This window comes from Pyrus communis, chromosome 5 (assembly GCF_963583255.1).
Source record: "Pyrus communis chromosome 5, drPyrComm1.1, whole genome shotgun sequence".
Classification (NCBI taxonomy): domain Eukaryota; kingdom Viridiplantae; phylum Streptophyta; class Magnoliopsida; order Rosales; family Rosaceae; genus Pyrus; species Pyrus communis.
Genome location: NC_084807.1, coordinates 3,210,884 through 3,282,195, shown reverse-complemented (window position 1 = coordinate 3,282,195; position 71,312 = coordinate 3,210,884). Strand labels below are relative to the sequence as shown.

The window sequence follows — 71,312 nt, the reverse complement described above, 5'->3', positions numbered from 1 at the left end:
GTGTCTTAATTTCAGACATCTTTACTCCCTTGGCCGAATTATAGGGTTTTTGTTGCCTATTTTGTGAGTAATCTTCAATTCTTGCTTGTTTTATGAAGATGCCTTAACTTTCTTTCTGGTTTTGAGAACACTTTGAACGCTTGCCCTTTTTTTTTTTAAAGAGAGGTTCTCTCTCTTTGGTCGAATTCTGGGAAGTTTTAAGCTTCCTTTGCTTGATTTGTGCCACATGTCATTGATGATTATTTCATTTGTGATAAGTCATATGTCACGTGGAGCTTTGCGATGCATCATTTGTATGCAACGAAATTTACATATCTACAAATGCTCCCACTTCAAGGTGCGTTGTAGGCATGTGCTTACCACGTGTAGGAAATGTGTTTGGAAGTCTTGCAATGTGAATCTTCAAACTCAAGGGTCGTTAAGATTTAATCTTGAATTAGTTTACTTTTTCAAGGGTCGTAGAGGTGTATTTATTGAACCAAACATTTCTTCCATGGCAAGGAAACAGTTTTTCTTTCCCCTTTTGATTTCCTACAACAAGGAGGTGTTTTTTTTTTTTTTTTTTTTTTGGTGTTTTGGGAAACATGTCATTTGGCTTGCACGCCCAGTTTGAGATTGATTTATTTTTTGGAAAATTCTGTAAAAAATATGGGAAATGTAGTCTTATCCCTTATCTTTTTACGTATATATCACATGCCACTAGGAAAAATCGAGAAAGCCTTCAACTTTGTATTTTCCTACAGCTGCGCAATCATGACAGGAAAACAACTTCTGTGGGATAAACTTTGAAAACTGGAACGTTTGGCACAATGATCCTCAGCCACTTAGCTTCCTTTTCCAATTCGTCTTGCATCAAAACTCATTCGGAAAGTTGAATTATCACAAAAAATGTCTTACTTGCGCAGATTGGCTTAAACTTTGCCATTTTTTTGCTTAGAATTTGCTTCCTTCTTTTGGTTGGAATGTGCATCCTTGTTTTGATTTTCCTTTTGCTATTTGGGCATGTATTTCCCTTATAGCATTGGGAAGCAATTGACCCTATTTATAGGACCATTGAGTGTACATTTTTTTTTTCACAACACACAATTCTTGTCGTGGGCTTGTTTGGAGCTTTTACCGTGGGTTTTGCTTGTTGGTGTTGCTTGGAGCTTGTTGCAGTGTGTCATTATTTACCACGTGGTGCTGTGCAAAAGACTGCAGCGTGTTTACACTATGTAGTGCCTTTTGGTCACAGTATTCCCTTGGTAGTGATGTTATCGTGCGCATTTGTTGTTGCTGCTGCTGCCGTGTGCATTGTTGTTGCTCCTTGCCCTACCCCTTGTTGCTGTTTGGTGCGAGTTGTAGTTGCTTGAAGCTTGTTGCAATGCGTCGCTTTTACTGTGTGGGGCTGTGCAAAAGACTGCAACGAGTTTATGCTATGTAGTGCATTTTGGTCACAACTTTCCTCGGTGGTGACGTTGCCGTGCAGTGTAAGACTGCTTGCGTAATCGCTGCGGGGTTGTGTAGTGTGATTGCATAGTGTTTTGGTTTTCTTTGCTACTGTAGCGCGCTTCGAAGGACCATCATGTAGCTACTCTCTGCCGTGCAGTGCAAGAAACTGCTTGCGTAATCGTTGCAAGGCTGCATAGTGCGATTACATGGCATTTTGGTTTTCTTTCCTATTGTAGCGTGCATTGAAGAACCATCTTGGAGTTGTCTTCTTTGTTGTGCTTGACCAAGCTTTGTGGCTGATTTTCTTTCGTGGTTGTGACTTCATCATCGTCATTTTTCAACGCTTACAAGGTTGGTCTCACATGTCTTTTGCTTTAGTGAAGTGATTTTTCTTTCTTTGCTGCCCCACTTTTGTGCTTATGTTGCTTTGTTTATTTTGTTGCAACCATGGTATTTTTCAAGTGCTTTAAGAATAATACAATCACTATTTTTGCGAAGGAATGTGATTCGTAAGATAGAGAGACGATGTTGAAGCTTTGAGCGCCATTGACTGGCCCTAGGGCGCTTGTTCTTCATGCAAAAAACAATTTGATGCACATCAAGTCGTGGTCTTCTGAAGTGTCTTGGGAGGTAACAGATTTTAGTTGATTAACTACGAAGAAGAAGGCGTGTACATCGAAGATTCTAATCTTGAATCTTTCACACCATGCTCATGACAATTCACCAGCTTCGTTTGAGCTTCTTGGCGATCCCATCCGTAGCGGAGTTGTGGCTTGGAATAACACTTTGCCAACTACTGGAGAAGCCATCTTTGCTGAGTTTTATTGGGAGTGGCTTAAAGATGTATTAAGCCAATCCAAAATATGTGCTTACCAATGTGGGCCTTTATCACGCTGTGTACGCATCATTGTTTAGCTACGATCTCCATCCTTCCGTCCTTTGTGTGTTTTTCGAGCATTGGTGTTCAGCAACCAACACACTTCACACAGCTTAGGGGGAGATGTCGATTTCACTTTGGCATCTCCACAAGATACGAGGCTTCCCGATCCAGAGAAAATTTTACAACGAGGTTGTTCCTAGCGTGAAGAAGTTTTCTCATCGCATTAGTTGAGGATTGCCTGCAAGTTGTCGCTATTTATTTTGGGCGTATTAGAAGCTTTCCTAGGATGCTTAGGGTAAGTCAGGCGTGAAGATGTCCTCATGGATCTAATTTTGGTATTGGGATGCCATGAGGTACAAGAGACCTTCGAAGAAAAGTGGCCGCAACATGACGATGAAGCTGAAATGAGACTTGGATCCGTCAGGTGTCATTGGTCTAGCTGGGAGCCGTATCCCTGCCGAGTCAAGAGCATTTGAGGATCTTGGCGTAGCGTCAGAGCACTTGGAAGAATTTTACCTAGCCGTTTTCTTAGCTTGTTGGCTTTGTAAGTTTTCTTCCCCAAAGACGACGTAAACTTTCTCTATCCCGAAGTCTTCAAAGTTGCTAGCAAGATGGTTGTAGGTGAATCTTTTAGCCTTGCTATTTCGGTCTTAGCCAATATTTACAATGGCTTGAGTGTTGTTTTGAACTTGATGAGCATCGAAGATCGTGTTGCGGTACTTCCCTATCACTATGTATACGGTTGGTTGGGTGAGTACTTTGGCACTCATTTTTCTTCGTTGACTTTAGACAAGTCAAGGCCTTCTTCACCAACTTTAGTCAAGCCGAGGCCTTTGATGACAAAGTATTATGGCGTGCTTTCCGCGAAGAGTCTTGATGATTCGCAAGCGCAAGCATTGTTTAGAAGTTGTGATGGCTTGAGGATGGACCACCTAGCAAGAGTTGGCTCGGCACGGCGAGGCCTCATAGATGATTCACACCTTTGTTCTTCCAATTTGTCTTATCTTACTAATCTTCGCTTGAGGTATGTTTCTTTGCGGTAAGGAGATCGATGTCTTGTTCAGCCGTATAGTCCTCACCGTTTCAGCAGGCAATTTGGTTTTATCCAACATGTGCTAGGCAAGCAGAAAGAGAACACATAGATGAAATCCTTGCAAGCCATGTATATGCATTGGGAGTCTTATACTCGTTCATGCAAAAATGCTTCCAACACCCTTCTGGCCAAGGACGAGTTTAAGAGCAATGCAGTGACCCATGCCTATGTAGGTTGGTGGTTGAAGGTGCACCGTGAAGACTTATGGATGGCAAGTGGCACTAATTCTTCTCATTCACGCAATGATGCGCAAAGAAAGGGTTGTTCCGCAGTTCCTACGCAGCTAGAGCCTTTTGATTATGTTAGTGCATCTCCTTTGCAAGAATGACTCACAACTTTATCCCCTCAACGCTCGTGCTTGTCTTCTCATTGTTTGGATGCTTCTGAAGAGGTGGGTGATGAAGTTGATTCGTACGAAGATGAGCTTGTTCTGCGGCAGTGTCAACAAGTTTTAAACAAGCGACCGCATGAAGGTGTTTTGGATGACAGTGATGTCAATTTTTGTCATAAGAAGAAGAAAGTATTCAGTCCTCCTCAAATTGACTCGGCGAACATGGGTGTTCATTCCTGTATAGAGATGCTATTTGGAGGCAATTTACCTACGGACGAGGAGATTGGGAATTCGCCTATTGCAAAGCTTGTTCCAAATCAGCCAAATTGCCTAAGCTTGCTGTGTGTAAGTGAAGGTATGCAAGAGCCCATTATGCGTCCAACACCTTTACCAGCTAACTTTGAGATCTCTCTGAGAGGGCCGAAAATTGGTGGCACTGAGTAGTTTGTCCATTGCGTCAAGCTTCGCACGACCATGTATCTTAAAAGCCATATTTAGAAGAGAATTTCAAAATGCTCGTTGGAGGACCTTGCTTTGCTTAAGGAGGACTTGTTGAAGCTTGTTTCTGCGATTGACAACCTTAACGTTGACTCCTCGTCTTGAGAGTCAATATTGCCAAACTTATGGCTACCTCAACTGAGTATTCTTCCTTGCATGCTATTTCCTTGAAGAAGTTGAGTCCAGAGATCAGAGCTCAACAACTTGCAACAATAGACTTATCAATTGCCTTAAGTTCGTCTTCTCAACAAGCTACTTCGGAAGGTTATCAAGCTACATGAACCTCTTTATCTTCGGCCTATGTGCGTCTTGAAGCATTGGCGCAAAAGCAAGGGCATTTGGAACCTGAAGCATCACGACTTCAAGGTGTTCTCTCGGAACAAGAAGCTACACTTTCTCAGCATTAAGAGGAGAATTCACGCCAAAGCAAGGGAGAGGTGCAGCCATGGAAGTACCTACTTTGTCTCCCACCGATGTAGAGACTTTGGAGACTTTTGAAGGCTTGCTTGAAGAACGTCGTCGTAGTTTTAGGGACATAGCTGTTCGGTAGTGTCTTCCATTTTTGTGCTTAAAGCCTTCTTTGTTTTTGCTCATTTTGTAATAAAGCTTTGTAGCCAAATTCTTCCTTTAAAGAAATAAAGTATTCACCTTTTGAATATTTTCTTTATTCTTCAAAGTGTTTGCGTTTTTTTTGTTGATGATGTGACTGTACTTGAAGTTTTTGAAGTTTCAAGTTGCCTATGTACCCTTGGTTGAGGAGGGATCAAGTCATGATGTAGTTCAAAGGAGTGATGGATTTTGGTGATTTTGATGGTGATTTTTTTGTTTTGTTTTTGTTTTGTCGTAAATAGTTTATGCTCTTGCGGGCTAGGAACGTTGAGTGTCGCCTTTTAAGCTCGTGCAAACAAGGAGTGTTGTGCCGTGTGCAGTTTTTAAAGTTTCAAGTTGCCTACATACCCTTGGTTGACGAGGGATTAAGTCATGATATAGATCAAGGGAGTGATTGATTTCGATGATTTTGATGGTGATTTTTTTGTTTTGTTTTTGTTTTGTCGTACATAGTTTATGCTATTGCAGGCCAAGAGCATTGAGTGTCGCCTTTTAAGCTCGTGCGAACAAGAAGTGTTGAGTGTCGCCTTTTAAGCTCGTCCAAACAAGGAGCGTTGTGTCGTGTGCAGTTTTTGAAGTTTCAAGTTGCCTACGTACCCTTGGTTGAGGAGGGATCAAGTCATGACGTAAATCAAGGGAGTGATTGATTTTGACGGTGATTTTTTTGTTTTGTTTTTGTTTTGTCGTACACAATTTATGCTCTTGCAGGCTATGAGCGTTGAGTGTCGCCTTTTAAGCTTGTGCGAACAAGGAGTGTTGATTGTCGCCTTTTAAGCTCGTGTAAACAATGAGCGTTTTGTCATGTGCAATTTTTGAAGTTTTAAGTTGTCTACGTACCCTTGGTTGATGAGGGATTAAGTCATGACGTAGATCAAGGGAGTGATGGATTTTGGTGATTTTGATGGTGATTTTTTTGTTTTGTCGTACACAGTTTATGCTTTTGCAGGTTAGGAGCGTTGAGTGTCGCCTTTTAAGCTCGTGTGAACAAGGAGTGTTGAGGGTCGCCTTTTAAGCTCATGCAAACAATGAGCGTTGTGCCGTGTGCAATTTAGGCTCGTGTATGAGAGAAGCATTGAGTGTCGCCTTTTAAGCTTATGCAGACAAAGAGCATTGGGTGTCGCCTTTTAAGCTCGTGCGAACAAGGAGCATTGTGCCATATGCAGTTTAGGCTCGTGCAAGCGAAAAACATTGCTTTTTTGGTTTTAAGGGTAGTAACGCTTCAAGAATTTACCATTGATGGGCCGATCTTCAAGCCTTTTTCTGCCATGATTAGGTAAGCACTGTTGGTGTAGACTTCTTGTATTATGTAAGATCCATCCCACTTTGATGTGAATTTGCCTTTTGTTTTGTGAGTTGTGATGATGGGCCTTCGTAATGCCAAGACAAGATCTCCAGTTTGGAAAAACCTTGGGCGGACCTTCTTGTTGAAGGCCTTAGATAGCCGTGCTTGGTAACATTCCAAGTGTTGTTGAGCTTTGAGCCCTATGTCGTCTAGTGCTTCCAACTCTTGAAGTCGCAGCTTTGCGTTTTCCTCTTCAGTCAAGCCTTCTTGTATAGCCATCCTTAGTGAGGGGATTTGACTTTCGAGTGGCAGAACAACTTCCACACCATATACGAGAGAATAAGGCGTAGCTTGGGTAGGAGTCCTATGTGTCATCCTATATGCCCAAAGTCTTTCGCTTATTCTTTCATGCTAGTCTCTATTTGTTCGAATGATCACCTTCTTTAGGAGGTTGCACGGTGTTTTGTTGAATACTTCCCTCAAGACTGTTGGCCGAAGCATGATATATGGAAGATTTGTGCTGCTTGAATTTGTATGTCTTGTAGAGCTCGTCCATAAGTCAGTTGGAGAACTATTTTCTATTGTTAGTGATGATGTAACAAGGCACACCATATCGATAGATGATATGCTCTTTGATGAAACGGATGACAATTTCCTTCTTAACTTCCTTTAGGGGTACGCCATCAACCCACTTGGAGAAGTAATCTGTTGCTGCTAGGATGTAGGCTTATTCGGCAGATGATTTTGGTACGATTGGTCTTATGACGTCCAATCCCCATGCATCAAATAGCCATGAGGCAACTGTAGGGTGTAAAGGCTCAAGTGGTTGATGTATGAAGTTGGTGTGGAACTGGCAAGCTTGGCACTTTTTGGCGTGCTCCAGGCAATCCTTCATCATGCTTAGCCAGTAATAGCCCATTCTTTTGAGCTGGAAGTGTAGCTTGGGTACAGACAGATGCGCCCTGCATATGCCTGAGTGTGCTTCTTTCATGGCTTGATTGGCCTCTTCCTTACCTAGGTATCTTAGAAGTACTTATTCAAAAGAGCGTTAGTATAATGTTTCTTTGTAGTAGAGGAAGCAAGGTGCTCGTTGACGTATTTTAGAACAATGTCTAGGATCGTCTGGAAGCTTTCCATGCTCTAAGTAGTCGATCAACAGCAGTCTCTAGTCTTCAGTGTCGACTGGAAGTACTGAGGTGACGTTTGTATCATCTTGTAGCGTTTCAGTGTTGAGCGGGATCACCCATCTTTGGCAAACAGGCATGTCTGCAGCTTCGTTTTCGCCTGGCGCTATACTTAAGGCTAATTTAGCGAAAGCGTCCGTCATTTGATTTTCTTTTCTTGGCACATGTTCTAACGTCAAGGCCTCGAACTTTTGTAGCAGTTGAGTTGCTAGCCGAAAGTATGAGACGAGATTATCTTTCCTTACTTCATATTCAGTCAAAAGTTGATTGATTATGAGTTTGGAGTCGCCATACACTTCTATTGTTGTGATTTCCACGTCGATCACCATTTGGAGTCGGATAATTAACGCTTGGTACTTAGCGACATTGTTGGAGCACAGCTCGTTTAGTCGGAAGAAATAGGGTAATATTTGTCTTTATGGTGACATGAATACCACTCTTGCCCTAGCTCCATTTGCTCGTGCAGATCAGTCGAAGAACATTGTCCATATTGGGAAGATGTCAATGTAGAACACCTCATCGTCAGGCAAGTCGTCTAAGATTTTCCAATCGGCTGGGATTGGATGATCGACAAGGAAGTCTGCTAGGGCTTGTCCTTTGATGGCTTTGGCTAAGACATAGACAATCTCATACTGATTGAGAATCAATGCCCATTTAGCTAGTCGCCTTGTCAAAATTGGTTTGGGCATGATATATTTGACCAGGTCAACTTTAGCAACTAAATAGATAGTGTAAGCATGCATGTAGTGTCTAAGCTTTTGGACAGCAAAAACTAAGGCAATGCACGTCTTCTCAATCGGTGAGTAGTTGAGCTCAACACCAGTGAGAGTTCAACTTAGGTAGTAGAGTGTTCCTTCCTTTTGGTCTTCATTTTCTTATGCTAAAAGTGCTCCAATGGAACCTTTTTGTGCAACAATGTATAAGATGAGTGGCTTTCCCGGTATGGAAGCTCCTAAGATAGGTGGGTTTGCCAGGTACCTTTTTTATGTTTTTAAAGGCCTTGTGGCAGACGTCATCCCATATAAATGGAGCGTCTTTCCTTATGTGTCAACTGAAGGGTTAACAGCGTCTAGCAAGGTTGGAGATGAAACGCCTAATGAAGGCTAGTCGTCCTTGTAGACTTTTCAGCTCGTGTAGATTCCTTGGCTCAGGCATGCTTTGAATGGTCGGTGCTTGACTTTTCCACTTCAATGCCATGATGCTTAACTTTTCCATCGAGGAACTTCCCAGAAGTAATGCCAAATGCACATTTTAACTGGTTCATCTTGAGGTTGTAGTGTCGTAATTTGTCGAACACTATTCATAAATCCTTTAAGTGATGAGATCTCTTCTTGGTCTTAACAACTATATTGTCTACATAACATTCTACATTTTTATGCAGCATATCATTGGAAATCTTCTGCATTGAATGTTGATATGTAGCTCCAATGTTTTTTAATCTAAAGGGCATTACCTTGTAACAGTAGATACTATTTGAAGTGGGGAAGACTGTTAATTCCTTGTCTTCGGGAGCCATGCAGATTTGATTGTACCCAGAGGAGCCGTCTATGAATGATAATGACTTATAATGAAGATTTTACATTACGAAACTTCGAACGTTTTTCGGATATTTCGCGTTTCATCTTTAGTGGTTTTAATTTGTGAGCCAATGAAACCCACTTGGGATTTTTGTTCCCCTTTTCCTTTCCCCCTTACCCATGAGTCCCCCTTCCCTTTTCTTTCTGTCAACCTCATTTTCTCTCTATCATTTTCTTTTTCTCAAACTCTTTACACTCTCTGCCCTCTCTAGAACCACCCTTTCCGAGGGTTTTTCACACAAACAAACAACACAACAACATCCCCACCATCACCTTGGTGAACTCAGAATAGAATGAGAACCCTCTAAACCCTTCCAAACTCGCTGCACAATGCATTCATTGTTCACCGAGTTTTCGAATGAGTTTTCACGTTCTCCGATGATGGTAAGCCTCGACCTTCATCCAAAAGTTGTAGATCATGTCTTGGTGTAGGTTTGGCAGTAGTTTTGAGAAGTTTTGGTGACATTTGGACGTAGGAATCTCATGGTGAAAGGTTCCCCAGTTTTTCGACGAGCACCACCACCTTCGAGATGTTTTATAGCCAAACGATGATGAGATAGCCATCGTGCAAGGTTCCATTCTCTTTGTCTCATCACGAAGTATGATTTTTGTTTTTGAAGCACTTGATTTCGTTGAGTATTGAAGAAGTTATGAACGTTTAAAGTATACCCAGATTTGACGAGTTTTTTAGCTTTCCTGTGGACCAGTCACTTTTCAGGCCATTTTCTGACCATCTTCGGTAACCATTGGGATTCCAAACAGTACAATCTTATTCTACACTATCCTAGCTTCATTTTGATATATTATGGGTCGAATTTGGTTAAGAAATGAGTGAGATACGAAGCTTTGAAATTTGCCCAAACTTCCAGCCAAAAACCCAGTTTTCGATGACTGGGTTGTCCCGACCCGTTTACCTTTATCCCAACCTGATTGACCTTGACCTGATCCGATGATTTTTTACCGTTGATCCGTCAACGTTGACTTTTGGGTTGACTATTTCGAGTTTCGGCCCGGACCCTTCCTAGACTAATTTCGACATCCTGATTCCAAATATGTGCTCCATTTTCCCAAATTCAATCATTTAAGCAGAGTTTTATTAATTGGTCCTTTTATGTGCTTAGGTGCGTTTGTCAGTGACATTTCCATCTTCTATAGTTTGCACGACTCTTCGATAACGGAATAAGGTGAGTGAACCCCTTCCAAAATGCATTATTTTACTACTGGAAATGCATACATGAAAAGCATGATTTTATGACTATGCTTTATGAAATATCATGCTTTACTGAAATATTTATGATATGATATTTGAGCTATTAAGCTCCGATGAGAAATATTTTGGAAAGATTATGTTCATGATTTTATGTGCTTAGTGGTTATTCGTACTATGTGCCTACGGGTGAATGATATTTATATATGGCTTTGGTTGGAAGGTATTTATATATGGCTTCAATCCTGTGATGTAGTGACTTCGGTTGGAAGATATTTATATACGGCTTCGGTCGAGCGAGATAGGGCCTTCGGGCAATTGTGATACGGCTACTAAGCACATTATATATGCTATATGTTTTATGAAAGGTTTTATGGCATGCTAGGGTTTTCAGAAAACCTATTACTTATTATGTTATATGAGTTTTCTAAACTGGGGGTTAGTACGTTGAAGAATAACTATTTTAGTACTACTTATATATACACTTGGTTCACTCATGTTTTGTTTTGCGCCCTTCAGGACTTATAATCGAGGCATACAATCCAGGCGTTAAGGCACTCCCGCATCAGTATCTTCGAGTCCTCTCGATGTAAGACCCCTTTCTTTGTAATCTTAATTAGTAGTATGCTTTGAACATGTCATGCGTTATCATTTTTAAATTGTTGGCAGTTGAATATTATATTTTATTAAGGTTCGTACTTGAATATTATATTGCGTGGTTATGGGCGAAAATTATATAAATGTTTCACATGTTCTCAGCATATGCATTCATTAAATGGATTATGTCACCCTCGAGGGTCGGCCAGCATATGGATATCGGGATCGTGGTGTGTCAAATTGGTATCAGAGTATGGTTCGTTTAGAGCATACTTAGGATCTTCTTTTTACTCTAGTAGTGTGTCGACCTTGATATCATTTAGATGTCATGGCTTCTGGATTTGGTGCATTTCAGTGTAGTTGTGCAAACCTTTTTCTATCTGACTTGTCATATTCTATGTGAAGTACAAATTTGTGTCGGGAATGTGCCTCATCGGTGATGTAATAGATTGATGGATGACTTTCAACAATGGACCGATACTCTGCGACATGCGTTCCCTAGGAATGCCGGGCAGAGTCAGATTTACAATGAAGTGGCGTGAAATAGAATATCTTAATGAGAAGAAGTCTGGTTAAGACCAGCTGAAGATCCAAAACGAGGATGTTACTCTACGACATACGTTTCTTAGGAATGGCAAACAGAGTCGGATCTACATATGAGTGTTAGGAAACAGAAAAATCTTAGTGGGTTAAGGTTTGGGCCAGACCAGCTGGTGTGTTATGAAACGATGATGTTACTCTGCAACTTGCGTTCCCTAGGAATGGTATGCAGAGTCATATCTTTGTGGAGATTGCTCAAAACACCCAAAGTTCATGCTTAAGAAAGTGACGAAGCATTAGTTGTAAGCATAGTTTAACAGGTGTTAGTTGGTGGGATCGAATCAATGTTCTTGAACTCGTTCTCGCTAAGGAAATTTGTGTGGACCTCAAAACAATTCTCAGCGATTGTTTTATCGATAACCTTCTTGTTTACTCCAACAACGAGGTTAAGTTCACTAAACATCAACAGTCAGCTCGACAAGAATTCTTTGAACGTTAATTTTGTTTAGATTCGATGCTTTTCTTAGGAGACTCTATTATAGTAGACGTTATTCTCATCAATTTCCAAAATAGTTGAGACCATTGGAAATTGAAAATCCTCACAAGGTGTTGTGAAATGCGAAATATCATTGGTCTTGTCACTTTCTATCGGCAGTTCTTAATGATTCTTTGAGCAGAGCTTTATTCCTTTATGGCTAAGGAACTAGTCAATTTTGTTTGAGTTGTTGAAGGTGAACGAAGTTTCTAACAACGTAAGTATTATCTCACTTGATCATTGTTCTTACACTTTTCAATGACATTGATAAATTTTGAATTCTATGTGATGTTTTATTGAATGTTTGGCTACACACTGACGCAGCATGATTGAGTAACATGTGTGCCTCTTGACAATTAGAACTGCATGAAGTGAACCATCTTATCTACGACCTTAAGCCAATGGTTACTGTCTTACTTAAAAACCTAATGACACCTTTTCTTTGTAGAAATTTTGTGGGATGAAAGTTGGGAACCAAACTTTTTAAACTCATGCTCTCGTCCCTGCTTTTCTTGATGTTAGTGGTGAGTTTTAAGTCTTTTTTTTTTCATCCTTGTCACGTTTGGGGTTGTTTTCTGATGTAGCATGGGAAGGTCATCGCCTATGCTCCCTGACATCTTAAACCTCATGGAAAGAATTATCTTATTCATGATCTAGAGTTGGTAACAATTTCTCTTGTTGTAAAATTTGGTGACGGTTTTTCTATAGCAAGAAGCGTTGCATCATTTATGACCAAAGAAGTGGTAGTGTGTTTTTACCCAGAAGGTGTTAAACTTGAGATAGAAGAGGTGGATGGAACTAAGGGTGGGCATGGGCCAGGCCGGGCCCAAATTTACAAGAACTAGACCGTACCGCTGTAAATAGTAATGGGGCGGGTCCAGCCAGGTCTACGGGTCCCTGTCTTTCTTGGTCATCTCTCCTAATCCCTAATCAAGGTATTTGTCTCTCAACTCCAATCAACGACGATACTGTTAAACACCACCTAGATGCTCTAAACTCCACAACAAATTCAGAAAAAAGAAAGAAAAAAAACCCCATCTCAGATTTCCCACCATACTTGCAGATTAATGAAAACTCATAGGCTAGGCTAGCAGGAAGAACTGGTTGCTGCATGTACTCCTTCCATCTAAGTTTAATAACTGCCTCTTTATCCACTGAGAGTAAGGAATGGAAATTCCTAGTCAATACTATAAGAGACATTTTTTAAGCAAAACATTGAAACAAAGTAAAGAGAAGAGAAATTACAGCAAAAGGCAACGATACCTGCAGATTAATGAAAACCCATCAATATGTAATTAATACAAAGTTATAAATCTCCTCAAACTATACCTATAGATTAATGAAAACCTAGATGGGTCATGGGTTTGCTAAACTTCTTTCAGGAAGTGACGTCGTCAGAGTACAAGACGCCGACGTGGATCTTCCTGAATCCGACCTAGAACTTGTACCACTGGGCGTTCCCGAATTGGACCTTGCCCACATCCAACCTGGAGAGCCTAACATCAAACCGGCACTAAACGAACACGAAAGACTATAGAGGAAAGAAGACTGGGAGAAGGATAATTAAGAAGATAGGTCGTCATGGTGGTCGCTAAACTCACAGTAGCGATGATGTTTTGGTGGAAAAGATGATTGACAAAGACGGAGAGTGTGGGTGGAAGGGAGGAGACGCAAGAGAGAGTTGGGTTTGATTAAGACTAGGGTAAAAACTGACGGTTAAGATTGGATGATATTGTACTCGTCAATCTTGTTTGTTCATTAGAATTACAAAGGGGCCGGTTTGGGAACCCGTTTTTCTATACATTTGGACCTGGCCAGCCTCTAAAATTTCAAAGCCTCGCCCTACCCAGCCCTGTTTCTCTTTTTAAAAATTAGGAACTAGCTCGTACCTTCCCCGAACCTTGATTACCCGCCCCGACCCGCAGTTCTTATACCCGTTTGCCCATCCCTAGATGGAACTCTTCGATGATTTTGATTGCGTTTTGAGTATCATCTTGGTCAAGCAAATGTCGTAGTTGATGCTCTTAGTCAGAAATCACATGGACAACTTACCTCCCTCCAAGCTATCCATATCCCACTATTGCTTTCTCTTCGAGGAATTGGCTTTACTTTGGCACACGATCCACAGTGAGTATTGTCGGCTCACTTCTAAGTTAAATCTGTATCGGTAGATTTCGTGTAAAATGCCCAAGAGTTTGATCAGTAATGTGCAAGTTTGAAGGAGTAAGTGTCAAATAACATGAGACAAGATTTGAAAATCTGAGGAGTTAGAACTCTGTTGATAAGAAACAAATTGCTTTTGCCTAAGGGTAATGAGGCTGTGAAAAAGGAAAATTCTTGATGAGGCTCACATTTCAGCGTATGCCATGATATGTCATGCATGCTGGCAGTACTAAATTGTATCATTGTTTTTCGTCCATTTTATTACTGGTATTGTATGAATGGGATATCGTTAAATATGTGAGGAAATACTTGATCTACTGGTAAATGGAAACGAATGGATGGAAGCCATCGAGCTTATCTCAATTTCCTTATATTCCTATTTAGAGCTAGGAAGAAATTTCCATCCTTGTCTTTCTTAGGTTTTCGAGGACCCACTGGGGATGCGAATGGAAATGGGTGAATGTCACTATAGATTTCCTGTACAAACCACCTTGTACACGTGGAGGCTATGATGATGTTTCAGTATTTGTTCATCAACTCACTCACTCAACATATTACCTACCAGTCCATGAGGACTATACTTTCGACCACTTGGTATAATCCTTCATTCTAGACTTTGTTAGACTAACGTCTCGATTAACATTGATTTCGACCGTAATCCCATACACCTCCTGGTACTGGAAGGCATTTTAGTTAACTTTGAGTTCGTGTTTACCCTACAACACTTCGTATCATTTCTAAAGCAGATAGAAAACCACTCAAATCTGAAAGTTTTAGCTGAGACCATCAGTCATTCAATCACCCATTAACACCCTATCGAGCGAATTATTACCACTGGTGATTGAATATCCTTGAGGTTATGTTGTAACAAGTTGTGAATATTGGAATGGGAAAAAGTCTAAGTTCCCACCTAACATATTACCTTAGACTACCAATCGAGTCGAGTCTGCGCTCAACCATCTCGACTTACCACCACAAAATCAAGTTAGGTACTCACACGTGTACTTGCATCAAAGTTACGCATTCAATCCAATTATCTTGTACTCTAGATTTGATGGACTTGATTTGATCCTTAAATTCTTGAGTGTTTTTTTTAGGCTTTTCGGCATAGTCTTTCGTTAAATCTGAGATAAATTTATAAAAATGGACCCTATATTTGCCACGTCATCACTTAATAGTTAATTTAACAGACTTTTTAACAGTTATATGAAATTGTAAACAAAATAATACTAAATGTATGAGATTGAAATGTTTTAATGTTGTATGAGGTTATAATTGCACTGAAACCTGGGGGTGTAAAATGTAATTTACCCTAACTTTTGATAAATGTTAAGAATATTCTCTCAAAAATGTGACTCTCCATGGACTCTCTGCCACTCATCTTCTTGGCACAATTCCAATGCCAACATTATAAAACATTGTGCAAAAAAAAAAGATGAGATGGCAGAGAGTCCATGAAGCGTCCCACTTTGAGAGACTCTCCTTAGCATTTCTTTTAAAAGTAATGCTAGGGAGATATTTGCAAACTAAATGATGTGTCACTAATTGGAATAAGTACGTTTATCAATGTGTAAGTAATAAACCAATCATCAACTTTCATATCCTTTAGTTTTCAAAACTTTATCTACAAATTTAGGGGGGTGTATTCAATTGAGATTCTGAGAGAGTTTTAGGGAATTAATAATTCTAGGGGTATTCAATTAGGAATTTAAAAGACTTCATAAAAGTTTAGGTGTATTCAATTGAGAATTATAAACACTTTTTAAAAGTCTCTAGAAATATAGGTGTATTCAATTGAGATTTCTAGAGACTTTTTAAAAATCCCTATAAATCTAGATGTATTCAATTGTGATTTTTTTCAAAGTCTCTAAAAATTTAGGTGTATTGGAAAACGAATTGAATTTGAAGGAATTTGTGAATTGGTGGATTTTGGAGGATTTCAATGTGAAACCTATAAATACCAAAGATGGAGCGACTTTGAGCGACTTTGTGTGCTGGTTTCCTCTCCAAAGATGGAGCCTTCTGCTCCAAAAACAAAGTAGCTATTCACCTTATACATGTCTCCTTAGCATTACCCTTCTGTTAACTTTTTCTTTTGTTTTTTTTTTTTTCAGTTTTTTTTCCTGAAAAGTTAGGGATTAAAGGGGAAGATTGATTGCAACGTGTCAAAAAGATGGCAACATATGGAAAACAGCACAGGTGTCAGGGCGCTCATTTGTGCGGTACATCAATTGTTTGGGTATTTGGTATCCAGTTACACTCCAAAATATTGACGGTTCGTATAAAATGTCGTAAAGGCTTGTGGAGTGGCATCACAATTTGTCACATCTATTGTGTGGAAACTGATCCTACTTTGTTTCCAATTATGGGGTCCATTACTTTCCTTCTATCCAGTGGGACCTGAGCAGTGTGTGGCTTATGGTTTTCCACGTCATCTTGTAATTCCCTCTTGCTCCTGAGGAAACAAGAGCCATGAAATGTAAAGAAAATCCACAAAACATAAGTCACAGCCTCATCCTCTTCCCTCTTCTGTTTTCTCACTCTCTTTGCAAGTGCCAAGATTAACTCCCACAATGCACCGCCATGAATTCATAGCAAGATATTCACCTCCACCTCTATTGATGGCAATAACTACACAAGCGCTTGACAATGAGGAGAATATGAGATTAACAGGGAAGATTATTTGCAACATGTTAAAAGTGAAATATGTATCAATTTAAAAGAGAAAACAGTGGTTAACTAAAAAAAAAATATATATATATATATATATATATATATATATAGCATGCAACGTGTTAAAAAGATGGCAAATATAGGCCAGGTGTGTGGTGCTCATTTGTCGGGTACATCAACTTTTTTTTGTTTTTGTTTTTTTTGGGCAAATATCTAGTTACATCCCCAAATATCGACGGCTTGTATTTAACATCGTTAAGGCTTGTGAAGTGGCCCCATAATTAGTCTCATCCTATCGCGTAAGTTTGACATTATCCCCCTAACACTTTAAAATAGAGAAATGTTAAGAATATCAAATTTTTCAAACCAAATTGCAAATTAAATGATATATTACCTACAAAAAATAAGTATTTTAATTAATATTTAATTAATAATTTAATTATTTACAACTATATTATTTAGTTTGTAAATTTAATTTAAAAAGATTAATCTCTCTACGATTACTCCTCCGAGTTATCACGTCGACAATAAATTTCACTGATACTGTAGACTGTAGACATGGCAGCTTCCGTGATTGGCGACTGCTTTGTTTCCAATGATGGGGTCCACTACTGTCCTCCTGTTCAATGAGACCTGAGCGGTGTGTGGCTTATTGTTTGCCACGGCATCTTGTAATGCTCACTTGCTCCTGGGAAAACAGGAGCCACGAATTATATCTGAAGAAACCTACATAAGTCGTTGCCTCATCCTCTTGCCTCTTCCCGCGCTCTCACTCAATCTGCAAGTGCCAAGTTTGATTCGTTCATTTGAGGAAGGTATGTGTTCGTTGTATCTTTTTTATTTCTGGGTTTTTTGGGTGTTAAATGTTAGTATATAAATATGTACTTTGGTGTTTTTCTTGTTTGTTTTATAGATTGTTAGGTGCATTTGAGTTGCAGAAGAAACAAATGGAGAAAAAACAAGTTGGGGAGCTTGTATCGGTGACGTTCACATGGAAGATTGAGAAATTCTCTAGGTTGAGATCCCAGAAACATTACTCCGATGGTTTTAATATCGGTGATTTTGAATGGTATGTTTCACTTTCTTCTTCAAATTATTACTCGATGACATTCTTCGTTTTCTTATTTCATTTTTTTGGTTTGATTTTTGTTTATATGTGTACTTTGGTTGTTTGGTTCTTGTATATATGTACTTTGGTTGTTTTGGTTCTTGTATGTATGTACTTTGGTGGTTTGATTCTTGTATAGTTGTATATATGTACTTTGGTTGTTTGATTCATGTGTGTATGTACTTTGGTTTTTGATTCTCGTATATATGTACTTTAGTTGTTTGATTCTTGTATGTGTACTTTGGTTGTTTAATTCTTGCATATATGTACTTTGGTTGTTCAATTCTTGTAACGGCACACTGAGGTTTTTTGTGATAAAACCCTACTTGTTATGCTGATATGTGGTAAGATGCAAGTAGAGAACAGGACAGTGTACGTTTGATTAGAGTCCGCCGATGACCCATCTTTATGAAATCTTGATATAAATATCAAACCTTGTTTTTGTTCTCCTTCTGTACCCGTCCAGATTAAAATAGGAGTGCGAAAATCACTTTTCTTATAAGATGTATATGTTGTTTTAACCGTCAGGCAAATTGTCGTATATCCGAAGGGCAGCAGCGGAATCCCTGGAACACAAGACCTGTCGATATATTTGAAAGTTGCAGATGCTTCAGCATTGCCATCTGGGTGGAGTAAATATGCCCAATTCACCTTGACTGTCGTCAACCAAGTCAAATATGATAAGTCCATAACAGTTGGTAAGTCACATCCCCTCACTGCCCTCCCTTCATCTTGTTTATTTCACAATTATGTTGGTGCATTTCTGTTGGTTTTGCTTTCATTCAGGCTCTCACTTGCTCGAATATTATTATTTTACTTTAGATTGCAATTCAATCTTTAATTGCCTTGTCTGCACTTGTTATGTTTTTCGCAAGACTCCTTCGTACCAAGTGTTGTCTATCGGCTTTAGGTTTTGGCGTCAGTTGCAGTAGCAATTTTTGTACTTCATGTCGCTGGCAAAAAGAATGGAAATATGAAAGTGTGTTCTCTTGTTTGTTCTGGACATACAGCGTCCCACTAAGTCTCAGATATGATGATTGGTGGAAATTAGGCTCAGGTAAATTGGGCGATTCCAAAAGGTATTTTATGAATTGTTAAGTATGCAGTTCTCAATGTCATGGGAAAAGGCATGAAAGTCAAAACTCTGAAGTTGAAGGGTGATGGTCGTTTTTTGGGGATAGAAACGTTGAAACTAGGAGGATTTTGAAGGATTGTTCAGGGGTAGGTGTGCTTGTGGTAGAGTTAGTTTTATGTCAACTCTTTGGGCTTCGGTCAATGTAGAGTTCAGGGAGTTATCCATGCATGCCAATCGTCAGCATGGTTGCTGGACTGGGAAGTTGCAGCAGTTGATTGAGTGTGGCTTGAAGCTTGAATGTCTGGTCTTCTAATTTAACTTAATTGTTTTGCTGCTGTAAATTTGATAATTTTTGTATTAAGATTTTGGTTTCTTCTCCAAAAAAAAAAAAAATTAAAGAGGAAGAAGAGTGGTAACTTTTACTTTCCCATAGAAAGGAGATTTATTTAGTTCTTCAGAAAGCATGTCTACTTGTGGTGCCCAGACATGCTAGACCACCAGAGAACAGAATTACTGTGTACATGATAGTAATGTTGAGTTTCCTTTGTTGCCTATGAGCTATGTTTTTCTTATTTTGATTTACAGAAACTAAACATGTGTTCTGCGCAAGTAAAAGAGATTGGGGCTTCACATCATTCATGCCTCTAAGTGAGCTTTGTGATGTCGCCCAAGGGTTTATTGTGAATGATACATGTGTTCTTGAAGCTGAGGTTGCTGTCAGTCAGGTTGATTGTATGGCCGAAGTCCAGGAAACCTGGTTTTGTCCTCCTAATCCCTCACACCATGAAGATGAAAGGCAAGGGTATTCAGATGTGGAAGCTGTACAACTTACAGCGCCTATTTCTGAACAGGTGCTTGCTTTTCAGGATGCACCAAGTTCTGAACAAAAGCAAACAAATGCTGATTTTGACCATGTTCTAATCTCTTCAGTAGCAGTCACGACACTTAGTTCTGCTCAAGTGCTGGCCTTGTGGGACGGACCAAGTGATGGACAAGTTTGTACTGGGGGTGACGATAGCCCTGTTGAATCTCCGATAGGCAAGGAACATGAGCAAAAAACCTCTGCCCCAGTTGGCGAGCTCATGGATTTCAGGGGTTTAGGGAAAATAGACAAAGCTTTTGTTCCATTCCTGGAGGAAGTCTGTTTGTTGCATCCTTCATTGATCGAGTGCCAAAGGAAGAGGAGTCCTATGTTTACTGAATGGGCATTCACAGCTTTGGGCAGACTCCTGCATTTTCTAAAGACTAACAAGGGTACAGATATGAACGAGGATGCTTGTGAGCACCTTCGACTTTTATGGGAGGAGCTTGAGTCCTTCAGATTTGACTTGGCTTGGTTGGAGCCTCATGTTCAGTCTGCATTGGGTATGAAGAAGTTTGTGGAAAGGGAACTAGAGGTAAAAGAGCTGAGAAATAATATGGATGCCTTGAAGATTGAAGTCAAGAGGTTGAAGGCTAGGCTAAATTTGGCGGAGTTAGATTTTGAGGATGCGAAAAGAGACATGGGAGAGGCCGAACAAAGCTTTGTAGAAATAAATATGGATGGCGAGCTCGGTTATGGTGGGATGCATTAGTAGCCGTACTGCTTCTCCCTTCGATGTGAACACCATATGCAATGTATATATGTATAACAGGCAAAAAGTCCCTTGTTAAGGGTGATCCTGTTTGTAAGCCACGGTGAGGGAGACCCCCTCCGTTGCAATATTTGTTATGAACCAAGCCCCTCCGTCTGAACACTATCAAAATCCCTGTTGTTGAGAGCTCCAATACTATCGAGCAACCACTTGTCAACCGGTATGAGAATTTTCACCTTAATTTGACGTTCAGTATTTTGCTTGTGTGGGTTTAATTTTGATGATTTAGGTTCTTTAATTTCGTCGAAAATCTGCTTGGTCTTCCTTCTGTTCTTGCTGATTGTTTCTATTCGCATTCTTTATCGTTTCGACTTAATTCTTGCGGCACAAGGGCCTTATGTATTATATTTCTGGGCTTTTATGAGGCCAATTGGAGAAGGAAGCTAAGAGGCTGAAGATCATTGTGTTCAAATTTCGTAATTTTTCATGGAGCCAAATGTTCCAGTTTTACAAATCAATCCTGCAGAAGTAACTTTCCAGTCAGAACTGCGCAGCTGCAGGAGAAAAAATATTTGGAAGCTTTTCCGATTTTTCCTAGCGGTATGCGATATATGCTTGGAAAGATAAGAGATCAAGCTACGTTTTCCATATTTTTACAGAATTTTCCAGAGGATAAACAGACCCTAGAACTGGCGTGCACGACAGATGACGTGTTTCCCAAGTCAAGAAGGATTCTTTCCTAGTTTATGTCATTAATTATTTAGGGGTTTTTTTTTTTTTTTTAGGATAGTTTTTATCAGACTTTTGAGGGTTTCACTAGAATAAATAGAGGGCCTTAGGCTATCTAAAGAAAAGGAAATACACACAAGAACGGTCGTCCCAAGTGAAGGAGGACAGTTTAGCGTGCTCTTACCCTTCTTTTCCGGGTTTTATCTTCTTCCATAACCTCTTTTGTAATTTTTATTATGACTGTGTAACTAAAATACTTTTCAAAGGTTTATGATGAAGCCATAACGTGATTATTTCCGAAGTATCTTGTTGATTATTATTCGATTACATGCCATGTTTAGTTCTTAATCTTTGTGCTTAATCTATTCCAGTTTTGAATGTTCTTGTGACTGGCCATCATTGTGAACTTGTTTATAGATAACTAGATAAGTCTAAGAGGATGACCAATATCAATTAGGTTTATTGGAACTAAGATTAAGGAAAGTAGACAAACTAGTGAGGATGACCAATATCAAATTAGTCCTACTTGGTTGACATTATTCTTCAGTGCTTAATAGATTTTTATGTGTTTAACTGTACGCCTAACCAATAGGATATAGCTATCACATATAGATACACGAGTTGATGTCTGACCAAGGATTAATTCATATCTTATAAAGAACAACCTTAAATATTGGCATGGTAATTGGATAGTAATCGGCTTGAAGAAAAGGGGATACGATTGTTATTGGTGGATTCATGACCTTAGGCTTTCATCACATTAATTTCTTTCAAACTTTCATTCGTTGCGTGTTTTTGTTACTCATATTCCTAGTTTTATTTTAACTTGAAGTTTTAATTATTTTTCATAACCAATTAGTCAATCATTCGTTTCCTAGTTAAGTTAAGTTTCACGTAATCAACTGGTTGAATTAGTATTAAAAGCAATCTCTATGGGATCGACCTCATATTTGCGTTTATTTCTGCAACTGATTCGTGCACTTGTGAGTTTAATTTGGTTTAAATTAATCTATTATTTGGGTTAGTTTAAATATACATCAAGGAAGAGCTTTGGAGGAAAGGGAACATTGTAAATAATTATATCACAACGTTTGCTATACTTGCAATGTTTTTATGCAATGTTTTTTAATATTTATGTTTATGCAGAAGCAAGGTTTTAAAGGTGCTAGTCAGGAGGTGGGTAGGGGCAGGGGCCTAACGCCTAGGTGTTAACACTCCACTTTGTTTGTTGTGAGACTTAACCTACTTCTACATCCTTTACTATAGATTGGGTCAGCCTTGGCAAGTGCGAGCAGGGAGATCGTCTGGCGCCCCAAACAATCGTGGGCACAAAAAATGTTAGGGCGGTATATTCATATATGTTTTTTATAAGAGTATAAATTTTTAAATTTGATTAAATGATTAAGAAGTTTAACAAGAGATGGTTTCTGCTCCTTAAAATTAAGGAGAAGGTTTTGGGTTGAAAACCATACACGTGTTTCTTTATTTTCTAATTTTTATAAATTTTTTTTCATGTGAGTATAAATTTACAAAATTTGGTCCAATGATCAAAAGCTGTGGTTTCTACTATTTAAAATCAATGAGAAACTTTTGGATTCAAAATGCAATTCATGTTTTTTTTTCAATTTTTACAAATTTCTGTTTGGTTGTTAATATTTTTTACCTTATGTTCGATTGTAATTACTAGCTAGTAGTTATGTAGGTTGCAAAGTCTAACCATCAACAAAGAGTAATGCTGGATAGACCAAATTTGCAAATCATATGACGTGTAACCAATAAAAAATAATTACGTTAGTCAATACTTGTAATAATTGTGGAGCCTAAAATAATCCAAAAAATTCTAGAGGCGAACTGTGACATCCCGTCCCGGGATTATTAAAACGTACGTGTGAAATTACAATTTTGCCCCTAGTATGTTTTTCGTCACGTTGTGGGGTTGTTTTGTGTGTTGTGGCATGTGTTGGGCCACAAACACACACCTGCACACTCTCTGTCCTTCCCTTCCCTCTGTCTCTCTCCCGTGTCTCTCTCTCCCTTTCTTTTCTTCTTCTTCTTCTTCCTTCGACGTACGGACAAACATCAAAACCACCCAAATCCTCACAGATCGAGGAAACCAAGGACACATATGAGCTCGTGAGGTCGAGGCAAGCTCAGCCATACCCTTTTCAGGTGAGAAACACTTCGTTTTCACGTCGTTTCGACGATGGCCGATTTGAGTACTGTTCATGCAATAGTTATGCTTTGAGTTTTAGGGATTTCTGAGCTTGTGGTTGTGTTTGTGAGGTTCCCAGGAGCTTGGGAGTGGCTCGTTGGTTGAATTTGGACGTCAGGATCCTTGGTTGTGGAGTTGGCCGGTTTTGGGAAGCTTGCACAGGTATAATCTAGTGAGTTTTAGACCTTAAAATGTGTATGGTTGTGTTCTACTAGTTTAGGACTTTAATTTGGTGCAAGAAACGTGGAAAAAGGTGGAAAAACGAGAGAGTTATAGCGATTTGCAGGTTTTCCGGCGACGGTACCCGGCGACGGCGACGGCGACGGTGCCGGCGACGGCGACGGCGCCGGCGTCGGGGACTGGCCGGAGAAGAAGCAGGAATATTCGGTTAAGTTTAACGGAATATTCCTGACGGCAGGGGTTAAGTCTAACGGAATATTCCGTTAGTTGACGGCGTCAACTGACGCCGTCAGTGTGCAGTGCACGTGGCCGCGCGTGGGGGCGCGTAGGGCCGTGCCTTGGCCGGCGCGTGGGGGCGCGTGCGTGGTCCAAAAATTTTTCTAAAAATATGGGCGTGATCCTGAGGTTGTGTAGATCACGTTGGTATATTCATTTGTCCATTTTGAGCAATGTATGAGAAGTTATTACGAGAAACGGGTTATGTGCTTTAAAGTTAACGTTTTTATAGTTGTTTCGCATTTAGGTGACACGTACCCAGAGGACGAGCGTGCACACGCGAGACAGGGGGGCTACGACCCTTCTACATACCAGTGAGTGGGCTTTTGTTTTCCGTATATACCTATATACATATTAATTCCCAGAAATTAGTATAAATACTTCGTTATATGCCATTTCTTTTATATATAATTGGTGGTTATGCATGAGTAGTGGCATATAAGTTTAATTACGTATTCAATTATGCATATGTCATATATATTTATATGTGGGTGCTGTGGAGGCATAGGTAAGTGCCAGGTAAGCGTTCTTTAACGATTGCATTAAATAGTGGTTAGAGATGCTTAGAGAACTCATAACCTGCACCCCTGGTGTTAGTGCTCCCGCCCAGAGTAGGGCACAGTCCTTCACGTGTTGTTCACCTCCCGCACCATACGCTCAGCTTGGATCCAAGCTAGGTGCATAGGCCTGTCGTACAGACCACAGTAGGTGGTTCCGACTCGTAGGTGACCCGCGATTATTCGCACAGCCTTCACGTGATCGTAGCACTAGAGCGTATATACATGTTACACCCAGGCCTGTCGTACAGACCCCTTTAGGTGGTTCCGACTCGTGGGCAGGTTCAGTTATTGAGTTTGAGATTTGAGCTCTATATGCAGCCGTACAGGTCACGTTAGGTGACTCCGGCTGCCAGAGGATTATGCGATTGATATGACTCATACCTGAGCACTTGCATATCATTATGAGATTTTGACATGGCATATATTGAGCATGATTGGCATACCCTTGAGCATGTTTGGTATATCTATACATACGTTTATATGTTTATTTTCTGGGAAGTATACAGGTTTTACGGCGAGGGGTTAGATAGTATTTTGCTAAATGGTTTTCAAAGAGCTTTGTTTTTGCCCACTCACGCTTTTGTTTTGCGCCCCTCCAGGTTCTAGTTGCTTAGCCGTTGCGGTGGTTTCCCTTAAGAGCTTTTCGGCGTTCTGACAGACACTCCACATTGTAGGGTCGCCTTCAGGCGTACTACTGTTATCGTTTTTGTTTGGACTGCTCTAGACCTGCTCTGATTTTGTATCACTTACTAGCACTTATATTAGTACCTTGTATGCTAGTTTTGAATTATTCGTACCTTTATATTACTACTTTACTAGCTTCCGCACGTGCACATGGCTACGTCACCTTTGAGTGACGGTCAGCACACTCCGATCTCGGTCGGGGTGTGTCACGAACGTGGAATTTTGCTCAAGAAAAATAAGATTGCCCTCAATAAATGGGCAAGCTCCTTAGATATTCCCACGCGCATATCACATCTTTATAGGTCTCAGCAGCTGAATACGACTGCCCACAGTTCACCTGTCATTGGTAAGGAAAAGTCAAAGCATTAAAGATATTAATTACCCTAATCCTATATTTAATACATTCCCATTTGACGATTGACTTCAATCAAGTAAGTAATCCAAATTCAAATCAATTAGCGATAATTACTTCATTATCTTAAAATATTATTTCCTATTTATTATCTTGAGAATATTTCTCCATAAACATTGACCAATAGGATGCCGCCATGGGTAGGATAAAACCCTAACACTATGACCGGCCCTCTCCCCTACCCTATATTCTACCAAATTTCACAAGCTTTTGCGATCCTAAAAAATTCCTAAACATTTTACTCTCTCAAAGAAACTGACTTAGCATCAGAGATCCATTGGCCTAACCCCCCACCCCACCTCGTGGGAGTGTGAGGCATAGATCTTTGATCAAATGTGTTTATTGTTTTGCATGTGTGTTGAAGGCTAGGCTAAATTTGGCAGAGTTTGAGGATGCGAAAAGAGACATGGGAGAGCCCGAACAAAGCTTTGTAGAAATGAATATGGATAGCGAGCTCGGTTATGGTGGGAGGCATTAGCCGTACTGCTTCTCCCTTCGATGTGAAAACCATATGCAATGTATATATGTATTACAGGCAAAAACTCCCTTGTTAAGGGTGATCCTGTTTGTAAGCCACGGTGAGGGAGACCCCGGCCCCTCCGTTGCAATAGTTGTTATGAACCAAACCCCCTCCATCTGAACACTATCAAAATCTCTGTCGTGGAGAGCTCCAATACTATCGACCAACCACCTGTCAACCGGTATCAGAATTTTCACCGTAATTTGACGTTGAGTATTTTGCTTATGTGGGTTTAATTTTGATGATTTAGGGTCGTTAAATTCGTTGAAAATCTGCTTAGACTTTTTAACATCTCCTTTAAAGATGCTCTTAAAATGACACTAATCATTTGTATAGGTCCACTTGACAATATTTTTCATAATCTAAACCGATCATTTTTTAAGTTATGGTTATCATCTTTAAAAAAATTTCACTAAATCAAAAGTTGTTTAGTTATCGACATGTGACCTGATAAATAGACGAACAAGATGTTGTCAATAAACAATAAAATCTTCACAATAATTCTAAACCATTTCCAATTTGAGTACATTTTTCAAAGATAATCTATGAATAATGACATGAAAAATGAATAGTTAAGGTTATGAGATTAATTTGTGCAGCACACCCAAATTAATGGTCAATGCCATATTACTAACTGGTTAATGCTCAAGAAATAGTAGATAAACCAGTTGCATCCAGGGCCGGTCTAAAGATTTTTGAGGTCCGGGGCGACGTCAAAAAATGTGCCATCATTTTATATAAGAAAATTATTTGTTTTCACACGTAAGACATCGATAAAATTATACTTAGAAAAACACTTCAAACTTAATAATTTAGAAACAAGGAAAAACTAATTTATTTTGTATCGTGAGGTGGAACAAAAAAACTCTAGGTTTACAAGTAGAAAGATATGAGTTTTGTTTTCCATCTGAACTTTTAAAGTGTTTTTGTATAAATCGTGATGTGTTTTTGCTTATTTACTAACCTTGTCAATATGGGACTAAAAAAATAATGATATTTTTGAGTCTTTAATTGATATGTATAAGTAATAAATTGGTACTAAATTAAACTTTTTGATGACACGTTATATGATTTGCAAATTGGTTTCAAAATTTGGTCAATGCATTACTCTTTGTGGAAGATTAGAAACAAATGTTTAAAAATAACAACCCACATAGCTACTAGCTATTAATTAAAAATAAATTAACAACTAAACAAAAATTCGTAAAAATTGAAAAGAATAAACATGCACTTAGCATTTTACTTAGGACCTCGTTAATTTTAAACAACAAAAACCATTGATTCTAATTAAACTTCTTGGTCATTTAGCCAAATTTTATATATTTATACTCTTATGAAATGAAATTTGTAAAAATTGAAAGACAAATAAACACACATCTTGTTTTGAACCCAAGACCTCCTCATTAATTTCAAATGACAAAACCACCAGTTCTAGTTAAATTTCTTCATCATTGAACCAAATTTTATAAATTTATACTCTTATGAAAACATATACAAATATACCGTCCTAATAATTTTGGTGCCCTAATTATTTTAGACCGCAGACGATCGCCCTACCCGCACTGGACCTGGGCCTGGACGGCCCCGGTTGCATCTCGACTATCAAAACCAGGATCAGCCTTGTCTCCATCTAAGTTTAGTATGAGCATCTGTATCGCCGGAGGTATCCATTTGATGATAGGGATATGATTTTGTATAGGTCTCACATTGGTCATCCTGTTAGCATTGAAATAGTCCTTACCCACCAAAGCAGAGCAATCATTGGGATCTTAGCTGGGTGGTAGGGTTTGCAATTCCGGAACAGCACGCCATAACCTTTTGCTCCATTTAAAAATTGAGTTTAACCAATAGCGCCACGCCTCCATATACCTCCGTCACTTGCTGAACAAAAAAATACAACGTAAAATAGGAATAGGATCCTCATTGTGAAAATTCACAAAATCAATCAATTGTATCTGTTTATCTTATATTGTACGGTTAGAAATCATTTTAAATTTTTAATTTAAAACTAAATATAAATAATATTTAACAAAAGTTGATCGCACAATTTACGATAAATGAACATAATTCATTAATCCGTCAATCCCCACAAAGAGGATCCTTGTCCAATAAAGTCCATCTTAACATGACGTTTACATTTTATTTAATTTTTTTTACTAAAAGCTGAGGAGAGCATCCTACCCATTTGAATATAATACTTTGAATATCTTGACAGCCACCACAACTAGTTCATATTATATATACTAGTATAAGTACCCATTATATATACTAGTATAAGTACCCGCACGTTGCAGCGAGTTTTTAAAGTATATAAAATATGCAAAAAAATTTATACACATATACAACCAAATTAAGGGTTCAATTATGAATTCGTATTCTTGTTTACGGTTATATTTGCACACATACACTAATTAGCACTTTTAAATTCTTCGATTGTCATTTTAGAATTTCTTTTACTTTTTATGATATACATGTTTCTCGGTTAAAATGTGAAAAAATAAAAACTGCCAATGTAAATTGTTAAAATAATTAAGTAATATCGTAGCTCTCAAATCCATTTAATAAGATACATTAAAAAAAATTTGCAAGCTACCTATTATCGTTAATCAGCAACTTTTTACATACATTATTTTGGTGGCAGCAAAGATGGATCAACAACCTTCTACAAACTTTAGTCCTTGCATAACATTGACAATAGTAATATGACATGACAGTTTTATGATCATAAAAATCAACCTTTGAAAATAACAATTGATAAAAACCTGTTCAGACTCAAGATGAAACTTCTGACACTCACATGATAAATCTGCCATTCATCAAGTATCATTCTTGAAAAACAAAAAAAAAAGTATTAGATCCCGAGGGATTTGGATCCTCGCCGGATCTCCTTGCTAGGGATCAACGAACACGGACTGTTGATCAAAAATCGTGCAATCCCAATTAAATGCTTTTTATATTTTTAAAAGTAAAACAATATTGTTTTGCGTGAAAATATAAAAAGAAAAAAAATTATGACCGCACGATTTTTTATCAACTATCTGTGTTCGTTGATTCCTAAGATTCCTAGAGAGGGGATCCGACGAGTACCCAAATCCAATCCCGAGCACATGCCAAAGCTCTCATTCAAAGACCAATAGATGATGCTACAACAAGAGCCAGCCACCAGAGTCCAAATTGCAGACAACGAATAAGCTCCTGGATATGCTGCATTTTGATTAATTATAAAATCAATAAAGGAAAGTCCAAAAGTACATCAACATTATGCAAGAAACATGGCCGATAATGCATATATAACGCAACATTCATGGGAAATCTTTATCCCAGCAACTCATACAAAAAATATTAAGCAAACTATATTAATCAACTAACGGTTACTCTAACTCAAAATCTAAATGCAACTGAACAAAAATGTCGCCCTGCGAGTAAACACCTCTTGTTGAGGTCCACCAACTGTAGCAGTGATCACTCCTATACCTCCTGCTAACATAATTAGAAGCAGAAACCAACCACCTCTCGCCATAAAACGCCGAACATATTGGCCAATAGCCAAACTGAAATACTTTAAATGTCTTGAACGGCTGTGTTGCAAGTTTTAAATTTTCTAGTTCCTGGTGATGCTTCAAACGGAGTCCTGCGAAATTCAAAGATTACAGACAACCTTCAGATTTTCAATCTGACAATTTAAAAAATTAAACTACTTTCCTCAATTGGAATTTGATTAAACATTTAAAGAGTTAAAATAATCAAACTTTTTGTTCCTCCGCCTCCTCAACATCCTTGATCAATATTCCTCAATGTATCAATGTTTGCCTCTAACTTAGAACAACTGATCAACAGAGCAGCTCATCGCCGATCGATCGCCGTCGGAAAGCGCTCTCTCTCCTCCGTCTCTCTGTGTTTCTCTTTTTAGACTGAAATTTGAAGACGGTTTCGAAGTTCGATTAAGTGTAGAAATTCGCTTTGTTGATTTGAGGGTTTTAGGTTTTCTCCAATTTATTCGTTTGAGGTTTCGAATATTTGTTCTGTTAACTGTGAGCAACAGAGCTAAAGTGGACGATGTTTTGCCAGATGAGGCGAGGAGGCGGAGGGGAAGAAGCGGTGAAGATCCACGCGTCACCATTCTGCTCTCCGTTTGACAGCAAAGCAACCGTGGCAAAGTTGAAATAACGGCAAAAAAAGAGGGGTACTGGTTTTAGTATATATAGATAATATAAAGAACAAGCTTCGGTTGTGTGATAAGTTGGTGTTTTCTTGTTTAGTTTGTTGCTCTTGAGTTGCATAATAAAATGGAGAAAAAGCAAGTTGGGGAGCTTGTATCTGTAACCTTCACATGGAGGATTGAAAAATTCTCAAGGTTGAGACCCCAGAAGCATTACTCTGAGGGTTTCGCGGTCGGTGATTTTAAATGGTACGTATGTTTTAGTTTCTCCGCTGAATGAATAAATGACATTCTTCAGTTTCTTATTTCCCTATTTTTCGGTTTGACCAAAAAAAAAAAATTAAATTACAACGAAGATCAACCACATGTCAAACTTTAATCTAGAAATTACTGAACAAGAAGATATACTAAACCAGATATGACAACCAAAAGTAGCAAGGCCATCATGTTCGCTTTCAGATAGATGCATGTAATAATAATATGAAAATTTTACTTGAGAAGATGCTAAATCATTCGGTCTAAATGTCTTTTTTTTGTTGTTGTTTATCTCAGGCAGATCGTTGTATATCCAAAGGGAAGCAGTGGAAATCCCGGAAAGAACGACCTGTCGATATATTTGAATGTCGCAGATGCTGCAACATTGTCATCTGGGTGGAGCAGATATGCCCAATTCACCTTGACCGTCGTCAATCAACTTGACAGTGATAAGTCCATAACATTTGGTAATTTATGTACACTCCACACTCTTCATCTTGTCTATGCACTTGTTGGTGTTTCTGTCACTCAATCCTTGATTGCATTCTATGCAGTTTTTATTTTTCATTTTTCACAAGACTCCGTACCGAACAATTGTCTGTCAGCTTTATGTTATGGCGTCGGTTGCAGTAGCAATTTTTCTATGATGGTAATGTTCTGTAATCCGCCGTTGTTTGATTGTACAGAAACTAAACATGTGTTCAGCGCAAGTAAAAGTGACTGGGGCTTCACATCATTCATGCCACTAAGTGAGCTTTTTGATTGCACCGAAGGGTTTCTTGTGAATGATGCATGTGTTCTGGAAGCCGAGGTTGCTATAAGTCAGGTAGACTACACGAGTGCTTCTGAAGTCCATGAAACTTGGTTTTTTACACCTATAAAACCCTCAGAGAACGAAAATGAAAGGCAAGGACATTCAAATGTGGACGCTGCGCAATTTCCACAGGTGCTTGCTTTTCTGGATTCACCAAGTTCTGAACAAAAGCAAACAAATGCTGATTCGTTGCAAGCTCCAATCTCTTCAAAAGCACTTACGACATCCAGTTCTTATCAAATGCTTGCTTTCCAGGAAGAACCAAGCTCTGAACAGTATTGCCCTGAGCCTAACGATAGCCCTGTTGAATCTCCCATAGTCAAGGAACATAAGATAGCAGGCTCCACCCCACTTGGTGAGCTCATGGATTTCCGGGGTTTAGGGAAAATAAACAAAGATTATGTTCCATTTCTAGAGGAAGTCTGTTTGTTGCATCCTTCATTGATCGAGTGCCAAAGGAAGAGAAGTCGTGTGTTTACTGAATGGGCATTCACAGCTTTGGGTAGACTCCTGCACTTTTTGAAGACTACAAAGGGTAAGGATATGATCGAGGATCCGTGTGCGGAGCACCTTCAGCTTTTATGGGAGGAGCTCGGAACCTTCAAATTTGACTTGGCTTGGTTGGAGCCTCATGTTCAGTCTGCTTTGGGTATGAAGAAGTTTGTGGAAAGGGAACGACATGTAACGGAGCTGAGAAATAATGTGGGTGCTTTGGATATTGAGATCAAGAGGTTGAAGGCTTGGCTAACTGTTGCGGAGGTAGAACTTGTGGTTGCGAAAACAGACATGGGAGAGGCAGAAGAAAGCTTTGTTGCAATAAATAGGGATAGTGAGCTCGGTTATGGCGGGAGGCATTAGCCGTCCTTGCAGAATTCTCTCTTTTATACGAAAAAAACATGCAATCTATGTATTACAGGTCAAACTCCCTTGCATGTTAAGGATGAATGTGATCATGTTTCTTAACAATGGAGTGGGAAAGCCCGGCCATTTCAGTTTTTGTTCTGAATCAAACTCCTCCAGCTAAAGATCAGTAGCGATGATTCCGGGTTTTATTGTAATGATTGTCGTTTCTTGTTTGTAGTACTAGCTAGGTTTATTGAAGCTTAAACTATAATTACATCTGGTAATTTGTATAAAGCCTTAGTTAATTTGGCATTATGTCTTGTATTCTAGTTAGGTGCACCAGCTCATATGCAAGACAGCTTGTGGCTTTTCAATCAGCCCAAAGACGAACTAGGGTTTGCCCTGATAGATAATCGCTTGCCATGTGGAATTGATAGTGTATGTGTCTATAATTGTGGTCTATGACGAGTTGTTGTACATGTTTGATGTGCGATAATGAGAATGCACCATGTAGCAGTGTAGTACATGGATGGTCCTTCATGGTTAATTCGCACTAGGGAACTAAACTATTATATGTATTCTATGGCCCTGCCTGTTTAATCCGTATTGGGTATGGTTCTACCTCGTTAATCCATATTGGGGAACCGTACGTATTCAAAGGTGACTCTGCTTGGTTAATCCGCATTGGGGATTCACTAACTACTGTTATAGGAAATGGTCTTGCTTGTTTAATCTGGATTGAGGGACCACGCTAATAGTTGTATGCCTATGGTTTTGTCTGATTCATCTGCATTGGGCAACCATACGCACTCTAGGAGTGGTTCAGTTGAGTTGGTCTGAAACCCTACATTCTGGATTTCGTTGAGTTGGTTAGGAATCCCGCTTCTGATTTGGTTCCCTTAAGTTGGATCAGAATCCCGCTTGTGTTTTTCGTTTTGTACCAAGATTCTGCTACGTGGCAGAGCATGCGGTGGCTGCGTTTGCTGCTATTGAGAATCGTAGCTGTTTTTAGGAACGTTTTGAGCCAATCGAGATTTGTTCAGTTGCTGATCATATTTGTACTGGCCTTGGCAACCTCCAAAAGGGTTCTAGCATGTGATCATCTTGACAACCTCTCCGACTCTCCAGCCAAATAACATAACGGTTATTCCTCCATTTTCACTTACACTGGGTTCTGGGGAGTATTTGACGATGTTCCTAAAACCTTGAACGTAACAAAAACTGCTTTGACTGAATTGCCTGCGCTTAACGAACAGAGGGTGTCACACGCCGTGCTTAAATGTCCTCCTAACGGTGGAGTAAACCCACCTCACACCCACCCTTGCTCCGCTGAACTTTTGTTCCCTGTTATTGGTTCTCTGCTATTGCTTCCCTGTTAAACACGAAGAACGTTCTATATACACAAAAGCTTGGAGTTGGAGGCATGTGTATGTGTGTTTCCCCAAGGGACTATTCCATTATCAGTTTAACCCGGTAGCTGATTTACCAGCCTACGCTATTTTAGCATTCGGAAATCCAAATATACACAACAGTTTCTGTGCTTGTGTCTGTGTTTACCACCGGAATAATTGAGACCGTTAAGAAGCCCAAGGCTGGCCTTGCCGCTCAAAAATGAGAGATTACACATTCTTTTTCGGGCAGTGGATTACTTGAAACAACAATCAAGGCTACGAAACCTTGTCATTACCAAATTTAATTAAAACATATTAACAAATAGGTAGTATTCATTGTCCAAATAGAGAAGGAAATACAATCACAGTAAAAAATACATTTGTCAAATAGCAGCCGGATGGCACAGTGGATAAAAAGAATGACTGAGACAGAGACAAGGAGATGGCGAAAGGTTTAGGGGATTCATAAATTAGATCAAAATGGCTGAAACATTGCCTTTGTCCATTCGTGTTATGCAACACTGACGAGCCTTAGCCTTCACCTCGTACCAGCTTTTTTTCTCTATGCATATTGAGGACGGGTTTGTGATAATATAAAGATGTCAATCGTACTTTTGGCTTCCTCTTCTTTCACATTTTCCCATCCTCACATGAAAGATCTCTTCTATCTTTTAGATCACTCCAAGCAGTTAACACTTTCACCTTCCGACGTTACTCAACATTCACACTAAACACAGTACGAACTGAATGTTGACCATTAAACCATATAATGGACCCAAAATTGTAGCCGCTAGTAGCCTTCTTGCCGTAAAATGACACTTGGAAAGACACTGTCCTCACACCCTCAGAAAAAACCAACTTCTCCGGAAGTACCTTGACTGTTAATCCTACCGGAGCCTGCACCTTTGCAATGTACGTAGAATTCCGGGCTCCAACGTTGGTCACGGTTCTTTCAATAGCCTTTGCAGGTTGGCGCCGGCTGAGCTTACTAATGGAGATGGAGGGGTAGTTGATGTTAGAGATGAGTTCTTCAGTGGAGATTTTAGGGCAGTTGAACTTTGTGTTTGACATAAATCTTATGTTCTTCTCTGGGTAGCCGTAATAGCAAAGGAATTCGAGATAGTTTTCTGTTGTGGTTTCGAAGACTAGTCCCGGGTTAAGAGCTTTAAGTGGGTTTACTTCTCCGACCCCCACCTCGTGTGGATTTGCAAAGTGGTTAGAGCTGTTTGTCAAAGGCTTTTTCATGTTGTTGTAAATGGTTGCTGAAACAAGAAAAGATGTCGATATAAGTATCTCCTATGTGCCGGTACTTTCAAGTGAAAATAAACTCAAACAAGTATAATCCAGGTAAGGAAATGGCGTAATTCTCATGCTGTAAGTATCTTCCTAAATATTTTGCATTGAAGTCAAATGAAAGGATTGATGAACACAACATCGTTAACATAGAATGGCTGCACAAGATGTCAAAATGTCTATAGAATACCTGTGGTCATAAGGGCTGATTTGATCATGGAAGTAGTCCATCGACGATGCACTGACTTGATGAATGCAGCAGCCCCCGTTACGTGTGGACAAGCCATTGATGTCCCGGATTTTATGGAAAATTTTGATGGCTTCTTCCCATTTGGGACTGCCCCTTTTTCATTCTTGGGAGCTATGGCAGCTAAAATGGCCACTCCTGGAGCCATTATATCAGGCTGAATAGCACATAAAGAAACACGAAAAGTAAATACAGTTAGTTTTGCAAACAACTGGTACATTACCGAAACTTGGTAAATGTACGGGTAAGCACATTTTTTGTGGGTGCTGACTGATTTGTGACAATGAAATCGACCTGGCATGTAAAGCCTTTATTATCCAATTTCATCAGGTCTGTACACTTGCTTCAGAGTTGGAAGGTTTAGTGCGAATCCAACTAAATCATGGTTTCCAACTTTATAAATGTTTGGAGAAATGTAAAATTTGGAATGCACATCAAATTAAATACATACGGACATATCTAATGTTACGATGCAGGTGAATTTCAAAAAAACAAAGAGGTGCAAGCTAAAGAAAATAACCTTCAGAATGTTTTCTGTAAGCTCTGCAGGACCCCTTGATGAAAAAAATGCAACAGCCGGTGCAGGTCTATACCGTGGAACTACAACTGTTGGAAGAATCCTTGCTGTTGGGTTTCTGTTGTTAAGGCATACAAAATTCATTGCGGCCAGCATAAAAATTGTAATCATAACTGATGCGTATGAAATTTGTTGTAATAGAAGCTCAGATTCAATGGCCATATCCTTTAGCAAGGAATCACCTTATCACATAGGTCTGACTGGAAGATATCAGATATTCAGCAGCACATAATATCGAACAAAGTAGCACACGACAAGAACATGTAATAACCGAAATACTGAGAGTTCGTAAAAATGATCCCATGTATTCAACAATGCAAGGAATTATATAGAACGAGTATTATGGACAACAAAAACACACATAAATTTCTCAGCATAAATAGTTTACATAAATGCTTACTTGGTAGAATTTATGTACTCGAGAATCTGAAACCCTGCAGTATTGCCAACTTCTGTAAATGGGAAAATGCCAGAATCGAAGGGTACACCTTTCTCAGCTTCATCAATCAAAATCAACCCTTTGGCTTTAGTATCAGCAACAACTAATTTCTTGATTCTCCGTGAAACAGCCGGGTCATCATCAACACAAACAACTATTTTGCCAACCACTTTCTTTTGATCCAATGATCCTGGATAGCAATTTCTGCAGTTAATTGCAAAACCAAAGATTTTATCTAAATGCTAAAAGAATTATCACATGAATACGAATTCCAAAAGGAAAAGAAGCCGGAGGATGATGAATTATGATCACCTTGCTTCAGATACAGGCGTGTAAATGCCAGCGGCATCTTTTCCAAATACAAGAGGATATGTCTTCGCATGAGTGAGATTGGAGAAATTGATGGCTGAACCCTATTAGAACCTAGATATGAGAAACTTTTGTATAAGCAAGATACCGAAATACTAACTGCAGGACTTCATTAAACGTCTTACTGTGAATGTTCTCCCATTTCCAAGAACGATATTAGATTGGAAATCCCTATCAATGTTAGAAGCTGCAATGGTGAAGATCCACGGTGCTGTGTTTACAATAGTGTAAGGATCGGGACCATCATTTCCTGCAGAGCAAATTACCATCACTCCCATTTGCTCAGCATGAAATGCTCCGATGGCTATGGGGTCATTTAAGTAGTCAGGCTGAAACAGTGAGCTCATCCCAATGGAAATAGATATTACGTCTACTCCATCTCTAACTGCATCATCAATAGCCTTCAATATGGTGGCACCAGAGCAACCAACATCAGAGCATGCCTTGTAACACGCAATTCTAGCTGACGGTGAGCCTCCCCTTGCTATACCTTGTGCTAAGCCATAATAACTAGCATTGGGAACTTGCACACCGGCTGCTATGGATGTAGTGTGAGTTCCATGGCCAACAGAATCTCTTGGTGAGCCATTTGTAGTGGCTAAATGGCTCTGGTTATCGTTTGTTGTCAGCGAAACATTATAGTATCTTGCACCTATCAACTTTCTGTGACAAAAAAAATGTAATGAAATCAAGATGTTGTATCTTACACATCAACTTTTAAATAATCTCCAAAACATTCATTTGAATCCCTTTCTTTCTCTCTTTATTTTTCTCATTATAAGCCAGGTGAAATAGCGATTAACACCATAAATGCAGTGTTTAGATAGAATGTGAAACAATATAATCACCTATTACAATTAGATTTCTTGAAGTCAGAGCCTTCCATACAGACTCCTTTCCATCTTGAAGGGACTGCACCGATTCCCTCATCACTGAAACTCGGAGACTCAGGCCAAATACCTTAATCAACACATTAAACTTTCAAAATTATTCTACAGAAATGGAGTTGCTATGGAAAAACTTATCTTATAAAGTACGCGATACACAAATAGGATTATCATCATAACATTTAGGGATTTGGACTTTGACCATGTAGTCTGTGAAGTAGCCATTGTTTTAACTTTTTAGTTAGCTTATGGAAAACAAGAACATCAGTTGTTCCCAAGTTCTTCTTATCCATAAACAACGTCGTTTTATATTTATTCATTTTTCCAATACAAATCCTAAATACTAAACCAAACCCGAATTAATTAATCTTTAAACGCATACGAACAAAGATCAGCAGAGGATCCTATTTCTGTTTACATGTTCTCAGTTTTTTTTTGCTTTACCTTTTTATTTGGACCTTCGTATACACATTGTACCATAGAAAGAGAAACAAGATAAAAATTATCACTGGCAAAGAAACTAGAGCAGAAGGATGAGGAGTTACCTGTGTCTATCATCCCAATTATAACATCACTTGATGGTTGCAAATACTTATTCTTCGATGCCCTGACAGATTCCGCCTCCAAGAAATCCCAAGAACGTGTTGTATGTAGTTGGAGTATTGAGTCGGGGAAGATGGAAACAATATCATCATTGCCTGCATGTTGCAGAATGGCTTACACATTTTTTTTTTTCAGATTTTGAATATGTACATTTACCGGAGTTAAACTTAAGACATTCCACTTACAAATGGGAGATACGTACTAAACTATAGCAAATGTTGCAATGTTAAAACATCTCCATTCCATAATAATATAGTTGATTGACTAAATGGGTTGTCTATATATTTATTGCAGTTAATTGACTAAATGACCTAGGTTTAATTGATTTTTAATTTTGATATGTTATATAACCAGTTCCGATAATAAGCAGGGAGTTTTGTGAATCAACCACAAAGATTTTTTTATTGAGAATTCCTACTTATCCTTCAATAGCCAAGTATTATTTCTCAAATAACTTTTTAGATAGCTAGTGAAATGTTTTCAAAGCTAATTCGACAATTGAGTTTTATTTGAATTATAAAAGAACTAGAAGCTTTTAGTAACATGTAAACGATGACGATGTAGAGAGTTTAAGGTCTCATCTCAATATTTTGCTCACCCGCACAATTGTTCATATGAAACAGTTGAAATTTAACTAAAATTTTCAATTAGTTAAATCCAAATAAAAGAAATATGTGAAGAAAATTTTTCACTCATCTCGTTTCCTCAACCTCCAAGGCATAGGCCCAAAAGAAAGAAAAACTAGTCTAGGTTGTTCTTGGGCAGCAATACCTATGAACACCATCAGCTACTCCTGAGGGAGCTCCAACATAATTAAGCCCAAATCAAACAACATATATCCCAACAACCCCATCTTCAAATATTTCGGAAAAAATATATTTTTTTTTTTAACAAACGAAATTACCAAGGAGGGGTGGATAAGCTTTACAATGGGGTAGAATTTCATTAACAAGTCCGGCTCTTTTGTTCACCTATTGATTTATGGATATATAGTTATTGATTTTTAAATTTGATATCGAAGGTCTTGATTAAAACATTAGAAGAACATTAATCTGTTCTTCAATTTAATATCAAATCTAAAAGTGAGTAATCATATCAATAAGTGACCAAAAAAACATTTTTTTATCATCGATTGTACGTATCTCCTATTAAATTGCTAGTGAAATATATATATATATATGACTGTATACAACACATAATAATGAGAATTGAATAATAATAATATTATTATTAATAATAATAATACTCTGTTAAATTGCTAGTGAAATATATATATATATATATATATATAATATACATGACTGTATACAACACATAATAATGAGAATTGAATAATAATAATATTAATATTAATAATACTTTACTATAAGCACAACTCATCCAACATGTGTTCTGGAGATCTTGGATCCGTCTATTGTATTTGTTCTATATAAAATTCAGTGAGATAAATCAAAGCTTTTTATAATTTTTTTTTTTTAATAAAAAAACTAGCTGTATTTCTGCAACAGCTTCTTCTTCTGTTTTTCTATTATTCCTTTTTATTTTCCTTGTTATGATGCATGGCTGGTAGTTGGTAAAGAAAATTAATGAACAGAGTTTGAAAACTTTGAGTTTTAACAATAAGGATAAAATAAAGGATAAAGTGAATAGTATCATGATTGACTTTTTAATATAAAAATATGATTTTTCGTTAAAGTAAACAGTACCAAAAGTTTTCCGTTAAAGTTCCATTTTAATTAATTAGTACGGGCCCATGATATAATCATTCTTTATAGTTGATACCAGAACCAGCGACGAGTTGCTCTATATATTGTGGTAGGGAGGGACGAGGGACGGAGGGTGACTACATGTGCATGCCTGAAATTACCTACTTAACCATGCATCCTCTCTCTCTCCCTCTCTCTCTCTCTTCCTTGACGGATTCATTAGTAAACTAATAATATAAATAAACAACAAAAGAGGGATCTGGGATCCTAATTTGAAGGTGTACAAAGTAAATACACACACACACACACACAGAGATATATATATATATATATATATATATATATATATATATATATATTATCTAATGAAATAGTAGAGAATTACAAAAGGAACTAAATACCTGATAAAGTGGAAGCTTCAGTTTCTGTAAGCATGGCAGAGAATCCTCTAAAAGCATGATTATACTTGTGTATTACAGAAATTCTGTCAATCTCATGGCTGGCAGAAACAGAAACATGATATAATATATTAATTAATGACTAATTGTGCAGAAAAATTAGATTAATTGATGAAGAATTAATCCCAAAATTCATCAAGTTTATGCTGGTGATTATGATGTTCCTCATGATTATGGTGATCATAACCTTGGAATAATGGATGACAACATTTGCAAGTATGCTGATTCATCAGCTCCATTATCTCTTCCATTTCCATTTGAGAATGAACTTCCCATATAGACCACATGATGCTGCCAAATTACCAATGACATATGAAAGAATTTAATTTAGAATATTCAAACATAACACCATCCGTATCCATTTTCTCAGCAACCAAACAGAGAACAAGATTAACCAGAAGACAGTTTGGACACGAACCCATAATTCAAAGTTACCTTGGGAATCTGAGTTGAAGTAGTAGTAGTAGTAGTGGCGCCACAGAGAGAGAGGAGGAAGCAAGGTAGAGAGAGAAAAGGTAGGAGTAGAATTAAGGCATTAGCCATGGAAGCAGCTGAGTCTGTGACTGAGAGTGCTTCTTCTTCTGATCAGTTAAGTGAATTGGTTTAGCAAAATTTAGAGACCAATATTGTAATTTTGTATTGTTTTGAAAGTTTTGCTTATATATGAAGTTATACATTTTGTAGGCTCAGTGTGAAGGGAAAGCTTTTTAATTGACTCATTAAGAAGCTTGAGCCATGAGCAAAGCATCTTTGATGCTTTTGTGGTTCTCAATACATATGTATCATAAGCATTCATAATTTTCAGTGAAATGCAAACATCCATAATTTACTTCTCAATTATTAGGTTATTAAAGTAACATTAAATCCGCCTGATGTATGTCGATGTTCTTGTCCAAGACATATAAACATATGTGTGTATTTGTTTGGGTAAGTGATCATCATGTTAAAGTTGGACCATCCAAATTCAAACCTAGTGTATTTTTAACTTACTTATCTCTGTCTAGTAAGTTTAAACTTGAGATCTAATTTCATTAAAATTGGGTCACCGACCAACTTGTTATACTTTTCACGGTGTCAATTGCAGATTTCTTCAACTGACACCTACTTTCGTCAAAATTTTTGTTGGTTTTATATCTCATCCTTAACACGGCTACTTTTCTTGAATGTATATAAGAACTAGAGCTTGTATTTTAGGTTTTAACTCTCTAGTTCAAATATCATGAACTAAAATATAAAACTTATGCCAATTGACCGAGAAAGACAGTGTCAAACCTGTCGACAGTGTCAAACCTGTCGATTGGCACATTTCTAACTTAGATTTTTTGGCATACAATAAAAAAATAAAATACAAAAGATAAAGTATCAACCTACTTTCTCCACTCTTCCTTGATAGAATGTGAATTCCTCACGATGCTATCATTTAGTCAACAGGAACATGGGTATTGTATTTAAGAAAATTGATTATTCTAATGATTCTATAAAATTCAAGTGCTGAACTAACCAATCTGAAAAGAAAAACATAACAAATTTATAAAAGCGATATAATTAGTCTATAAGAGCGTTTAATCAATATGACAATAAAAAAATTATTCTTAGAACATTTAGCCAGTTACCCTTATATTTTGTATTACTTCTTCTTATAAAGGAGAAGCCATACAAAAATAGCATTTCAACTGCAGATTCCAACTTTTTTTGTTTTTCTATTTGGGTAATTTTTTTTTTCCAGTTTTTTTTTCTAGTAAACTTGTATTGCAAGTAAACAATGACTCTTTTCATGTGCACCATTTTCTGTTCTTTTTCCTGTTTCCTTTATTCTCTCTCTTTTTCCCATTAATTCCAATTTTCCACCTTTAAGTATCTCAATTAAAATATTTGTATATATCCCACTTTCTTTCTTTCTTTCTTTCTTTCTTTCTTGGTATTCTATTTTTTGTGTTTGTTATTTGATGAACGAGTTTGGCCACCAAGAAAAAGTGCAGAAGAGCCTTGCAAGTGCAAGCACCATTACCGGCTTTTACCGCATCAACTTTGTAAACCAATCTTATGACTTTAGGAAGCATTAATCAACATTATACAAATGCAATCGAAGTTTCTTAGCGGAATGCAATTATACAATCGAAGTTTCTTACCTACCATTTGAGGGAGGACCGATCACGAATATAAGGATTCGAACATTATACAAGTGAAATGAGGGCGGACCGATCACGATGACCATAATAAGGTTTGCACACATAAACCAAAGTTCGAATCCTCCCTTGCTATTAAACAGAATACACAATACATGGAGATTCTCTTATTTATTGAATTTATACAGAGTTACAACAATACAGTACTGAAGCCATCAGAAAATCTTCCGAAACCATAGCGGGTAAGTAAAGGGAGGTGAAGTCTAAACATGAACACAATGTACTGCCAAAGTGGGATTTTAGGAGGACAAAGCAACAATAATGCAGATCAAGGGAAGGGCGGAATGAGAAGTATCGGAAAAACAGTGCTCTGGCTCATTATATAGTAGATGACTCTTTTATATACAATACAACTGAGTGGTACGTCTACGGAGGCATCAATCAGTGAAGTAGTACGGAACAATAGCGCCAAACATTTCATTATCGAATGCCACCGCAGCAATCAATCTCCCTCAGATTGACTGTGCTAACGGAACTTTATTGCTTACCTAACCGAAGCTCATTAGGATATTGAAGCAAAGCGAACTTATTTTACTAGATCTCTGCGGTTCTTTCTTCAGGGGCAGAACTGACGTCAGATGTTTGCTTCTCCGCAACTTGACTTTTAAGGAACTCCATCACTGAAAGCCGCTGCATTGGAAACAAAATGTTAAATCAATTCTTCAGGATCCAAACTATTTACTCAATGAAGTCAAGCAGGGGAAAATCTTACCCGTTGCTCAAGGGCACTCTCTTCGGATTTTAATGTCAAAGATTCCAACAATTTTATGCCTTCTTCAAATTCATCAACTGCCACATCCTCGTCCCCTAGATTCCTGTCAACATCTGCAACTTTTGCAAATGAAACAGCTAGATCCAGAATCTGTAATTGCAAGAATATATATGCAAAGCCAAAGTCAGGAACCACAGTGCATTTGGTATTAAATAAAAACATTTAACCATTCTTAATAGTAAATGCATTTCAGTAATTGACGAGGGTCATAATTTATAACTACACAAGGTTCCATCGTTGGTATCTTTGTTTTTTCCTTCATTAGAAACAAGAGGGTTAAGAAAGTTAGAGGTTGACATAGTTAGAGGTTGACATTTGGGAAGGTCTAACAACGACATTTGAAATAAAAGTCAGTTTGTTGAAGTTCTTCCATTGGCCTTTTGTTAAACTTAAGAGTATTCAACTCAAAACCAATTGCCAATGGGCAAAAAGATAGAGGTAGTACAAAGCTTAGAATGTCCGGTGTATGACTTGCTATTCTCAACATCTTCTTTTGTATTGTGGCCAAATTCAGCCAAACATGTATTCATGTTGGATGACATAAGAATATAGGAGGTCAAATTTGCCAAAAATCAATGAAATTTAAGTTAAAGTTACAGCATTCAACTCAGTCAGAACCAACTGCAATAGTTTAATGGGTAAAAAGGCTTTGAACTTAATATATTGTGATGCAGAGCTTAGAAAATCAGATATTGAACTCTAATCTTAACACCTTTCTTTTTCCATAAAACTAAACAAATAAACAAGAAGAAATCAAGATGATCTTATCTTTCTCTTATCCCTGCTCTCCCTTAGACTTAACAAATTGGTAATTTCCAACCATGATGTGAAAACACAAATTTTCTACCACTAACCAATGCACCTTTGTACTAATATCATATATACATAAACCGAGCAGGCATAAGCTGCAAAACAGAAAAAAAATGGGAATTGTTATTAGCACTTCAAAAACCTCATTCTACACTCCAAACTTTCTATATCAGGAAAGAAAAATACACTTGTGAGGAGTGTAGAATGAGGTTTTTGGAGTGCCAATAATACTTCCTAAAAAAATCCCTACACACGTTGGTCTCACTTATTACTCTCCCAGCAGGACCACATTAACTAATGGACCATATTAATCAATACACCTTTGCAACACAGGAATATTTACATCCTGTGTTTATGGTTTCTACCCCCACCCCATCTACATGGATGGCTGAAATTTGCGTAATTTCAACATAGTAAGGAAATCCCATAATGCTCCAACCGAATTTATTTGTATAGATGCAAATATTTTGCATAAACAGGTGTTCCTACCAACAAAAGTTTCATTTTAGGTTCAGGGCCGTTATAGTATTGAAGCAAAAATATTTGCTCAAAAAGACTACTACATCAAATAATTCACCCTCACAAGCTAGATATAAAAGTCTCCCCAAACAATTATTGTGCTTAAATATGAATATACAAACCAACTGAATTGACCAGACCCAGCAAATCAATCCATTAAGATACTCAAGTGACCTATACTAGTATTCCAGATAATAGCAACCAAACAGATACACATCCAACGAGCTAAAGTAGTATCAATACATTCCCAAGTGCATTTAAATGACATTAATAAAAAGTGTATAGCATTTGTATTGATACTGTAAGTCACAAAAGAAACCTAATGACGACAAGCAAAAGATAGTTGCTGACCTGGGATGGAACATTTGGATCATGCTTGACAGCATCACGTCGAACATTCAACGACTGGAAGTAGTAAGATCGTGCAGATTTGAGGTCTCCGTCATAATATTTGAGATCTCCAATTTTATTAAGTGAAATAGAGAGTGTATGCATTATCTACAAAATTAAAAAAGGAAAAATAACCATATCAGGGAAAAGCACGGGTAGGACATAATGCTGATATTACAGTAAGGGTTTGGATGTAATAACCTCCCAATCATTTCTTGGCAGTTTTGAAAGAAACTCAACACTCTCTTCAAAGTAACTGACTGCAGAACCAGCGTCTCCTGCAGCACGACTGCACAAAAATAAAAAAAAATAAAAAAATAAAAAAAGATGAATTAGAGATCCACTCGAGTAAAAAAAAAAAAAAAAAAAAAAACAGGGATCATAATCAAATTATGCCATGAATATAGTAACAGTCTAGAGTTTACATTAAGCAGTTTTCTCAATGTTAAAGATATTCTTAAAACACAGATGGTATGAATCAAAACTCATCTCCGACTTCTTACGAACAATCTAGTTATCCTCAAATAGGCAAATCTTAATTGACAGTCTGATCATTTCTTACAGTGCATGCAGAGTTGAACATCCACAATGTCATCAGTCCATAGCTTCACTTTAGTGACAACCATGCATGGTATTCCAACAATAAATTCATTTTTCTCCCAACTGATGGGAGGAAAAGAAAAAAAAAAAAGCAGTTATATGTAGTTTATGCATAGGTGCAAACTTATATATTAGGTTGTTTCATTAATAACAAGTAGAGAGATTGATTATTCTCTACATGTACACACAATAATGTAGGGGTTTAATTATATGTTATACATTTTATCAGGGTATCCACAAAGTTTATTATTATGGGATTTTACACGGGCTTGCTGTAGTAAAGTTTGAGCCTTTGGCGTATCCATTAAGAATTTAGACACTGACGTCAACCCTAACACTTCATCTCTCTTTTTCTCTTGTTTTTGTCTCATTGAGTATTAGCATCCTTAACCTATTTTGGTCTGCCATCACCATACCACTAAATCATCACCAATCCATAGAAGCGAACCACCAACAAACCTTTGGATCCATTACACATTTTCACACTGCAATCTATCAGCTGTCATTAACTTGCCAAATTCCAGCCACTAAACTTGCTCTCAAAAAGCTGACACTGTCAAACACCAACCACCATCTTTAGTATGCATACACCACCATCTTTAGTTGCATGCATACACTACTATCCAAACCAAGACCAGTTTTTAAATTTAGTTCTTCAACTTTTTTCCTACCCAACCAAAGAAGAATTCAAAAATAAAAAAAAAAAATGTTTCCTCTATTCTGGTATTTCGCCTCATCATCAATTGAAGGAGTGTTGTTTAGGACCAAGTTCTTTCATGATGTGTTGAGTTTGCTTTAAAATTGTATTATTAGCATAGTTTCCACCTTTACTTAACTTGTATTCTTCCTTTTTCAATAAACTATATATTCAAAAAAAAAAAAATTCCAAGTTACCCATTACAGCAACTAGAATCGCGGCAAAGAGGGTTCAATGGTCTTTCACTATGTATTATCTAAGGATCAATACTAAAAAATCAAGTTAAGATGAAGAAAAAAGAAGCATGAGGGACAGGAAGATGAAAATTTTATAAGGTGATCTCTCAGATACGTGAATTTCTTGAGAAGCCTCAGATAATCTAAATATTATCTTGCACTGAATTTTCAAAATCTCCTGTAAGAGAATGAATCGCATTGTGTCTTCATCTTTATGTGACATGTAATCAGTAAAACGAATGACCACTTGTGTTCTATAAATCAAATTATACAACTAGATGTATAAAGTTTATATTCCATCCAATATTGATGATATGAGGTAGCTAGTATCTATATTCCATGAACAAAACTTTATACAAGTGTTGGATGGCCAAATTTGATGAAACCAATATTTGTGGTCTCTGTGTAATCAAATCACAGCTTTACTGTTTCATTACAACATAGACAGATATATGAACACGGAAGTTTTTTGGTGGTGAGGCGAAGAGAGAAATAGGAAAAATTTTGACCTAGAGAAACAGTTTGAAAAGTAAAACTATGAAAACTCACAGTCCATAAGCACTCTAGGTTCAAATTATAATCCTGTAAGGCTTTCTCCATCACCTTGGTATGCTTCAGAACCAATAGATTGGATAAAGGTTATGTGCTTACCAACAACATTACAGATGAACTATTCAGGTATAGGCTAACATACACCATCTTACGCTAACATGATTGTGTTAACTATCTAAATGCATACCATTAGGTAAATAAGTCTGATTCATAAAATGACCCTATAACAATGTTCTCTTGCCATACTGTTATCCAGCAAACATAAAACATGTCAAGCTAAAAAATGCTATCATACACATAATACATGCTTAGTTGCTTACAAACATTCATTGTGTGGATACATAAAGGGTGTGGAGAGAGAGGACAAACCAGCAGTCGCCAAGCATCCCAAGAACCGCTCCAAGCTGAGAACACAACTCTGATGTGTTACCCATCGTTTCTAACTGACCTCTGATGTCTTCTGCACAAAGACTAAGTCTAGATTTGGCACTTTCTATATTCTGGGCTCGGAATGCCTGCACATTAGACAAGATATAACAGCACCAACAAGAGAACACGGCAAAGCAAGAAAGAAAATGCAACACCAAGAAATCAAACCACAGGCGATACAAACTCACCCTCATGGCCTGTTGCACCAAGAAAGCCCCTCTCTCCAAAGACACGTCTTCGTATATAACTCTCTTGTTATTCTTATCCTCATTCTTGTTACTGTCATTTGTTGAATCCTGATTATCCTCTGCATTATGAGACCTCTTGATTCTGGCATGGCCTTCAATGAAGCGATCCACCAAACCCTGAAGATTCGAGTCGGCTTCAATCTTCTCAATGTCAGCTCCACACAAAGGACAGTCCTTGAAATTTGATATACAAGCTCTAAAACAACAACGCAATTGAAACAAAACAGGAAATTAAAATAGAATAAATTAAAACAAAATCTACACAATTAATAGGAACCAAACCCAATCCAATAAAACAAGTAATTAAATTGAAAAGCAAAAGGAACCCAAGACAAAAGTATGTTGAAATGTTCAAAGGAACCAATCCAATTCGATGAAACAAGTAATTAAATTGAAAAACAAAAGAAACCCAATACAAAAAGCATGATTCAAAATTCAAAGGAACCAACCCAATTCGATAGAAACAAGTGATTAAATTGAAAAATAAAAGAAACCCAATACAAAACACGACAAAAAATTCAAAGAAACTCATCCGACTTACTGGCAGAAGGAGTGAGAACAAGGGACGCATTTGGCAGAGTCGAACATAAGAGCGTGGCAAATCATACAGCTGAGAGGGCCAAGCTTGAAGGTCTGAGAATCGTAACCCAAGGGGCATTTTGGGGGAATTGTAGCGGTGTCAGCTGAGGTCTCTTTCTTGCTTGGCTCTGATGGCCGACCGGCTTTCGCGAATGGGCACACTGGCGTCATCATCTTCTTCTTCTTCCTTCCTTCTTTCTATGGACTGTTCGAATTTTGTCGCTGCCCTTGCGATCTTGCTAAAGCTTTATCCAGCTCCAGGATACGACGACGTTTGGGTTCTGTTCGGTTGCTCTTGCTCGACTCGATCGTCTCGGAATTGTGAACGCTGGAGGGTGAATCGGTTATTATCCTCTCTGCAATTCCTTTCATTTATTTATTTCCACAAACACCCTGGGCTTTTTCTCAATTTATTTTTTACTCCTTTATCTTTATTTTGTTTTTCTTAATTAATGCTATAACATAAAAAATAAAATAAAATAAAATTTGGTTGGGTACGCCGCTATAGAGCTTCTTCATGGACAACTTTAATAGCAACTTCACCCGTTATGTTTAAGCAAATGATAAAAGAAGGGCAATATCGTAGTAGACAAAGAAAGATGAGTGTGACACTAATATGTTGAGCTTATATTGCAAAAATATATATATTGAGCTATAAAGGAATCACAATCCTACATTGGATCGAAAAATTTTAGTGTAATACTAATATAAAATTCATGAGTGCGATACTTATATTTAGTATGTTCTAAAGTATGACTGTCATTATTATTAAACTCACACTAGTGTAGCAGTAGTGTTATAGGTATCAAACTCAAGTTGTCTATATACATATAATATTGGAACCAAATTCAGGCACCACGGTCATAAGACGAGTGCTTGATTAGCCACCTACAAAGAAGAACAAACAACCGTGAATTCCTAATCACCGGTGTGGTGTTGGCTGAAGGATTTCCATCGGCACATCATCATCATTATCTTAATGACATGACTTTCAAGGTCACACACTTGCATCCGCAACGTCTCCACTACCTTACATTGGTAACAGAATAGAATTGACAAATGTAAAAGAATTCGGAATGGCAATTCTGATTTACACTTACAGACATCTTTACTATTCACCATCAACGGGAACACCCTTTCTGAAGCATATTTAGGGGAATTTGAAGGGCTCATGAAATTTTCTAAGTAGGAGTGAGGCGGATCGGAGTGCCCATGCCTCAGAAATCTGATTATGGACTCAACAGTTCCGAATCGGATTAAGCCATCTAAACGGAAAAATTGTGCCACCACACCCTGTTGGGCTCCGAAATGATAAGCTAAGATCGACCATGCTTGTTCCACAAGACATGGAAACCTGATCCAATTGGGGTTCGGATTGGTTTCCTATATTCTTAGAGATTTCTACAATCTAGGGATTAGCATGCGTTGCAAGTAATCACAATCCTAAAATAAGCAATATCTTATTTACATATCCTTTGAGTTTCTCCCATTTGAATATGGATTTTATATCCTAAAATGACCCCCTCACGATTAGTATAAATAACCCATCAGGGGTTCATTGTTCATTTAGGGTAGTGCCTTCATGATGCATACTTTGCTCTCTTGCCTAATGCTTGAGTTATAAGATTTTTATAATAACTTGACCATCGAAGAGACTTTGCGGGTACCACACCAGTACATTAGGTTAATCATGGTTGTTTATTCTTTTGTGTAAGTGGTCGTTCTCGCATACTTTTCCATTCATGGGGTGCAAAAAATTTGGTTGCAACAACTACAAAAGAATAAGATGAAGAAAAGAAGGATGAGGTTAAGGAAAAGCTAAACAAGAAGCACCTGAGGGTACTACACCAGATTCTGTATGGGTGTTACTGGATGCCGGATTTGGAATTATAACTGAGAATCTTGGAAGGAAGGGAAAATATGTTAATGGTGTGGGTGTTTTCCTCGTATAAATACCTCCGGATGTGTTTCATGGATGTGGTTCTTCAATGTCTTCAAGTTTTGGGTTAACTAAGCTGAGACATCAAATCAAGCTTCTATCAACTGGTTTTCTCAAAGTGCAAAAGGAGAAAGAAGAGTTAACAGCACGATTGGATTCGCAAACAAGGAATATAGATATGATATAACAACTGCAAGCTTTTTAGTTGCAAATCAGGGGTAGACCATTAACTACTCTATGAAAGGTACTGATGGTGATTTTTCCTATCCGAACACTTTTTTTTGTTGAACATCAGGGGCATGATATGAATGAAAGCTAAATTTTGATATTATGTTTTTTGTTGTTAGTTTCAAATATGCGGAAGGAGAAGCAACAGCAGCCTGAGCTCATCGAGCTCAAGCGCTAGCCATAATAGGAGCAGTGGAGGCCCATGAGGCTTAGAGTTTAGGGTTTAGGAGCGTGTGAATAGTAGCATGTGAGAAATAAAGAAAAATTAACAAAAATAAATTAGAAAAACCTAAAAAAATAATATTTGAAAATGGGGGATCAGTTTAAAGCTAGCTATTGATACAAGGAACCGTCGCTATCACAATAACTATTGTTGCAGGGTGAAGTCGCTATCTAGATAGCGACACCATCTGTGGACAATCGGTCACAAATTCCCAATCCTATCCATTTCTATTTTTTTTTCTATTTTTTTTTCTTTTTCCATTGTATTTTTTTCTTCCAACGTTACTTTGTTTAGATTCATATACCGTTAGATTTAGATTTAAATCCTTGTTTTTGAGTGTTTTGACATGGATTATAAGAAAATGTTAACAAAAATAAAAATAACATAAAATAAATAAAATTGATGGTTTAAAGCCTTAGGTGGAAGGATAAGCAGCAGCAACCCAAGCCCATCAAGCTCAGGCTCTAGCTGCAGTGGAGGCCCATGAGGTTTAGGGTTTAGGGTTTAGGAGCGTGTGAATAGTAGTGTGCGAATAGTAATAGGTGAATAGTAGCAGGCCATAAAACTAACACCTTGAGTTTAGCGAGTTTCAAAATGTCCGACGCACTCGAATTGTTTTTATGAAATTTTTTTTAAGAAGGAGTTACTATGTTAAAATTGACAACTTTAGTGTAAATTGGGATACAATTTGTAAAATAAAATGACATATAGATTAAAGTATTATAACATATTGAAAATAGAAATGGGACAATTTCTTAATCTTAGGACAGAAATAGGACATTTCGAATATGCACACGGTATGCACAACAATCAAATAGAAATAGGATTTTTTTTTTTACACCTTAAAATGACCAAATTGTCCTCCCGTATAAATGGGTTATCCAGAAATTCCAGTCTTCATTTTTCATTTTGTAGAGTGAGAAACAGATAGAGAGAGGAAAGAGAGAGAGAGAGAGAGAGAGAGAGAGAGAGAGAGATATCTCACCCAATTCCAATTCGAAGAACCCTAACCCACCCATCTTCGTCATCCAAGAGCTCTCTCTCTAACCACCCATCTTCTTCATCCAAGCTCTCTTTCTTTTTCTCTTTCTTTTTCTCCCTCTCTCCTCTCTCTACATTTCGAATATGCACAAGAGCCATCTCTCTAACCCACCCATCTTCTTTGATTTTTACCTTTTCATTTGTAGGTTTTGTGAACTGGGTTTGCTTAATTTTGCTTTTGATTGATGGATTTTTGGAGTTGAAGTAATTGGTTTGGTGTTTCTTGGAGGAGACCCAAATCCTTCATTTTTTTTTATTTTTTTTTTATCATTTCTCTTATTTATATGTAGTTTTTCATTTCTTTTGTCTTCTTCATCCCTCAGGTTCTTCTCTCGATCCAATTTTACAAGCACTAAAATAGGGTTTCGCTTTTACTGCAATTAAATGAAAAAAAACATATTAAAGGCCAATTGCCTTTTGGAGAAGAGATAAATTTGAGGGAAAAAAAAGAAATCAGAGTGGAAAGAAGGAAAAGAGAATGATATGGACAAAATTGTTTCGCGTACTCATTCGTTCTCTTCATATTAAGCTCGCTTATACATTGTATGTACACAACATGCACATGACGTGCACATGTTATGCTCACATATTTGAGTTCAACCCAAAAACCCAGAGCTCACAACTCTCTGTTTGAAATCAGAAAAATGACGCAATCAGATATGACCTTAAACTTTATATGAAGAATCGAAAATTCATTCATTTGAATTTGGTATCAAATTTGATTGGGTTCACATATTTCAAAGATTTGAAAATTGCAATTTGAATAGGCATGAAAGAACCCAACTAAATCAAAGGAAATTATTTCATGAACTTGTTCACTTTTTTCGTATTTGCAGGGCCTACTCTGAATCAAGGGAAAAAGTAGTAAACTACGTCAATGCGAAGAGTATCAAAGATGTAAATACGTACCATATACACTATATGCACACCACATGCACATAATATGTAAAGTACTTGCACATAATATGTAAAGTACTTGCACATGATATGCACAGAGCAGGAGAAACTTTAACGACAACATATTGGTATAATTGATACAATTAAAACATAATTGTTATGTATATAAGGTTACAGTGACAGTTTGAAAAGTCTTATTACGTATATTAACCACCACTTAACCGTGCACGTGAAAAACATGATACTCGTTGTCATTATTTCATAGACACTCATGACCCTTAACGTCCTTTGAGTTTTTTTGTTTTTTATAATTTTGTTTTTCACCGAGGCCAACTAGGTTATGGTCATACTCGTTAAATTCCGAGGCACAACATACATGCATCATAACTAGTGAACATTTCCGCTTCTCATATTAAGATGTAGCCACGCACACCACATACACATTACAAAAAAAAATTTTACAAATTTCTACAATTGGACACTTGATGTGAAATCCCGCTCCTGAATTTCACTATTGAAAATTTTGTATTATGTATTAGCGAGATTTTATATCATTTTTAGGAATTTATCTGAGTTTTATTAAATTTAGATTTTAATTACACTAATTACGAAGTTTGAATTTAGGTTAGTGATCGTTAAAAATCTGTAGACCTTATGAGGTCATACTAAGTACAATTGGACAAAGTTCAATCCCATGAAAGAGTAGGCAGAAACTGTTCCTAAATCGAAGTTGAAACGAAGAAATTATAGGCATTTAAAAAATAAAAATAAAATAGAGAAAGACTAGAATTTGCCAAATGGCAGTGGGAGAGAGGGAGAAAATGAGAAAAATGAGGGGGGAGAGAGAGAGTGATCAATCAGAAAGAGGGAAAGGATGGGAAGGGAGAGAATGGAGTTTTCCCTCATCGAACCCGCACAACCCTACCTGTTGCGCGACTTTTTCGACATTTTTCCGTTGATTTTCCAGCGACCCAAAACTCGCCACCACCTACAAACTAACCATCATCTTCCCCTCTTCCATTTCCAACCAAACTTCATTGGATTTAACCTTGAATTCGTGAAGAACGAAACCCTTCAGTTCCGAGGGTGCCACAGCAGAGATTTGCCGATCTTGAAAGCTACGTCGACCACCACCACCATCAAACCATTCTTCTTGAGGCCAGGAACAAACCCTAAACAAGTTTATGGGCGGTGAAGCACTGGAGAGGATGAATCGAGGTTCACCTATTTTAGGGTTTCCGACGATTCGTCGGAATTTCAAACCATTTCCAGGCCAAGTTGGAACTCGATGCATGTATAAAACTTACTCATCTCTTCACGAGCTTCAGTTTGGTATAATTTGGGAATTTTTTGAGTTTGGTGAATTTTCTGGCGAGTTAGGTCCGGCTACCGCGTGCGGCGACGCATAGCCTGAGGAGCCACTTAATCCTTCTAGGCTACATTTGATACCTTGGTTCCACATTTGACACCTAATTAGTGAAATTCTATCATTTGAACCTAATTTCAGTAAGGAAGACCACCTGACCATTGTAGCAAACGATGATATGGCCGTTGGATCATCACCAAACTTTAGTATGTTCTTGTACATAATATTTAAGAACTTTAGGAACTTATGGATCTGAAATCCGGTAGACGGATATTCCTGATTGGATTACAAGGGTTGACTTTGGTCAAGATGTTCTGAAGCGTTCTTTAGTACTAAAAGTAGCATTACTAGAGACCTAGTGGAGCCTATCGGGCCTATCTTAGTTAGGGAGTTATCCTAAGTGATGTGCACCTCGATTTAGATGCAAGTGGCACCTTATTGTGTTATACATGTTTATTGAACTTCTAGATAATATGAATGAAATATACGATTGCTAATATAGAAATGCGAGCCTAAAATTTTGTTAGAAATATTATGTAGAACTTATATGCTTGTATGACAAGATAGTTAGTGACCATGAGAAGTTGATAGTACAAGTGCTTACGTTGTAAATCATAGGGGTTGAGGTAAGGGTAGGTTGCGCGTTGAACTGATTTCACCATGTAACAGTGGTACATGGATGGTCCTACGTGGTATATCCATGATAGGGGGCCATACATATTACAGGGGTAATCATGCTTATTATATCTACGATGGGTGATCACCGCCTACACGATTAGACTATGCATATGGTTCTGCTTGATATATCCATAATGGGGGACCATACACATTCTAGGAGTGATCATGCTTGGTATATCCGCGATAGAAGGTCACTAACTAGAGCTATAAGATACAATCCTGCTTGGTATATCCGCGATGAAGAACTGTATGTGAAATCCCATCCCCAAAATTTCACCATGCATTATGTACCCCGTATTTTAAATTCGTATTTCGTGATTACGTGATCTTTATTAGTTAATTTTAATTCCATTAATTTTAAGTTTGGAAATTGATTTGGTATCGAGTTGGAAGTTTCATAATCAATCTTTATCTCTCGTTGACATTTGGAAGTTACAACTAGTTTTTTTTAATAGATCTCGAATCCACGAATACATAGGCGAAAGCCGTTTGCGTGTCCGAATTATAACGGTATAGTTACAGACGTTTGAATTGTGAACTTTAGATTGTGGGAATTATTAAATTCCCGCATGTGGGTAAAGGTTAAGTTAGGTTTTTTTTTTAGGGACCAATCAGTTTTTTTAGAAGGTTATAAAGGACCATTGAGGGAGGTGAGAAGCATACATTTCCCCCTAGTTAGTGACCCGTATGCTTCACCAACCTAGTTTCAAACCCGCTAATTTCAAGCCAATTCCTCCGGTTCTCAGCTGACTTTCTTGTCTACTTCACCTATAACTTGCTCGACTATCTCCTTCCTTCCATCTCCACCAAAAATCAAGTTTGTTGAGGCTTACTTCAGGTAAAACTCCATCGGAGAACCCAGGGGTTCTCGACGGCGATTCGTCATTCCGGTGAGTGTCACCATTCACTATCACCCTTATTCAACTTCCCTTGGACCCAGGAACAAGACCCAACTGGTGGTTGGGGCGTTGGAACACCAAAGAAGCTGAATTGAAGAACACCCACCTTAGGGTTTCGTTGGGTGCGAACCAATTTGAGGGCCTTCTCAGCCACAGGTATAAAGTTTATTCTACTTGTTGTGATATTCGCTCTTGTAAAATTTGAGATTTTTTTGGGAAAAAAGGTCAAATTTTTTTGTTGTGTGACATTGGAGTTATGGAAATGTTGTTGATTGAATATATTATCGATAAGGTCCGCCACTTGATTATTCTAACAATTGACGATCTTACCATTGAATTGACACCACATTTTAGTGTGCTATGGTAGATATTGTTTAAGGACCTTAGGGACTTACTAGTGAAAATGTAGTGATTGGATCTTGTGGAGTAAACGACGTAAGATCATGGACCCTACCTTAGAACAACGGTTTGATCCCTTTATTAAATGTGTTGTGGGAGACATATAAGAGTTTTTGATTATGTGAATTATCGAAGGAAATCTAAATGTGGACTTGTGCTTTGTTCAGGAGGTGATAGAACTTGATGCCTTGACTCTCGTGCTAAGGTGCATTAGCGCAGGCTCCAGGTGAGGGACTTTAATATATGTGATATTAGTGATTACCTTGCTTTCGTAATTACTACTCTGTGAGGGTATGACTTAGTGTTATAAATATATTTCTATTGAATTATTATGTTAATACCTAGTTTTGATTCAAGATTATGAAATGAGATTCGACTATTACATTTTGAAATATGATGTATATTGTTGATTGTCATGATGTGATGAAATGTGAGGGCTAGTGGTGGGTCGTTAACCCATTGGGGATTTGCTGCTTCGATATTGTTTCATTTCCGTTTCGTTGATCCGTTCTAAAAGTTAGTATTTATACCTTACTTCTCTTGGTTGAGCTTTTGTAAATGAGGTAACTTGTGTTGGTCTCAGTTTTTTGAACCGTTGTACCTTATGGGTGTTGGCTTTCCACAATTCCGTTGAGTGATGGTCCGGAATCGTACCCATTCGGATTCCATTGAGAGATGGTCCGGAATCCCTCCTACTCCGCGATTCCGTTGAGTGATGGTTAGGAATCGTAACCATTCGGATTCCGTTGAGAGATGGTCCGAAATCCCTCTTACTCCGCGATCCCGTTAAGTGATGGTCCGGGATTGTATCCACCTTAGTTCATTGAGTTTGGTTTGAGATAGTTGCAAAGGTGTAGGCTTTGGATGAACTGTGTCCCCCTAATTCTACTTTCATTGTGTGTATGTGAATATGGGTGTGAAATGTTATGGTTGTTTCAAATGAACTTTTGGATGTCCAGATGACTCCTTCGGAGTTTCAAAGGTTTGGTATTGATTATTATCAATTAATTATATTCAATGTTTATAAATTGTGTTTGATGGATGGTTTTAATATTTGTCTCACATACTTGGTATTATTGTCACTCACACGAGCTTCGCAGCTTAATTGTGTTGATGGTTGTTGATGTACCATTTCGATGGTGTAGGCACTGACCATACAAGTGACAGGTTGAGTAGACTTCGAGACGTTTGTAGGTGGGGGTAGCAGTGTGGTATCAGAGACTTGGAGCGTTAGGTTACCCTTGATTCACTCTTGTACTTTTTATTTTGGGACTTTCTTTTGAGCACCTCGAACTTGTTTTTAGTTTGGAGAAGGTTGTACTTCTTTTTGGGATGTACATATTTGTAAATATCAAGTGGAGAACTTAGTCACCTTCATATTATTTTGGTTTATCATTTAAAGTATTTCATTCAGTCGCTTATACCGTATTCAACGAACGTTATTTTCCTTATCACGTGTCGATTCTCAACGTATGTTGGGATCGGGGCGTGACATTGTACATATGTTAGGAGTGGTCATGCTTGGTATATATGCAATGGGTGATCACTGCCTACATTATTAGACTATGCATATGGTTCTGCTTGGTTTATCTACAATGGGGGACCATACGCATTCTAGGACTAGGAGTGATCATGCTTGGTATATCTGTGATAAGTGATCACTACCTAGAGTTAGGATGTGGTTCTGCTTGGTATATCCGCGATAGGGGACCATGCGTATTTCAAGGGTGATCATGCTTGGTATATCCGCGATGGGTGATCACTGCCTACACGCTCAGAGTATGCCTATGGTTCTGCTTGGTATATCCATAATGGGGTACCATACGTATTCTAGGGGTGATTATGTTATCACTACCTACTTAGGGTTATGAGAATTAGTTGTACTTGGTACATTTCGATTGGCGACCGTATTTTAGTTGGATTTCGTTGAGTGGTCCAGAATCCCTACTTTTGCTTATTGCCATAAGGTTAGTACGGAACCCTAGATTCGAGTGAACAAGAATTACCCATAGTAGACATTGTGAGTATGAATTAGATTTACCATGTTATTTCTTATAATCCAAGTAGGAAATTATGTGGAGTTCCTTTATTAAACTCATGAAATGATATGTTATCTCATTGATTGATTATCATAGTTAAATGATAACATCGTGCATCTTTGATTCATGAATTGATCAATGGACATGTTTGTGGATTGGTGTTGGAAAAGCATGTGATATAAGTGAATGACAAAATGATAAATCTCGGTTAGTATATAGTTGTTATATAATGTGGTACGTTATGTGCTCTGCTAGGAAGTATATTGAGAAAAATTTAGAGTTTAACGACAGGTGAACTACGAATGGCTTAACCCCTATTTAGGGTACGTAAGCAGTCTAACACAAAGGTTAGATGCAGCCATGAAATAAAAGAAAGTTACTACATGTTGAATCATTGATTATTTTTTTGGTTTTATCTCAGGAGCGAGACTTGATAAATAAACAGGAATTGGTGACGTCACGTGTCGACCCTGGACATATCTTGGGATCGAGGCATGACACTTGAACCAGAAATTGTTCCATCCTAATTTTCTAGCACGTCAAAACTTGAAATTTATTTCACAATTCATACACCCCAGCATGAAACACAAACCTTAATTTAACTTCTAACTATTAATTCATCAGATAAACAACCCATTTATTCCATAAATCATTGAGGAAAGAACTTGAAACTAAACACCTTACCTTACTATGCCAGTCGAATCTTTAGTCGCAAGAAAAAATGGAACTTTCTGGCCAAAACAAAAAATATGGTACAAAACCTAGCTCACTCTTCTTGCCTCTCTTCAAACTTCTCTCTTTTCGAAATCAGAGCTCAGAGAGCTCAACCCAGAAACTCAGGGCTCACAAAGCTCTCTTGATAGCCCTTTTTTCCAAATGAGAACAATGATGCAATGGGCTAATGATTTTTAGTATTTATATGTGGGTATTTTAGAAATTTCGATTTTGTGCATGGTGTGCATGACTTGTGCATGGTCGGTTTGTCCTATTTCTGTCCCAAGATTAAGAAATTGTCCCATTTTGGGGATATTTCCCTTGAAGGAACAAGCATATAATGAATGTTTATTCAAATATTAACAAGTCTCTTACAATTTATTGAACAAAAATAAAATTCAAATGAAATTTATTGAGTTTTTGTCTAAATAAGAGTCCCGACCTAGACGGGTGATTGGGTGAGTCTAGGCAGGCTACGCGGTCACCTAGTTGACGCTAAAGAGGTCTAGGCACCTTTCCTTAATTTTCAAACGCCTAGGAATTAATCGGGGTGTTGACCAACAGTCTAATGCCTAATCGAGACCTAAGTTGTGCTAGGCGGTGATCTTTAGAACAATGATTTGATTTGATGTGGAACACCTTCTCATCTATAAAACATTGAGGTAAGATGTTCATGGTAGTTTTTTGAAGCATTAACAAAATTATTTCCAAGAATACCAAATATCTTAGGGTCACAATAGTATGGTGGAATCATATTAGCCAACGTGAAGATTGTTTTCAAGTCAGCTCACGTTCTTAACGTGGAACAGTTGGCTTTAGAGGAAGACGACGGGTCGCTAGGATATGGGTGAGCGTGAGAGTGACCAATCTAGTGGGCATACGCAACTGAGTGGTAATCTTTTTCCGTGGCTTCGAGTACATCAGTAAGTTCGTGTAGAGGGACTAGTATTTTTCCGTGATTTTTTTTCTATTTGAGGAGGTTTTAGTTTCATGCTTTGAAGTCCAATTGTAACCTAAAGTCTAAAACCTATTAGGAGTATTAAAGAATTTCAAAATAATGGAATTTAATTTTTTGTAACATACTAAGTTTCTTATTTGGGAAACCTAAAAACTTAATGGAATTTATATACAAGTTTAGAATTATCAATCTACAAATGGGAAGTGGTATACAACAAATGTGGTAGTGGAAAGTGCTAGTGATTGTGGTGGTGGCAACCGTGATTGTTGCAGGACTGGGAGCGGGAGTGATGGGCATGAAAATGTTGTGGTAGCAGAGGTGGTAGTGATGGTGATGGTGATTTTTTGCGATTGTCGATTATGTGCAACAAAATTTTTCACGGAATGACTAAAATGATTGATAACGGACAAATTCAGGAATCACTTCTATCGATTTCAAATCTCAATGACCAAATTAAGAAGTTATGTCAATCTAAAAAACCATTTTAGCTAAAAAACTAAATTAAAATAATAATAATAATAATCAATACAGTAGTTGATGATTTTTCTACTTTTAAAACATAACTACGGTCAATCTTGTATCTAACTTTTGCACTTTTACTCTTTTTAAGTTATTATTTGATGAGTATATATAGTAACAAGATCGTTAGAGAGATCTCTTTGTAATGTTTTATTTAAAGGGAACTACAAGAAGAGGGGAGGTGACTTTGTGTCGGTGGGTTTTATAACTCTCTACCATAGCTTGATTTGCCAATACATCTCAAGAACACGACAGAACATTAATTCTCTTTCAATACTGGCCAAGTGACCATGCAATTTCCGGAAGATCTTTGGATTTGATGAGCCAATAATATTTTGGTATTATTGGAATGGAACATTACGACAGCGGTGATCTCCTTTCATGCAAATTACTAAAAAAAATGAAAATTAAATTAAAAATTAATGTGACAGCCTGACATGCTCATGTGCAATTGTAGCACAGCAGTTGGAGCTTGCCATCTCAATTGATCCCATCTTATCGTTATGTATTAACTCATTGTTTCAACTCGTGCCTTTAAAACCAAGCCACAAGGAAACACCTGCAATCTGCAGAGGCAAAGCAACAAGAGTGAGTGACTCACTTGAGCCAAAGAGGTACGTTTCTTTCTACTTCAAATGGTAGTCATCATTTTTTAGCTTTGAGGAATGATTTTATTGGAAATATTTTTGGCTTGCACCTTCCTGAGGTTCGTAATTCGTTCTGCAGAATCTGGCTAAAATGCATGCTTTCCCAAGTTGAGTTTAGCAGAAAACGTAAAATGTGTTGGTCTGTTGTAGACTTGAGCATTGCCAAATTGGCTAGAGCAATGTACTCCCACCTTTACACCCACTACAAATACCCCTCCTTGCATTTTATGTTAGATTAGAATATTGCTCAGACGAAAAAAGAGAGAAAGGGGGGATTTAGTTTGTTCATTTGTGCTTTAGAATCTGATTAAAATGTAAAGGCTTATTCAGTATTCTACTTGAATCTAATTTTTCAAACTGAAACACTTTTTAAGTTTTAGACCTTGAAAACTTGTTTTATAGGACTATCTTCAAAAGTTGAATTCAAGATTAATTTAAGAAATAACATATTCTCTAAAAACACCAAAAATGAAATTTTTAAGTTTTTAAACTTAAAGGCCCACTCATTTCTTCTCTCTGTCCACCCCTCTCACTCCAATTTTCTCTCTTTCAATCCGCTCTCTTCATTCTCTTTTGTTTCTTGTTACTCTCTCCTCCTTCTCTATCTCTGCCGATCTTCTCTCTTCATTTTATCTCTTCCGATCCTGTCATTCTTTCTTTTCTTCTCTCTTCTCTTTCTCTCTCTTTTCAACCCCCCTCTTTTTGGATCTCTTTGTCTAATTTAAGTTTTAAGATTTAAAAACAATTTTAAATCTCAAACCAAACAAGTTTTCGAGTCTTAAAAGAAAGTTGTTTTTAGGAGATGTTCTTAAGAAATAATGATTTTTTTTTAATAGGATACTAAACTGACCCTAAATTTGTATTTGGCAGAAAATGTAAATTGTAGAATGGGTTGGTACTGGTGTATATCTGACTAAAAATGTTCCTTCTGCACTCTTGCAGTTCGTCCAAGGGGACTACTAGTATTTGGGCTACTTTGAATTCCACTACTTGACTTCATGGATTGGGATTATAATGAGTATTTTATTAACTCATTATTTGATTATTATTTTAATTGTTTCTTCTTTTTAAAATTTTGAACAGATTGCAGTACAATCTTTATCAAGTAAGATGAGTTTGAATGATAAGAAGGTTCATCCAGTGAGTTGTAATGGAGACATGAAGAAGGACAACCCCTTCAAGATATTTGTGGGTTACGATTCACGCGAAGACATTGCGTACGAGGTTTGTAGACACTCAATACTACAGCGATCTTCGATCCACGTTGAGATCATACCAATCAAACAATCGGACCTCAGAAAGAATGGCCTTTACTGGCGCGAAAGGGAACAGCTAGAGAGCACCGAGTTTTCTTTTACCCGGTTTTTGACTCCACATTTGGCGAACTACGAAGGTTGGGCAGTGTTTGTGGATTGTGATTTTCTTTACCTTGCTGACATTAAGGAACTGAGAGACTTGACTGATGACAAATATGCCATAATGTGTGTTCAACATGACTACACACCAAAGGAGACGACAAAAATGGATGGAGCAGTGCAGACTGTGTATCCAAGGAAGAATTGGTCTTCCATGGTGTTGTATAACTGCGGACATCCCAAAAACAAAGTGTTGACACCCGAGGTTGTGAATACGCAAACAGGCGCTTTTCTTCATAGGTTTCAGTGGCTTGAGGATGAAGAAATCGGGTCCATCCCATTTACTTGGAACTTTCTTGAGGGGCACAACCAGGTTGTTGAGAATGATCCGGAAACTTTCCCAAAGGCGATACACTATACTCGCGGAGGGCCGTGGTTTGAGGCTTGGAAGGGTTGTGAGTTTGCAGACCTGTGGTTGAACGAAATGGAGAAGTACGTGCAGGAAACGAAGAAGTAGATCGGAAACTAGATAGAATTAGTAGGTGGTGTACTTCATTTGAAGTTTGGGATTCATCATTGAAGTTCATTTGCTTTTGTTGCTGCTGTCTTATGATTTTATTTAGAGATTTGAGAATTTCTAGCAGTGATTATTGGCTAGGTATTGCATTATATGGTGTAATTCATCATGTAAGAATAAGATTTAGATTGTTATGCTGTAATATTTGTACTAAATAAAAAAAAACTAAAATAATGTGTTTTTTTAATAATATTTTTACTATTATTAGGGAAAGGAGAGAGAGTTCCAAATTATTACAATAATTTTGAGAATGAAGAATTTCAAAGCCGTAATGCATTGGTAAAAATCCATCATTTTATTCATTGAACCAAATACGAAGAACCCATAATAATATACGTATCTTGTACATTTGAACCTTAATGGTGTGGCATGAGATAAGAAGCACGTTATATTTATACCTACTCAAGCTCAGCATAAATGTACTGTTCATTATGTGAGAGATAGCAATGTTGGACAACAGTGAAAGGCGGAAATACCCTTGGTTTCTGCTTTGGCTCCCATAATGTGTACACTTTGATGCAGTAAGAAGTCTGTTTTGTCCTTCACGGCCTCGCGTCTCTCATCAGCATGCACTCCCCTCTTTGCTACATCCGAAGCCTTTGAAGAAAAGCCAAAAGAAAAAAGCAACCCACAAAAGAGATACTAAATGCAAAGTGGCAGAAATATATACAGGCACTTTTAGGGAAGGAATTCTTTTTTTTTTTTTTGAAAAATAGGGATACCTTTTTTACCATTAAATTTGACTTTAATGAAATTATGTAGTTAAGATTAAATCACAGGCTACAAAATTTTAACTACATAATTTCATTAAAACCAAATCTAATGGTTAAGAAGATGTCCCTATTTTTTTTTTAAAATGAAATCCCTTCTCTTAAAGGCTTTATATATATATATTGGGCAGGGCAGAAAAGATAGTCCAATCTGAAAGTGAGAGGTCATGATGCGAAGTGGGAGAAAAAAAATATATATATATATTGGGCAGGGCAGACGTGATCATCCCTTCCATTTGGCTTTTCAGCTCTTCTTTTTTATTTCATTTCTTTTTTCTTTTTTTCTCTCACTTGATTATGTCTTTTTTGTAAATTATATAAACTTAGACAGCTTGTAAAAATATTTTGTCCATTTTGTGTTTGGTATTTATAACTCTTTGCCTATTTATATGTTAAAAACATAATCGATAGTTATATTCTCACTCCCGATGTTGATGCGGGTTGATCCTGTTGTTTCATTTTGTGAAACAGTGGTGTAGTCTTTGTCAATGAAATGTTTTGCTGAAACACCCAATAAGAATAAAATAACCATGGTAAGAAGCAACCTAATTTTAGAAATTTTATGTGATTCAGTTTTTAAATTATAATCTCCTAAAAACCTTTTGTAGATTGCAGAGCCATTGGAGAGACAACTTGCAGAGGACATTGAGAATGTATATAAGCTATAGTGTTCGTTTCAGCAATGCAGGTTGAGTATGATTTTTTAGATTATTTCTTCGTTGTTAAGAACCTTCTTAGTGTATGTTGTATTAGCTATTGACAATAATCTTAACCTCATTTGTGGTTGAATTTGACAGATTATTTCCTTGGCACAAGAGCATGAATTAACCCCAAACATCCTCAAAACTACAAGAAAGAAATTTTTTTCATATCATATTTTCTGTTTTCATAAATATGGAAGAATCCAACATATACATTACTTAAGATTAAAGTTGGGTCTTCTTTCTGTTTTTCATTTGGGTTTCCTGGTGGGTTATCGGCCCAATTTTAGGCGGGTTCACTGGACTCACTTTGATTGCCTATCCTTGAGTATTCATGTCATATTTTTTTCTTCTTTCTTCTTTAATATGACTTTTGAGTCCTATGATTTTCAGGTACTCAATCTTCAATCATGCGTAGTAGCACCACATGCCACCTGTTTGATAAAAGGTATGGGAGAAACATGCACGCCCACACACACTGACACGATGTCTAGGTTTTTTTGTTTTGTGTTTTTATGTGTTTACAGTTGTTTCTTAATCGTAAAATACTTGCAGAAATAGCTTACAAAATAGGATTTGTCTTTATATGATTTCCAATGAGATCATAAAATCAAGAGATTGGAAGGAATCAGTTGGAATAGTTTAAATGGACTTCTCTAGATAATGAACTTTAGAAAGATAAGAGTAGAAATTAGGATGGTAAAGTACGATAAAGCAATCATAATGAAGAAAGCAATCATAATGAAGAAAGACGTTAAATAAAAAGTAGTTATTCTTCTTCTCTCATTTTTTGTCTTACGACACACATTTCGATTTTACAATTTTTCAAATGTGATGGGTTGGTCTTGGATGCATATTGCATTGCAACTATATTGTCAAATGGTTGTAACATAAAGCAGAAGAACCAATAAACTGAAAATTTTACTAAGATCATTTCATTAAGCAGTTATCCCTCGAAATTGGGGGGTTTCTTAAGATACAATGTTATCAAAATCCTTTTTCTTTTTTTTTTGTTTCTTTCTAATTTTATGATTTTGGGGGTAGAAGTCAACTCTTTCTCTCATGTTACTGCGGTGGTATTTTTATTATTAAATTTTGGTCAAAACACGGTTTAGTATAAATCTTATCACAATACAAAATAATAGGGAGATAATTTTGGTGATATTGCATCTATGTTTGTTTTTTAACAACGTTTATGCATACTGTTCATTCCAAGCATGTTAATGTGATAGCTAAAGGATTCAATTTGTAGAACATGCTTAAAAAATTATAGCTTTAACTAATTACTCATCTTTCATCTCTCCTCTCTCTCACTTTGGCAGTAACTCACGACGTATTCCGTCTGCTTTTGCTGCTGCTGGTCTGCAGGTAAATTTTCACTTTCCACATAAAGTTTGCTTTTTTCTATTCCTAGCACAGTCATTTGACACTATATTTTCTTTGAAGTTGGTCTGTGAGTGCATTTTCAACTGATCTTTTTGTTGAACTCTCAACGGAGTTCCAACTTTGATCACAACATTGTTTGAATTTTATCCTCTATCCTATGTCGTTTTCCACTGATTTCAACTTCCAATTTTTCCACATTAAATGTTCATGGTTTAAAGGCATTGTTCTAATATTAAACTATTTATTTTTTTAACAAAATTGCAGACAGTATACTTCTTTCAGTAGAATATAATTTTGCACCTAAGATCAAATATGATACCATTCACTCAAATGCACACAACTGATTAATTCTCTAAATATGTGTTGTCAAGTGGTTTGCATGATAGCTATCTTTCTAATGTGACTTATAGGTTGTCAGATACATGTGGAATATTACAATTCGAATGAGAAATCGTATTTGATTAAAAAAAAAAGAACTTAGATATTAGTCCGAAAATATCTATATTTCACTATGACTACTGCTTCTATGTTCTATGGTCTAAAATGTACTTGGCTTGCTAGGTTTGGGTATGACGAGGCACTAAATCGCTTTTCTGTTCTTGGGGTGCAGGGAAAACGGAGGAAGAGAGAGAATAAAATTCTGGATTTATCGGGAACCTTGTAGATATTCCATGCATTTTTGCAACTGGAATCATTTGGTAAGTACTTAACTTTTTAATCAAAGCCTACATATGCCAAGGTTTTGTAATTAGCATCAAATAAGATAATTGCTTTTATCTTTTAATGGCTCTATTAGTTGTGCAGATATACACAGTAGTGCGTTTGAAATAACTTTTGCAGTATGGTTATATATATCGTGGCACATATGGAGGTGCTGTTGCTGTATGCCACTTAGTCTCCGTGGGTCACTACAAATTCTGGCCAAGTAGCTTCGATATGGTTAAGCTTGCCTGCATATAGAACTTAGTAGGTATTCCTTTACTTCCTTTTTCTCATTGATATTACATTTGAGTCTGGCATCTCTTTGGTATCGTTTGGTATGCAGACGGGACGGGACGGAACGGAATGGAACGGGACGGGACGGGACATGACGGAACGGAATAGAGCGGGAGCAAAGATGCCCTCGGATGGAAACAAGGAGGAAGAAGAAGGAGACGGAGAGGTTATAATTTTGTGTTCCACGGATGTGGAACGAGTCGTTATAGGGGGGTGAGGTGGAACGAAAATTCACCCAAAACTCGTCCCGTGGAACAGCTCGTTCCACCCGTTTTAGGCGCACCAAACGTGGGACGGAACGCCTTGTCCCATTCTGTTCCGTCCCGTCCCACGTACCAAACGGTACCTCTAAGAACCAATATGGCGTACTCATTCATTTACACTCTCATCTTATTCATTCTATTTTTTTCAGCAACTTATCCAAATTTTGGAAACCATTTTTGCCAATGTTGAATATTTATGAGAGAGCGAGCTATTGTTACACCAAAAAATAATATTGTAACGGAGATAAATGATTATGCCATAAATTTGTTATCTAGTCAAATTAAGTTCAAATTCTTTATGCCCATCTTCTAGAAATTTTGAGAATCTTAATATAATGTATCCTACTGAATTCCTCAACACACTTGATTTTAATGGCTTACCTCTGCAAGTTGATTTTACAGATAAGAATGCTCGTTTTCCACTTATTCTCTTTACATTATAAAGGCTGGTTTGATATTGCTGTGCTTTAAAAAAAAGCTGCTTCTGCTGTGCTGTGAGAATAAGCAGCTGTGACATAAAGCAGCAGAGTGTTTGGTAAACTTTTTTGTAAAAGTGCTTTTGAAAAAAAAAAAAAAAGCAGTATTAGAGTGTTTGGTAAACTTTTATGTAAAACAGATGTAAAAAAAAGCCGGTTTTTCAAAGCTAGGTTTTGCAGCTTCTTGTTTTTGGCTTTTTTTCATCCAAAACTGTGAAAAAAAGCTGAAGCTGAGTGTTTACCAAACACAAAAACAGCTCCCAGCTTTTTTTTATAGCAGCTTTTTTTCAGAATCACCTCTGTACCAAATCAGGTATAAATCTGATGTCATGGATCTCATATACAATATAAATTCAGTCTCTTGATTCACAGTTTCAATGAAGCCAATAAACCTGCATTCACAACGGAAACCATCTTCCAGTCAACAACTTTTAGGATCTTTTTTTAATGTAAATAGAACAATAGTTTGTCATTTTTTGCATGTAAACAGGATAATGTTTCGTAATCTTTTGTATGTAAATATTACTATCGATGCAAAGCCACAAAAACTACCCAGGTGTAGAATGTGTCAATCTAATCTTTTTGGCGTGTATGTAGGACAAAGTTCTATGATCTTTTGATCAAGTAATACTATCAATCCAAGGCGACATGAACTACCCATGTGGACTGTGTGGATCAAATTTTTTTGTACATAACAATTCATCTAACATTTTCAATGTAAATAGTGTTAATCTTTTGTGACACAATCTCTTATATCTTTCAACATAATTTTTCATACATATTTCAATCCTGCAAGAACGTGCAGACACCAATTTCTAGTACTAATACTATTGATCGGAAACAATTTTCATCCGCTTTTTTTTTCCTATTCTACACACCCTTATTTAATTCTTATCATTAATTTGAATAAATTAAAAGAAGCGGCACATAGGAAGAGTGCAAAATGGAAAAATTGTGTACAGGTAATTTCCCTTTATTGTTCCTGTATGGATGGTTTGAAGAGTGTATCGTATTTGTTTGGGGTTTTGCTTTTAGGCCTTAGTAATCGTAATGTCACTTTATCCGATAAAATTCATTTTGGTCCCAATTTATCCGACAAATTAAACTTCGGTGTGTCCTACATTACCTCTGCTGTCAAATTTGTCAAATTTTCAGTCGAAGTTGCTGACGTGGCTTCTGAGGGTCTAACCCCATCTAGAGGCTAGCGGTTATAGCCTAGATCAAACATAGTCTAAAAAAAAGATATATTTGAAGATAGCATATATCCGGTTGTGATACACATACATTACATACTACTAAAAACACAGTAGAGATTGAGTGGAAAGCCAAATATAATTAAATTCATGCATACGCCATAGATCATGAATGAAATATGGCTTTGTCATCTAAAAATCTTGAATAAGGAGAGGAATGGATGAGAAAGGTATGCATTTCTGCCAAATATGGCAACATTTGCTCGCAACTTGGGCTTGAGTAGAGGCTCACACAATCCACTTTCAGAAAGCAAAACAAAAGTTGAGACGTGTTGGATTAAATTAGTGAGGGCGTTAACATTTGGATTCGAAAAAGAGTAATGTTATACTTATCATTTAGTTGTGACATTATTTATATCATCTCTTTAACAGATATAGAGTCATTCGATGCATGTGAGTCTCATTTCTATTAGAAAGATGATACATTTAATGGGTAAGAGTAATATTTTTGTTTGAAAAATTAAGGCAACTATTAGGTTAAGCTCAGTTTTATCTTTTCTCTTTTTTTTTTAATATATTTTTTAAAATATTAAAGATAATTAAAATCTTCTAATTTCATGCATTTTTTGAATTTTGAATATTTCAAAATTGGTTTATTTTCAATCTACTTAGGACTGGTTTGGTATTGTTGTGCTTTGAAAAAAAAATTGTTTCTGCTGTACTGTGAAAATAAGCAGCTGTGAAATAAAGCAGCAGAGTGTTTGGTAAACTTTTTTGTAAAAGTGCTTTTGAAAAAAAAAAAAAAAAAAAAAAGCAGTATTATAGTGTTTGGTAAACTTTTATGTAAAACAGATGTGAAAAAAAACCGGTTTTTCAAAACTGAGTTTTGCAGCTTCTTGTTTTTGGCTTTTTTTTCATCAAAAACTGTGAAAAAAAACTGAAGCTGAATGTTTACCAAACACAAAAACAGCTCCCAACTTTATTTTATACCAGTTTTTTTTTCAGAATCACCTTTGTACCAAACCAGACCTTAATATCTTCTCACAAAAAGCTAATATACTAATATGAACATACAACCTAACTCAAGGAACAAATATACATGAATGGGTAATAATACCTATATGCAAGATATGAAACCCAACTAAAAGGTTAAAAATCATAACCTACTTATGAGCAAGACACATTAATCTCTGACACATATTGGTTATAAAAAGATTGTTGTATTAGTGGCCAAGTGGAATGATGATGTTTGTTGAAAAGAAAAAAAAAGGTGGACAACATCATTGTGTCTTCCTTGGTTTGGGGAGGAAAACATGGAATTGTTTTTTGTCTTGACCCATGGGAAAAGCCACGGATGGCTTTGGGGTTTTAATTAAAGGATAGCAATTATCCTCATTGTTTTGTGGGAGAGAGTGAGAGCTGAAAACAGAGGGCAAAGAAGAAGAAGAAATCTGGAGCAGCAACCCCATTTCGAAGAGAAGAAGGTGCTCTTCTCTTTGGTTAGTAATCATCCATCAAAGTAATTGTAATAGCTTTGAGCTTTGTATAGAGAAGAAATTAATCACTATATTTTCTTCTCTATTTGTTTCTTTGGTGTGTGAGAGCTTTTGGGTGTATTGGGGTTAAGGGTTGTGAGATTGTCAACACTTTGTAAACTCCCATTTGGTTGATAGTGGATTATTGGGTGAGCTCCTACTGCTCCGAGGACGTACTCCAGTTACACTGACTGTTGAGGAACCTCGTTAAAATCTTGGTGTCTTCTATATTTTGTTCTTGCACTATATTTGATATATTTCTTGTAGGTTAGCTTGAGTTGGTTCCAAAATTGATTTGGTGCTATCCGGGTTAGCACAACAATTGGTATCAGAGCACTGGTTGCTCTTGGGTACTGTCTAGTTGCCAAAGATGTCAGACGGGCAAGATGAGAATCCTTTTGGAAGCAGCTCCGGGTTTGCAAGAACTACGGTGCAAAATGCAAAGTTCGAAGTTGAAAAGTTTGATGGCACAAACAACTTTGGGATGTGGCAATGTGAGGTTAAAGATGTGTTGGCTCAACAAGATCTTCTTGCCGCCTTGGGAGAGAAGCCTGAAGCTATGTCGAAAATGGAATGGGAGAAATTAAATTTGTGGGCTTGCTCTTCAATTCGGTTGTGCCTTGCAAAAACTCAGAAGTATTTTGTGATGCGGGAGACTTTGGCAAGTGTGTTGTGGCAAAAATTGGAAGACAAGTATATGACGAAGAGTGCAGAAAACCGGCTACACTTGAAGAAAAAGCTCTACCGCTTCCAATACAAAGAAGGTACAAAAATGATTAGACACCTTGATGCTTTTAATAAGTTGATTGCCGACTTGTTAAATTTAGATGAGGATATTAAGGATGAAGATAAGGCCTTAATATTGTTGAATTCCTTGCCGGACTCTTATGAGCATTTTGTTACCACTATTATGCATGGTAAAGAAACTGTGAAATTTGAAGATGTGTCAAATGCCTTGATGAATTATGAAATGAGGCATAGAGATAAAAATCATGATAGTACCTCTGAAGCTTTATTTGTTAGAGGTAGATCATTGGAGAGGAGATCCTCTTCTAGCAGGAAAAAATCATAGTCTCGACCTAGAGGAAACTCTAAAGGTAGAAAACCTTTGGAAAGGGATGAATGTGCCTTTTGTCGTAATAAGGGCCATTGGAAGAAAGATTGTCCTAGATTGAAGACCAAAGGCAAAGAAAGTTCTGAAGCTAATGTTGCTGAGGTTGAAACAGATTTTTCTGATTTTGCTTTAACCACTTCCTCATCATTTGATTGTACTACTAAGTGGGTGTTGGATACGGGTTGTACTCATCATATGACTCCTCACAAGGATTGGTTTTCAAGCTTGAAAGAGTTTGATGGCGGTGTTGTGTTCATGGGAGATGACAATCCTTGCACAACAAAAGGGATTGGTACAGTTCGTTTGAAGTTGCATGATGGCATGGTTAAAGAGTTGACAGGTGTTCGGTATGTACCGAATTTGAAGAAAAATCTTATTTCTTTGGGAACTTTGGAAGCCAAGGGCTTCAG

General features: G+C 37.4%; 7 protein-coding genes across 9 annotated transcripts in view; 4 read left to right on the top strand and 3 right to left on the bottom strand.

Moving 5' to 3' along the window:
* The window catches only part of LOC137735651 (uncharacterized), a 4,751-nt gene extending 4,655 nt beyond the window's left edge, over positions 1-96 (top strand). For all 3 annotated transcript variants that reach the window (XM_068475094.1, XM_068475093.1, XM_068475095.1), the window contains one exon: positions 1-96. This exon is cut by the window's left edge. The gene's annotated coding sequence lies outside the window, so the exon portion shown is untranslated.
* A 5,965-nt stretch (positions 97-6,061) lies between these two features.
* LOC137733569 (uncharacterized) lies at positions 6,062-6,499 on the bottom strand. The gene has a single exon (XM_068472704.1). The coding sequence runs from the start codon at positions 6,497-6,499 to the stop codon at positions 6,062-6,064; it is 438 nt and encodes a 145-aa protein (XP_068328805.1).
* Positions 6,500-17,256: 10,757 nt separating this feature from the next.
* On the top strand, positions 17,257-20,618 carry LOC137734738 (MATH domain and coiled-coil domain-containing protein At3g58210-like). The gene is made up of 4 exons (XM_068474011.1): positions 17,257-17,415; positions 17,514-17,669; positions 18,237-18,406; positions 19,369-20,618. Exons 2-4 carry the CDS (start codon positions 17,548-17,550, stop codon positions 20,355-20,357), a joined length of 1,281 nt encoding a protein of 426 aa, XP_068330112.1. The 5' UTR covers positions 17,257-17,415; positions 17,514-17,547; the 3' UTR covers positions 20,358-20,618.
* A 9,585-nt stretch (positions 20,619-30,203) lies between these two features.
* Positions 30,204-32,397, top strand: LOC137735650 (uncharacterized). Its single transcript, XM_068475092.1, has 3 exons — positions 30,204-30,338; positions 30,642-30,811; positions 31,031-32,397. The coding sequence occupies exons 1-3, from the start codon at positions 30,217-30,219 to the stop codon at positions 32,014-32,016; spliced, it is 1,278 nt and encodes a 425-aa protein (XP_068331193.1). The 5' UTR covers positions 30,204-30,216; the 3' UTR covers positions 32,017-32,397.
* A 1,310-nt stretch (positions 32,398-33,707) lies between these two features.
* Positions 33,708-40,514, bottom strand: LOC137733228 (CO(2)-response secreted protease-like). Its single transcript, XM_068472379.1, has 11 exons — positions 40,407-40,514; positions 40,159-40,262; positions 39,915-40,012; positions 37,750-37,902; positions 37,166-37,277; positions 36,443-36,980; positions 36,261-36,361; positions 35,910-36,152; positions 35,453-35,567; positions 34,876-35,089; positions 33,708-34,654 (listed from the first exon to the last, which is right to left on the bottom strand). Exons 1-11 carry the CDS (start codon positions 40,512-40,514, stop codon positions 34,104-34,106), a joined length of 2,337 nt encoding a protein of 778 aa, XP_068328480.1. The 3' UTR covers positions 33,708-34,103.
* A 1,691-nt stretch (positions 40,515-42,205) lies between these two features.
* Positions 42,206-48,326, bottom strand: LOC137734680 (protein NCA1). Its single transcript, XM_068473942.1, has 7 exons — positions 47,952-48,326; positions 47,351-47,606; positions 47,103-47,248; positions 44,850-44,937; positions 44,610-44,756; positions 42,870-43,019; positions 42,206-42,787 (listed from the first exon to the last, which is right to left on the bottom strand). Exons 1-7 carry the CDS (start codon positions 48,161-48,163, stop codon positions 42,692-42,694), a joined length of 1,095 nt encoding a protein of 364 aa, XP_068330043.1. The 5' UTR covers positions 48,164-48,326; the 3' UTR covers positions 42,206-42,691.
* A 13,320-nt stretch (positions 48,327-61,646) lies between these two features.
* Positions 61,647-62,408, top strand: LOC137733565 (protein CDI-like). Its single transcript, XM_068472701.1, has one exon. It carries the CDS (start codon positions 61,647-61,649, stop codon positions 62,406-62,408), a length of 762 nt encoding a protein of 253 aa, XP_068328802.1.
* The last annotated feature ends 8,904 nt before the right edge of the window (positions 62,409-71,312 follow it).

Coding starts and splice junctions, on each gene's coding strand:
- LOC137733569 (XM_068472704.1), bottom strand. CDS start 6,499: ATGACACATAGGACTCCTACCCAAGCTACGCCTTATTCTCTCGTATAT.
- LOC137734738 (XM_068474011.1), top strand. CDS start 17,548: ATGGAGAAAAAACAAGTTGGGGAGCTTGTATCGGTGACGTTCACATGG. Junction 17,670..18,236: donor AATATCGGTGATTTTGAATG/GTATGTTTCACT, acceptor TTTAACCGTCAG/GCAAATTGTCGTATATCCGA. Junction 18,407..19,368: donor TGATAAGTCCATAACAGTTG/GTAAGTCACATC, acceptor TTTGATTTACAG/AAACTAAACATGTGTTCTGC.
- LOC137735650 (XM_068475092.1), top strand. CDS start 30,217: ATGGAGAAAAAGCAAGTTGGGGAGCTTGTATCTGTAACCTTCACATGG. Junction 30,339..30,641: donor GCGGTCGGTGATTTTAAATG/GTACGTATGTTT, acceptor TGTTTATCTCAG/GCAGATCGTTGTATATCCAA. Junction 30,812..31,030: donor TGATAAGTCCATAACATTTG/GTAATTTATGTA, acceptor TTGATTGTACAG/AAACTAAACATGTGTTCAGC.
- LOC137733228 (XM_068472379.1), bottom strand. CDS start 40,514: ATGGCTAATGCCTTAATTCTACTCCTACCTTTTCTCTCTCTACCTTGC. Junction 40,013..40,158: donor TTGTCATCCATTATTCCAAG/GTTATGATCACC, acceptor TGTTTCTGCCAG/CCATGAGATTGACAGAATTT. Junction 37,278..37,749: donor AATTGGGATGATAGACACAG/GTAACTCCTCAT, acceptor GTGTTGATTAAG/GTATTTGGCCTGAGTCTCCG.
- LOC137734680 (XM_068473942.1), bottom strand. CDS start 48,163: ATGATGACGCCAGTGTGCCCATTCGCGAAAGCCGGTCGGCCATCAGAG. Junction 43,020..44,609: donor ATCCAAATGTTCCATCCCAG/GTCAGCAACTAT, acceptor TTGCAATTACAG/ATTCTGGATCTAGCTGTTTC. Junction 42,788..42,869: donor AGAGTGCCCTTGAGCAACGG/GTAAGATTTTCC, acceptor TTTCCAATGCAG/CGGCTTTCAGTGATGGAGTT.
- LOC137733565 (XM_068472701.1), top strand. CDS start 61,647: ATGAGTTTGAATGATAAGAAGGTTCATCCAGTGAGTTGTAATGGAGAC.